Source organism: Argentina anserina, chromosome 5 (genome assembly GCF_933775445.1).
Source record: "Argentina anserina chromosome 5, drPotAnse1.1, whole genome shotgun sequence".
NCBI lineage: Eukaryota > Viridiplantae > Streptophyta > Magnoliopsida > Rosales > Rosaceae > Argentina > Argentina anserina.
Window position 1 is genome coordinate 120198 of NC_065876.1, and position 55464 is coordinate 175661.

Here is a 55464-nt window from a genome sequence, read left to right on the forward strand (position 1 = left end):
GGAGAAGGAGAACAATTTTTTGCTATCTGCGATTCTGCGATGATGAGAGGTCGAGTACGAGAAGAGATAAGGTTGTGGGTAATTTGAAGAAAATAACGAGGATAAAATAGGATTAAATGAAAAATTCATTTAAATGACTCCGTGTTTTTCAGATCTGTGCAGAAGCTATTCGCAAAGCAGCTTCTTCTCAAATGGCTTTTGGGACGATAACTGTCGATAAAATCAGCTTTTTTGAGGGTCACCGAACACCTCATGGTAAACCCAAAATCACTTTTGGTTCCAAAAGTAGCTCAAAAAGCTGTGTCAAACTGGGCCAGAGTCCGGTGACATTTCTTTGGTCACATAGTCAACTTCACCTCATCTTCACGTTCAGGCCAATGGTGAGGTTGAGTTGGGTGATAGCTACTTGGTGAACGCTAAAGCTCATAGATATATTCCAAGGCTTCAGCTCATCCCTATGTCATCCCTTGTGAAATACAAACCCATTGCCAGTGACTGAATACTAGTCAGAATCAATCAACCATACACAGCATTTCCTTGTTTGATTTGATTTATATCTGGTCCACTTACTTTGTGATTGAGTCACACACGCCATTTAAGGGTCCAAGATCCCGGCATAGACATTTGACCTCAGGAATCGAGAGAGAGAGAGATGGGCCAAGAATCTCAAGACTACCAGAACGTAGACGATGTCCAGAATAACCGGGTAGACGACGAGGATCCAAACCAGAAGCGGAAGAGAGGAGAGGAGAATGAGGAGGAGGAAGAAGAAGAGATAGTGTCAGTGGAGAAGCTGTTCGCGAAGCAACAAGTGCCGTCATGGACGAGGCAGCTGACGTTCAGGGCGTTCATAATAAGTGGTTTGCTGAGTGTGCTGTTCAGCGTCATAGTGATGAAGCTCAACCTGACGACCGGAATCATCCCATCTCTGAACGTGTCCGCCGGGCTTTTGGGTTTCTTCTTCGTCAGCACCTGGACCAAGATCCTCACCAAATCAGGCTTCTTGGCGCAGCCCTTCACAAGGCAAGAGAACACCGTCATCCAGACCTGCATCGTTGCTTCCTCCGGCATCGCCTTCAGCGGCGGTTTCGGCAGCTATCTCTTTGGCATGAGTGATCGCATCGCCGCCCATTCTTCCGACACCGCTGATACCAAGAATCCTGGCTTACTCTGGATTATTGGCTTTCTCTTTGTTGTCAGCTTTCTCGGTCTCTTCTCTGTCGTCCCTCTGCGGAAGGTAACCATCTCTACTTCCTCTTAATTATGGTTCGATCACTTCAAATCCCAGTGCTTCTTCAAGTAGGATTGAGTTTTGTTTCTTTTCTGGGTACCAGATTATGATCATAGACTTCAAATTGACATATCCAAGTGGTACCGCAACTGCTTATCTCATCAACAGCTTCCACACTCCTCAAGGAGCCAAGTTAGCCAAGTATGTAATTATACCCACGCATCGATTACAAATTTATTTTTCTTATGGTGCCTTATATGCCTCTGCAAATTTGATATTTCAGGAAACAAGTCAAGGAGTTGGGCAAATTCTTCTCTTTCAGTTTCTTGTGGGGTTTCTTTCAGTGGTTCTATACTGCCGGAGATAATTGCGGATTTGTATACTTCCCTTCACTCGGTCTTAAAGCGTTTCAGAATTCGTACGTACTACTAAGCCACTTTCTCTTCTGCTAACAATTAACGATGAATATATCCACACTTAACATATACGCTTCCGGTTTATAATGCTTATGTTGTCTTCACTCCAGATTTTACTTCGACTTCTCACCGACATATGTTGGAGTCGGGATGATTTGCCCCCACATAGTAAACATATCGGTGCTTCTTGGCGGCATTGTTTCATATGGTTTGATGTGGCCTCTCATATGGAATAAGAGGGGTGATTGGTATGATGCAGATCTCAGCCCAAAAAGCATGAATGGACTTCAAGCTTACAAGGCAAGACAACATTCATCATTTTTATTCCATATTCAGCACCCAATGAATTAACTTGCCACTATGCTCTTTGGAAAACTGACCTCGGATTAACTTTTATGAGTAGGTCTTCATTGCCATTTCTTTGATCCTTGGTGACGGACTATACAATTTCGTCAAGGTGCTAGGTCGAACTTTATGTGCCTTGTATGTTCAACTCCGACAAAAAGATAACGAGGGCATTCTTCCAGTGGCAGAGCAAGCCTCTCCTTCAAACTCGGAGCAGCTCTCTTTTGATGACCAGCGCCGAACCCAACTCTTTCTGAAAGACCAAATTCCAACATGGTTTTCTGCTGCAGGTTATGTTGGAATTGCCGCAATCTCCATTGCCACTGTACCACACATATTTCCCCAACTTAAATGGTATTATGTATTGGTCATCTACCTCATTGCACCCACCTTGGCTTTCTGTAATGCATATGGGTGTGGGCTCACTGATTGGTCCCTGGCATCCACATATGGGAAGGTCGCCATTTTCACCATTGGTGCATGGGCGGGTAACTCGCATGGTGGTGTTATTGCAGGATTAGCAGCATGTGGAGTCATGATGAACATTGTTTCAACAGCTTCTGATCTAACCCAAGATTTCAAGACCGGCTACTTAACATTGGCTTCTCCTCGATCAATGTTTGTGAGCCAAATTATTGGGACAGCAATGGGTTGTGTGATTTCTCCAAGTGTGTTTTGGCTCTTCTTTAAGGCCTTCCCTGACCTGGGAGAAATTGGAAGTGCATATCCTGCTCCAAATGCTGTTGTGTACCGCAACATGGCTATTTTGGCTGTAGAAGGTACTGACTCTCTGCCAAAGTATTGCGTCTTACTTTGTGGCGTGTTTTTTGCTGCGGCCTTTCTTATAAACGTGATAAAGGATTGCATTGGTAAGCAGAGGGCACGTTTTGTTCCACTGCCTATGGCAATGGCAATCCCCTTCTATATAGGGACATATTTTGCCATTGATATGTTCATTGGGAGCGCAATCAAATTTGTGTGGGAGAAGATAAACAAGGCCAAGGCAGATGCTTTTGTACCCGCAGTCGCTTCTGGTATGATTTGTGGGGATGGGATTTGGACTTTGCCTGCTTCAATACTCGCTCTTGCAGGGGTCAAGCCACCAATTTGCATGAAGTTCTTGTCAAGCAAAGACAATGCTAGGGTTGATAAATTTTTGGGATTATCCTAAGGGGTGTGTGAATGTATGATCATTAGGTGTGAAACAAGTCCATCCTTCAGTTCAAATATTAGCTGTTACACTTAAATTCTTACACCGTAGTAACTTACTATTTCTTATTGGCCTGTGTATTAAATATTGTGATAGTATTCCCTAACGAACACATTACAGAGCTCTCCCCGTAATAAACACAAGTTATCAGAAGTAGCACTTTTTGATGCGTGCGATCTGTGCAGAAAAAGGAAAGCTTAAGATAAGTTGAATACCAAAACGATCTTCTTGTTTTTTTCTGTCAAAAAATTCAAAAGTTATGACATTGAAACTCCAAAAATTTTGTACAGTACTGCATGATAGTTACCAACAGGCTACAAGTTACCCCAACAACCAATTCACCACAGGTCAAAACCTTTCCATATCCACCATCTGGTATCAACGCTAAAGCTCAAGCAGCCCAATCTCCATCACTGTCCTAAAAAATGCATAAAGTGAGTCACTCCCACATGAAAGAAAGAGTAGAAAGGCAAAATTTATTGGCGTGTTATTGCCAGCCAGCACTCGATGCATATAATTATAGATATTACATTCAATTCACTGCCGCACATTACTCCAGCATAATAATTCATCATCATTGATCTGTGCCCTTCCCCAAGAAATTGTGCAGGTACACGCACCACACATTAAAGTGGACTAAAAAAATTACCTGTGAACTACTTGAGAGCTCTCCGATATCATCATCAACCTACATGTTTGTGCACAAACTTTGAGAAACTGACAGTTTTCGCACCAATACTCGAAAATTACAGTAATATGGAAAAGATTCTTAGTTAGGCTCTAATGAACATATAAATCCCAATGTCCCATGAGAAGATCCCATCAAGGAAAAATTAAACTTGTAATGGTCAATGCAATTTATCTTATCACAAGAAAACATATCAAGCATACTTATACAGAAGAGAACGTAAGAAAGGGCTTCTGCCCAAGTATCTTGTGAAGTAGACAATAGTCGGCAACAATCACAGTAATGCTAGTGAGCTACTCTTTTAAGCTAATTTGTTTCTTCCCATCCAAATCGAAAAAGGAAAAAAGCATAAACTTGTTGTGCACTGAAAACATTTTACCAGAAACCAAAGTAGTTTTGATGAGGAAAAAAGAAATAACAAAGAAACAGGAATGACCATAATACAAATTACTCCATATACAATACCTTATCTTCCTTTTTCTTTGCCAAGCTTTTGCCCACTGCAGAAACACAGATGTCAATTACAAGCTAATATTCCCACATGTAAAAACGTCTTCTGAAAAAGTAATTTATGCATGATGAGTTTTAAACATGGGTGATGCAAATAGGATTGTGATATCAGTAGAAGTTTGACAATGATAAAGATGCACGCACGTGTAATGCAGAAACCAAATGCATGGTAATTGTATTGTGGCTGAGGTATACTAACAATAAGGCAGAGGCAGAGGGAGAGAGAGAGAGAGAGAGAGAGAAACTGACCAGCATCTTTTTCCATGATACGGTTGCCCTTTTTACTAGGTCCTCCATCCTGCAACATTCAGAAGTACCTCAGCAGGGCTACATTGTAACTATCCTATGCAAAGCAGGCTATGAGTGCAGGGAGAATGAAGAAATGGACAATAAAAGATAACATTAACCTGATTAGACTTCCTCTTTGAATGAGATTGCAGCAACTTCTCTCCAGAGACTGGAATATCAACAATTCTCATTATTCTGAGTACTCGAATCCCAAAATTTTGATACTAAGAAAAGTATTAAGATTACAAGAAACCTTTTGGAGGTGCTGCTTTCCTTGTATTTCTTGGTGTTTTAAGAGTGTGAGGAGTTTGTACTTGACTTGGTGAACTGGATCCCACTTTCTGTACAAAAGTGTGAAATTTCCATTGACAATAAGCAGGATGTGAAGATGAAATTACAGAGCAACATGTCTCAAAATCTTTTCTATATCCCCAATAGACCCAAATATGGAGTCTTCCCTGATCGGGGATTTATTCATCCCGACTTATACTAGATCTTCTAACAAAAGTTCCCACAAGTAGAAATTATACTAAAACAATAAGACCTTACCTTCTTCTCCGCTTTCTTGAACAAGGTAGATATAGTAGCCTGAACCAGAGGACCATGATTACTATGAGAGTCCTTAGATACAGTCACTGAAAAGGCAGAATGAGAATGTTTTTTTGAATTATCCTCATTAACAATGTTTACATCTTCAATGCCGAGATTTTCAGTCTGTATCTACTAGTTGAGGGAATCCGTCAAGGTATAGTTGGCTGAGATGGAAGGTTAATGTAGTAAATGTATATTAAACTACACTCAAATCAATAGCTGCCATGCAGATTATATAAGGAAATTCAGATGTTGTATTGCACAAGATTTAGACAGAAAAGAAAAGGATATTTCCATCAGCAGGCTTCCTGGATGATGAATCGAGTCCCCCAATCTTGTTATTTTCTCCTTTGCGTAAGTCAGCACTGCTTTCAAAAGAATCATCTCCAGAAGAAGCTTCTCCAAAACTGGACGAATAAAGATGCTATATGTAAATGGACTTTTGAACTCATAGATATTTTTAAAACAAAGACGAATGGAACACCTAAAGCTCTTCAGTGACAGTTGACTGAAGCATGATAGGACAACTATTAGGAAAGTAAGTGTCTTCTGGATGATCAACAAACATTTTCATCTCTTATACTTTATAGCAATTTACCAATAAGGTTAACTTCTAAAGTAACCGCTCGCAATCTTACTACCAATTACAAGCTTAAAAAAATGCAGGATACATTATACATGTATGAAAGTAGGTATGATTTGTGTATTGAGTAGTTAAGTTATAGACTTGAAAAACTAAATATCTAAAAGTAACTAGGTATTTTGTGGATCATGCAGCCCTAAGTCATATGTGTGCACGTTTTTCATTCTAGTATATTGGTAGTGAATATGTATGAATCTATTTCCAACAGCTGCTAACATCTTTATGGCAGAATTTATTCAGTGCAATAAAATGGTAGGCCCGTACTTGAATCGTTTTCCAGCAGTTCTTGCCGAGTGACGAACAGGTGTTACTTCAATCAAATCTTTGTTTCCATCATCAGAGAAATTATGTTCAAGCTCAGAATCTGGAGAATGTTTGTCTACATATGTAATTTCCTTTTTCTGGTCACTTGAATTCTTAACTAGAGATGTTGAGCCTGCACCGCCTTTAAAGTCATAATCCGTGTTGTGTCCCTGAGATCAACAGATAACAGAGAGTATTCATCAAAATACTATGACACGTGCATTCCATGGACCCAAAAAAGTACATTAAAGAAGCTAACCTCACTCAGTTCTTTAGGGAAATCAAGTTGGGTTTCATATGGGTTTTCTTCTGCTGTCCCAATCCACCATGCTTCAGAAAATACAATCTGGGGCATGAAATTTTACCGCTCATAAATATTGTTCTGTATAATAATCACGTGTGCCAACACACAAAAAATTGATGATTGTTGGTAGAGACGATTAGAAAACGGAAAAAAAAAACATAATGTTAGAAGAATTAAGGCCTGCAAAGGTTTTCCTAAAAGATGCAGTGACCACCACATTATGAGAATGTATCAGCTCTACAGTGGTTCTTTGAACTCATAATTAGTTCTAAATGAATCAATCACAAGTCACATAGTTCGAGGAGGTTAAGAATATATATGCCTACAAGGATATAACAAGATGATATGAAATTTGGATTTAGTTGTGCGTCAGATAATCAAACATGTTAACTGAAACAGTGAAGCAGATGCTGCATTTTTTCTCAATGTTGTAACTGAGAATGCATTGCAGAATGGAAGGAAGAGAAAGGGTACCGACCATATTATCAAAGTAGTCGTCACACATGACACTCTTTCCACCTCTGGGAAACTGCAGTGTCAAATACTTGTTCTTGGGGAACACAATGCTCCCCAACAGCTTCATCCGACCCTGACCCCCACGCCCCACCCAATTTAGATTCATTCATCAAATTGATTAGAGAAATCAACACCAAAATAATTAAGGAAGGGGCAAAAGTGGAACCTGAGGGAAATCGAGGTAGAGGATAGGGCTCTTGGTGCCCAGATCCTTGAGGTCGCCGATCTTACCGCCGGATCCAATGGGGCCGAGGAGGCCGGGGAATGAGAAGAGGAACCTGTTTTTGCGCTGAGATTTCTTGATAATGTCTTTGCCGTGGTGCTTAACGACGGCGTTGGAAGGCCGGAGAGGCGCATGAGGCCTAGCTGGGATCTCCGAAACAAGCTTGTTCGTATATGCCAGCGTCTTCAGCCTCTTCCGCTGAGCCACCTCCGACCTTGGATCGTCTGCATCTTCTTCTTTGTTCTTGCGCTTCTTCGTCGTCGACCCTCGCGCCATTCTCTCTCTCTCTCTCTCTCTCTCTCTCAATTTTGTAGGGTTTTTGATTTGGGTGGGAAATGGGACCTGAAAGCGGGAAGCCATTAAATACTTTTTACGGTCCAATGGACTAGAATGGTCCACTCGTTTTGGGCCTTAAATGGGTCGTTTCAAGTTTAAACCCTTTTTGTCAATCTTTACAAATTACAAGAACTCGAGCATTAACACAAGATGAAAAGACAGAGAACATTGATGTTGCCCGTTGGCTGTATATTCCAAAATTATTTCCCTGCATACCAGCATTCCTTGTAAGCACAACATTTCACGCATCAAAAGTTAAACTCTCAACATCATCTGATTCATTATAAAACACCACAATTGGCGGAAAAACGGGTTGAAAAACCAAGCGCATTTAAACGCCCCACCACAGTTGATCAGTGTAAAATTTTGACATATTTATGCTGTTTGGACAATTTGCCCCCATAACATGTTTTAGGTGATTCCGAAAGTGCTACTACTCCCAAACTAGTTCACTAGTCCCCTCTGCTTGAACACATCAAACATGGCCACCCCAATTTTCGCAGGAGACTCCACCACCGTGACCCCAGCTTCCCTAAGAGTTTTGATTTTATCTTGTGCGGTACCCTTTCCTCCCGATACAATAGCTGCATAATAAGATTCAAACCAAGTGTTATCCAAACCCTATGAAAATCACCAACCAGGTGAGATAGAGAAAGAATGATTTGTTCTACACTGTACCTCCAGCATGACCCATACGCCGACCAGGGGGAGCAGTTAGTCCAGCAATGAATGCAACAATTGGCTTCTCAGTTCCACTTTCCTGTTTCAGTAGTAAGAAAACTAATTTTCAGCTTATGTTTCAGGTTTGAGTGGATCCTTAATTTCATACCAAAGGGAAAGGGGCAATTAATTATACTATCTGAATTTGAAAAACGCTCGAACATCATCTAACAATTACTAGTATGCCCAAATTAGAAGAAACCTCAGAATTATTCATATACTCAAACCAGGAAAACAGCGGTGCGCATTGCCACACTGTACAACATTGGGATAATTACCTTTATCAGTGTAGCGGCATCCTCTTCTGCAGTCCCACCAATCTCTCCTATAAGAACGATACCTGAAACACATACATTGCTCAGCTAAATGCTTGAAGCTGATAAAAAAGATCAAAGTTTGTTGACTGAGGGATTTTGATGAGAATATAATCAAGAACCAGAAAATGTTGTGGCATCATAATATCCACTTAAAATGCACATCCACAGTACATAGTTGTTCTTTTAGCTTGTACCAAATAGTTGGTGTATGAAGCTTATCATGAAGTAATCAACAGTGTTGGGAGATAGGAGCTCCAAATATAACTCTACACACTAATACTGGTTAGTAAAACTCCTTGGTATTAAAATTTCTTCTCCTTGACTGAATTAATGCCATTTCCATAATTTTAATCTGCTGTTTAAGATCAAATATGTTCAAATAATTAATCATATCCTGCAGTATATTTGCCAGCTCTAAAGTGCGCACTCTCATCATATGTAACTGGTGAAGCAGATTAATTTCATACAAGGAGATCCACCATGGTGTAAGGATCGTGAAGCTTAAACACAATCTAGACAATAAACATGGTCTAAACAAGCTGAGTGTACTAAGCTTTTGTAAGAGACACCATATCCCTTATAACTGAACGCTAACCCATGCAAGACATGTATCTATTTCCATTTCCCAAGAAACCCACGGCAAATTCAGATGGTTGGGTGGATAGATAGATATCTCAAGCTTGGTTATATTCTACCTTACCACAGGCAATGCAAAAAGAAGTTATCATTGCAAGCAAATTACGAGAACCACTAACCTTCTGTCTGAGGATCTGCCAAGAATTTTTCCATGCAATCAACAAAGTTTGTCCCATTGAAAGGATCACCCCCAATACCAACACAAGTGGACTGCCCAAGGCCAACAGCAGTTGTTTGGAAAACCTGCAGGATATCAAAGCGATAACTGGTAAGTTGGATTTAGAACTAACACAACATAAAACTTGGAAGTTAATAACCACAAAACCATTGGTGATAGAGCCACAGTTAGAGAACCAATATTCTGAACGAAATATGTCTGAATGGCTTCCTCCTAGGAAGATGATATTCAAGCACAAACATTTTTCTAGCATGAAAGCTCAAACAATTCCTCACACACACACACATGCACACATAATTGTAAGAAAATCCACCAATTCCCTTTGCCTTAAAAGACAGGGTTCCATTATTTTAAAAATAATAATAAAAACTCACCGCTTCATAGGTCAAGGTACCAGACCGAGAAACAATTCCCACACGACCAGGTTTATGGATGTAGCCGGGCATAATCCCAATTTTGCATTCACCGGGCTTGATAATTCCAGGGCAATTTGGTCCAATGAGTCGAGTTTTAGATTGGCTGTTGAGTGCAGCCTTCACACGTACCTGAAACCGAAAATAGATGCTCGCAAATGCCCAAGTGAAAACAGCTTAAAACAAAAGGGAAGGGGGAAGTTAAAGTACCATATCATGTTGTGGGATACCCTCAGTGATGCAAACAACAAGATCGAGCTCAGCTTCCATTGCTTCCATAATCGCAGCAGCAGCAAATGGTGGAGGAACATAGATTACAGAGGCGTTCGCCTTTGTTTCAGCCTTTGCTTCGGCGACTGAATTGAAGACGGGAAGTCCCAGATGCTCGGTCCCGCCCTTCTTTGGAGTAACACCACCCACCTGTGAGACAGAGGTTCTATAAATTGTTTTGTAAAGAAAAACAGATCTTATGGATGGCCGATTCTGACAAAGGCATATGTACGAGTCAAATTGAACGATAGAGCAAATTGGTGCATCCAACAAAAAAGAAAATAGGTTGTCACCATTTTAGTGCCATATTCGATGGCCTGTTCGCTGTGGAAACTGCCGTTCTTGCCGGTGATTCCCTGGCAAATGACGCGGGTGTTTTTGTCGACGAAAACAGCCGGCGGCGGAGGAGGACTGGAGGCGTAGTGACGGCGCTGAATGACAGACGGAGGCTTGCGTGATGCGATCGAACCGATCAGCTTGGCTAGGGATTGGCGACCCATCACTCTTGGATTTCACTTGAATTTCGATTTCGATCGACGACTCTACTACCGTCTACCGCTGCTGGCCTGGCTGCTCAAAGTAACCAAATATGTATGGGCTACTTTTCCTCTTGGGCTTTTGTCTTTATGCCCTACCCCATACTCTTTGGTCTTCTTTTTTTTTTTTGCTTTCTTGGAATAAAAAAATTCTAATATACATTAATGTATGTGTATGTTATACATCCCACATCCGATGATCGATATTGTTTTATGAGTGAGATTAGAAAAATAATATATGTTGTCAACTGTCGGATGTGAAATATATAGCATACATTGATGTATAATATATTAACCCGTTTGAATACTCCACCATATTTATGACAAAATTATAAGAGCTGCTTCGAGTGAAAGGGTTAACGTCCTCTTATCTTAGCATGCCTACTGTTCTTACAAATCATTAGATATTTTCTTGTATAAAGACCTTCAACTTTTTACATTTCATGCTTCAAGATCCAAATCAGAACAACTAACTTACATCTCAAATCAGATGCTTAATCTCTTTTCACAACTGGTAGCCCTGTTGGCTGTTGCTAACTACAAATTCTTTGAATTCACACCAAGTGGGGAACCGGTGTGGAATTTCTTGCCTGTTCTGTCAACGCTCATTACAAGTGAAAATTATCAACATCATTGTAATGTAAAGTATTATCTACCCTTTGTCATTCTGCTAAAAACCTCCCTAAATTGAAATCCACACTCCTAATTCCTTGTCCCTCCGCACCACAAACTACAGATGCGAGGAACTAGAGTTAGCACAGCACTATTCAGCATGGCTCGTCACGTTTACTAGTAACAAGGACCAGGAGGCCACCGTCACGATGGTGTTTGAACCTCCCCTTCACAGAACCTCCAGGAACCATCTTCTTGCCTTCTTAGAACATACCAAATTCTATAGGTGCTGCAATCAATCAAAGTTATAGTCCTCAATTAATTGCGCCGTTTTCAGTATGCAAACTGAAATTCAGACCACATGATTGACCCACAAACTATACACTTTTTTCACTGAAAGCAGATCATTAGTTCCACTAACCTGTAATAACTTGGGTTCTTTTGTTCAGATTCGTTGACAAGTTCGGCTGCTTCCTCCAGCAGAGCCTCAATTTCTGCTGTCTCTCCAATCTCATCTGATAAGATCTCAGCTCGCAGGACGGATAATTGTAGCAAAACAAATTTCCAATAACAAGACCTTGCTTTTGCAGCATCAGCCAAAGCTTGCCACTGCAAACCATACACATGATAAGTAGTCACTCAAAATGTAAAGAGTTGTGCAAATTTGAAATCTAGGAGGAACTCGTGTGTGTCTGTTTCATGTAAACATCTACTATTGCACGGTTTGCACCCAACGTGATATCACACATTGAACTTAAAAGGTTTCCATTTCCTAGGAAGCATAACTGTAATCAATATACCATAGTTAGCATCCTAATTTACATTCAGGAGCAAGTATACTATCTAGTGGTAACATCAGTGCACCACTGCATGGCAGGATAATTATAATGACGTGTCTACCTACATGTCCAATGGGATACATGTGAAGTCATTCAATTCATATATCAAACTTGGGTCAGATGACTATTAAATCACATAAGTTTATTTATATGATCGTGGTACCTGAAGAAGCATTGACTCATCAAGGACCTCAGAGAGGTTCTGAGTTTCATGCCTGGGCCCCAGAGCTTCTGCTTTAATTCCTTGCCATTGCTTGACAAGACCTTCCGCTTCGTCAACAGACATTGGCCTCCGGCACAAAGAAGTTGAAGAAGGCAAATGCGAAACAAGTTGATTTCCAGTATCTGAACAGTTCCTTACCTGATTCATAATAGTCATCCAAAACTTCTGAAGTCCACCAGCAAGTCCATTTCCCTTGATATAAGCAGGGCCTAGACGGAAGTCTACAGATGAATCTGTTGTCCAAGAAACGGAGGTTGTGTGCAAATTTTGTTTACTGTGGGCTCGTTTAGAAGCACTTCTGATGTCATCTCCTTTCATTCTTGTTAATTTCAAGGTAGCGAAAACAATGCACCCAACTACAGCGACAAAAGTGATCCTTCCCACCAGAAATCCTCTTGTGATCCAGTTTACCCAAACATTACCATGACGCATGCCAAGATTCCTTTTCATTTGAACAGATCCAGCAAAACTACTGCTCCCACCACCAGTCTTGCCCAATATCAAGGGGCTCTGTAAATCAGTTGGAGCCAACTGTTTAACAGCTGTTCCGAGATGTTGAGAAGAGTTCATGTGGGAAAGAGAGTCGTCGAAGTCTCTCCGCTCTGACACAAGAGTAGTCGACATTGGTCTATGACTTAAAATAGGTGAACTCTGTGGAGGCAGTTGAGCTAATTTACTTTTCTTGCTAACAGGAGTCCTCTTTTCGCCACCAAAATAGTTAGCCTGCAAGCAAATTCAGGCACAAACTCATAAATAAAATTAGTAAAACAAAGAGATGATCACTTATCAGCCATCCATGTGAATCTCACCAATGAAGGAGTGCAATTGCGTGAATCCGGAAAGACAGCAAGGACAGCATCCTTCAGCCACATTTCCTGATCAAGTTCAGCAGGCAGTCCGACATGAGAAAACACTCACCTTGAAAACAAACATACAGTTTGTAGTGAAAAATGTAGTGTAAAGTGGGCTGAGAGCATAAAACACACATTATGTGTTTTGTGAAAACATCTATGATCTACTGTTCATTCTAATAAAATTACTGGAACTTCCTGGTTACTAGTTAGTGCTTCTACCAACCATTATTATATGTGCCACTAGGTAATAGATTTAGTAAGCAAAAGTCGAGAGTAAGCTCCTTCGACAACTGGCACCCTTTTTTTTTAGCTTATTAACAACAATTAGGTAGATTGAGGTACTTCCACATATCTTCAAGTATATACATATATTGATGTAATTATATGTTAAAGCCAGGACTCCAAAGTTCTCTGAGGACCTCTCCATGACTAACATTCAAGATAATTGCTAGTGACAGCTATATGATAATGCCAATACGCACTAAGGAATATACCAATGATTGCTTTGCACCATCACCATTCTTAACTTCCTTTCCTGTGATTGACATCCCCGGAAAAGAACTTGAATTCAACTCCAGCTTCTCAATAACTGCAGCCTCATTACCCTGGAAACCAAGATATCACCAAGTAATAAAAATTCATTTAGAAACCAGAAGGGAACTCAACTGATCAAATAGGCAAAAATAAATTGATATAAAATATTCATAGTTTCTACAACAGTCCAAAAGTATTTTAATGAAACAGCCCGATATTGAAAATTAGGAGAAAGCATAGACTATATACCTGACCAAGAAGAAACAGGCAAAAAGCTTCCTCAAGTTTTAGATCGCAACCCTCCGACGCAATCAGACACTCACATATACTTTTTGCTTTTTCAATCTGCAAATACCCCAAAGTAAGATATGGGATTCAAAAATGCAATTTTGTGAACCTTCCTTATAAACATTTAGTTTAAAATCTCATAACTTAGAAGAGCAAAGAACTTACCAATTCTTGTTGCTTGCTTGAAAACCCCAGGGCAAGGTGAGCTATTAACACCATGTAGAAGCAATTAAAATCAATTATTACCCTCTGATTCTGTGACTCAAGTGATTTTTTATTCTTCCTTGTAATAGCTAAATCATCCCATGGAAGAAGATCAACTATCTCCGCAGCCATTAGTCTATTAAGTGCTTGGCTCAGGAAGCATGGCCAATCGTGGACTCGGCATGCTGTCTCCACACCAAGCCCTTGTCTAACCAGTTCACGCAAGGCTGCAATTGCTCCTCGCCTTCTTTCAGCATTCTCTGGTGACTGAGGCATTCCTAGCAGTTCCAGTGTGCAGGCTGGTGCAAGCTCCTCCAATGACTCTTCTATCTGTAAAGCATGATCAAATATAAGCTTTACACCACAGAAAAGACAATATACTTTGACACAAATACAAGCATTGCATAAAGTTAAATGCCGCCTGCCAGCAAATTCGTTATATGTTGGGAATTTCATCCACAGGTTCTTCTGACTATAGATTCATATTGTTCTCGAAAATTGATCCAACACAATTTGATTTGTTAAGCAGATATCCGGTTTATACTTTGTTACACAGCACAAAGAGTTGGTCAAATAATTAGACTGACACACCCATTAGAGAGCAGCGGATTAGATGCCTAAAAAGTAGGATTCGTATAAAATTTGACGGAAAACCCATAGAAGAGGGAAGGATTACCAGAGACAACAGCGAGAGTTTACCAAGAGACTTTTTGCTCCTAAGAAGGCACTGAGCACGAGCAAGAGCTTCGAATCCTTGGGACACCTTGTTCTTTTCAAAACCCATTTTTGCAGTAGCACACTTCAAGAAAGCACCTAGGATAAGAAAAGGAGGCATAACAGTGGTGCAAATGAACAAGTGTTACAATATCCCTGACCTCTTGGCTGATATGCCTTACCTCAGCTAATGCCATAGAAAGAAGTAGATCATGAATATAGGGTTTAGCATCTGGATGCTGAACAGCTACGCGGCCAATATCTTGCACAAGCTTAACTTCCCCAACCTAGAATAGAGGAATCCAGTACCATAATCATGTGCATATCAAAAACCAAAGTTTTGTCTTGCTTTGAAATATGGTTATTTAACAGTATGAATAAGAAGATAACATTATTCGACTAAAAACTGACAATCAAAATGAGTTGTTGGAACACTAGAGCAACTCATTGAAAGTAAACCAAGTGGAAATGAACAAGGGAGAGGGTGTACCTCTTGAAGGAGGCAGAGAGCACCTGGCAGCCACGGCCAAGGGATTCGTAAGGATGACTTAGGGGGCATCTTTTCCTTGAAATTACCGGCATATTCTGGTTCGAAAAGAAGCTTATCTCTCACGTCCATCAACAGAACCTGGAAGGAAAGCAACACAAACAATAAACAATGAGAGAGATAATGATAAGATGAAGATAAGCTTCTTCTTTAGGGTACCTGGCGATATCCAACAGCGTCCACGGTGTAACCTTCTTCAATTTCAGCACTCTTCAAATCCATAACTGATTTAACGACCTCGTCTTTCTCCGCTTGATCAGCAACACCAATCAGCTGCAATTTTAGATGCAATGTGTGGTGTAAACAAAGTAGAGACAACACTAAACCAACAACTGTAAGAGAGAGAGAGAGAGAGAACAAGAGGTGACCCGGTAGCAAGTGACGGGGATTTCAACGGTGGTGCGAGCTGCAGGAGTCTCCACAATGTGGTTTTGGTGTCGGCGGGTGTCGACGGCGTTCAGAGTCGAGAGAGCGGTGAGATTCTCATCCTTGTCCGTCATCCTGGAAACCCTAGAAAGGCCAACTCTGGAGAATCCGAGAGCGCAGAAGACGGCATTACTGTGATCTCTACCAAATCGACAGAAACAAGAAGAGGGTGGAATGGTGAGGAGGGCGTGAGAGAGGGTAGCCATAAGCAAAGGCCAAGGGTTTCTAACTTTCAGGATGATTTAACAACTGCATTGCTCGCCATTGGGGCTTTTGGGCAACCACTCTGCCTATTTTGCCTTTTTCTTCAAGGAGAGACACTGAGACAGAGTAGCCATAAGTACACTACTCATTAGTGTTTTGGACTGAGATACCGCTTTATTACGACTACTCGTATAGTCGTATGCATTTCATTTGCTTTATTTATTTTTTCTCTTTTTTCGTCAGCTTGTGTGTGGCTAAATCCAAAGGCTTTTTGAATTTGCCCGAACGCTAGATCACTTTTGACTGAAGCAGTAAAAATGATAATGGCATTACAAACATACAACGAAATTTAAATTGCTGAAATGTTACTCTTAAACAATCTTCATGTCTCAGCGATACAATGAAAAAAAAAAACCTGTTGTAATTCAGTGAGGCAAAAAGATGCTAGTCGAAATAGGGGTTCCAATCAGGAAGTAAGAGCCTTGGGCTTGAGAGTGCTACAAACCAACTCTAACGAAAATTACGTTTCGCTTCACTACTCTAAACTATAACTATATTCTAAGTCTCATGCTCTCATCCTCCATCTTCTAGCATTACTGTCCCGCTCACTGTCCCCATCCGGCAGGGCACCTTCTACCACCTATTATTAGGCGGCTTGACCTTGTAAATACGAACAATCCAATTGGATGTTGTAAATGCCTCTTCCAAGTATTCGAGTTTGATGTCCTTATTTCCAATCTCGACCCCCCTTGCACGATCATACCTGTCATTTTCACCCACAAGACAGACCATAATCAGTAACCAGAAAATAAACTCCTCCCAAGAACATCGAGACATTTTACCTTCACACCTGGATGTGTTAGTAACTGAACCACATGTGTAAAACTGTGTGATTGTCTATAATTGTGTGTGCATGTGCCTGTGAAGATTCAAGCCACATGAACAATGGGACTTACCCCGGAGGTTTGCCATACTCTGTAGTCAGCTCTCCAAATCTGTAATATGACAGCTTGTACCTAATCACCAACAAATTGTAAAATAAATCATTCTTGTACATGATATCGATTCCTACAAAGTATGGAAACAATCAATATTAACATTTCACCATCATGAATGCGATATTACAGAGATATTAATGAGACGGCACTGCACCTCCCATATCAGCCAGTACCTCTGGTAGATATGAGAATCTATCTACTATTACTCTATATATGAACACTTAAATAAATCATTAGGCCTAAAAATAAAGTCCAAGTAGAGAAGTCCCACTTACGAACAAAAGAAATTAGCTGTGTTAAGAAACTGTTATGCACGCACACAAAACAAATGTAATACATCTTGGCTGCCATATGACACTTACATGAGACAGTTCAACATCTTTGGAGCTGCACCTTTGTCAACACGATACTCTCCATTAACAAGGTAATCGGGTTCCTTAATCACAGGAAATACTCCACCCCCGATTCTCACCATCCACAGAAATCTAGCAAACAAAAATCATAACTCAAAATGAAAACGAAATAACAACAGATATGGATCTCAATTATTGATTAAATCAAACAACAAGGCTCCGGAGATGTCACACAATGATTGATAGGATATCACAAATGATACGAGCATAATAAGTAGACGCTTTTAAAAGTACTATCGGAGAGACAGATACTTCAAATTTTCAAACAAACTTACTTGTTAATGTCATCAGAAGAATAACCGGTAACACCACCAAACACAACTAGAACATAATCCACATCTAGTGATTTCATTATATCATATGCCTCATCTTCATAAGACGACATTGCACGCCCAACAGTAGCAATGTGTGTATTGTTCCAGGTGTTATTGTCAACAATAACAGTTCTGTTTCCCATTGCAGTGATTTGGTAGCCATAATCCCACCATGACATCACTTTAGCATCCGGAGGAGTATTCTGACGAAGCCAAAAGTATGCCTCACGATAATCATCAAAAATGACCCTGTTCCCATGAGCACCCCTTGCAGCCAGGACAATTGATGGAGACGAGTATGCCTCAGATGTGACCCAAGTACAATGGGTTGCATACTTGCTAAGCAAGTAAAATGCACCGAAAAGTAAAGCAAGAGCACCATTTTTTTGAAAAGGTTGAGATTGATCAATTGAACCCTGTTTACAAGAGAATTGTGAGAAAAATTACGGTCAGCTTCTATCAACCAGTGCGCAAGAGATGAAAATTTCATATGAATGCATGCATCACATCAACGGAGATCTCACCTTAGAAGAACCCTTTGAGCTACTGGCTCCTTTGGTAGAACCAGTCTGGGGAACCTTGTCCTTGGCCCTGACCAACTGTGTCAAATTCTTTATAGTTGCAGACACAGCAATGGCACTAATAAGACAAACAGCAGGTGTGGCCACAAGAATTAACCGAACCATGACACCAGCGAAATACATGCTAGTAAGACCATACATAACTATAAATATCGTGGCATCAGACAATCGCTTGAAGCAAAAGTAGAGACCGGCAGGGAAAAGGAAGAGTAAGATATGGAAATCAAACATAAAAGATGACCACGCCGTCGGCTGATGCTCAGAGACAGATGCAATAATTGGAATGTGATCCTTTGCGTATGTTGGATCGAGCAAAGAATAAAACCGGCCTGTCCACGGGGAGATATACCCAGATGCAGTGCCAACTCCCAGAGCAACCGCACCAACACCTACTGCGCAGGTCACAGTGATCCTTAGAAAGGCTTGGAACATCTTTGTGTCACTTAGCAAGTGCTTAACCCAATCCAGGAAATAAAACACCTATCAACACCAGGAATCGATCAGTTCATGTCTTCACATAACAATCATCTAGTAGCAATTCTATCTTATAAAAACGAAGGTAAACAGTGGTACTTATAGCGCATCCATAAAAAGCAAATGAAATCATTTCGAAACAACAGTGCAATCAGAAAACAAAGCGCTGCAAACCTGCATCAAGAAGAAAACACCCATGGCACCCATATGCTCCCCAGACTGCACGTGCTGAAATCCAACAAACCGAATTTGCATAGCCAGCAGCATCCCCACAATATACATGCAGTTATAAGCCACATAGAGCCTCATCGAGTACCTCCCGGTAATCAGGAGCACCAAAACGTAAAGAGGAACCAAGTTGATGATGAACACATAACCTCCCCAAGCCGAAACCATGTAGAAGTAGCCGAATGCGGAGGCCAAGGACCAAGCAAGAGAGCCCGTGTTGACAGCCTTAACAAACAAGTAAAACGTCAGCAGCAAGGCGAAAATGGCCACGCCCTCATTGTCATAGGAGCCGGCCACCGATCTGGAAATGTAACCGGGGCAAATGGCAATCAATGCGGCAGCAACGAGGCCGGCGCCGGTGTCCCAAATCTCTTTGCCGAAGAAATAAGCGACGATGGTGGTGTTGGAGGCGAAAAAAGGGGCAGTGAGAACGCAGACTTCACGAATGTGGACGGCGAAACGGAGGAAGCGGAGAGCCCAGTAGATGAGGGCGGCGGTGACCATGAGGCCAGGGTAGAGAGTGCCGCCGATGATGCGACCCAGAGGGTACCAGCTCTCGGAATCGAACCAGTTCCAGAATTCGTAGAAGCCCTTGTCAGTCAAGTAGAGGGTCGTACGGTAGTTGAAATAGGGATCGAACTCGTGGATCATGGACTCATAGCGAAGCACGCTGAAGAGGCGAGTGATGAAGGCCAGGACATAGACTAAGCAGAGGATGGACACTCGGATCAGCAGCTCCTGTTGCTTCGTTTTCAGTTTCAGGCTTTTGAGTGAGACGTTGCTGAGGAGATCTGACGACGGCTTTTTCGTACCGTTGACGTGCTCCGAGATGGGTTTCCCGACCATTGTGACACCTCTAGGAATTGAATTTGGAATTCGGGGGGTTTAATCTCGCATTTGGGATACAAAAATGCAGGGAGAGACGATAGCACACTCGATAGTTGATAGCACACTGTCTGTGAAATGGGATCTGCCCGAGACTCACCGGCTCACAGTCTGCGTCTCAGCAAGAGTAGTAGTTAGGTCCCGTAGTAGTGTGAGACTAGTCTCCAGTCCCTGATATGGGCCATCTTTGGGCTTTCACCATTCAATTTTCAATTGGAACGGTGGCCTGCTCTATTTCTCACCTTTCCGTTTCTTCTTCTCTTCTCTTTTTGAGGAAAATCTTTGGTACTTGGATATCATTTCATGTCACGTTTACTTGCTTAAAAGTGAAAAATTCATGGATCAAAGACAACCAGAGTTAGAGATGACATGAATTGGAGACGGCTGGAATGATGAATGAATGAATCGGTATCAATCCCTAAACTCTCCCATTGGTTATTAAGTTAGGGTTTATTCAGGAATTTGTGAAACTCACATATTTTTTCATGCCTGTTAATAAACACATGACTACTTTGCCTGTAAACACACAATCATTCCCTCACATAATCCCATCCCAAGTGAGTTTGGTAAATGAAATCTATCTCGCAAGTTAAAAGGGAATAGTTTAGTTTATTCATAGACTATATAATATAGATCTAATAAAAATACTAGACGGGAGTTAGGAATAAGATAGATGATCTTCTTACCATTAAGATGGAAATGAAAATGTGACATGAAAATAAGAGAACAAAGTCGAGATAAAAAAAAGGTCAAGAAATTTGATTTAGTGGTTAGAGGGGAGGGGTCAAAGCGTCAAAGGGAGCTGTGGATGAAATAAAAGGGGCGAGAGAGAGAGCGTCAGCGATCAAAACCCCCGGTCCAACCTGACCCAAAAATAAACAACAGGGAAGAAGAAAAAGAAAGGCATGAGCGGCAGAGGCAGAGCTCCTCCGGCAGCGAGCACGAGCGTGACGACCACCATCACCCTTGAGAATCGGGAGGCGTCGGCGTCGTCGTCGTCGTCTGGGTCGACATCTTCGCCGTTGGTTCTGCGGCTGAATAGGAAGAAGAAGCAAGTCACCTGGAAGGAGGGAACTGTGGACAACGAGTTTATGCAGAAGAAGAGCTCCAAGAAGTGCTGCATATTCCACAAGGATAAGCCCTTTGACGAAGACGATACCGATGATGAGGACGACCACCACCACCACCACGATCACCCTTCATCTTCTCATAATCAAAATCACACCACTGTCTGACTATACTTGTTCGGATCTGATCGTGCTTTCGCTTCTGGATATGTGATTGTAATACCCTTTTGCAGTTGATGTGGTGTTTGTGTTTTTCTTTACCTGCTCTTCTGGGTTGAAGAATATTGTTCATGTTCTAATATCAATTCAACATTGCAGTTTTATCCCAAATACATGCGGTTAGATCAGATTCATCATCGTTTTCCTTGTTGAAAATTGTTAATGCTATCCACATGCGTCGTTCCAAAGACAAAATGCCTAATGTTACCCAGATCTCAGCTCAATCAATCAAAACGCAATTGATGCGATGCCTTTTGAATCAACAATAATCTTGAGATTCAAACAATAATCTTGAAAGTTTCAACAGTTTGGCATTGCAGACACCCTGCTTGTATCACACAACAAGGCAGTAGCCAATCCATTTATCCATTTTGCCTGCCAAGCCTGATCTGACATAGAAGAACCATGCAACCAAACAACACTTCCATGATACAAAATGCTGAAAATAAACAGTATGTTCCCCTGGCCTTTCATCATCATATGATAGAGGAAGAAAGAATCACCTTAGGACTATTGTATCATAAATAAAAAATCAATCTACATTGACAATAAGCAAAGAAGATACAATGTTACTGTAATGCACAGCATCACCTTTCTTCTTCCAAGCATATAACAGATATGATCAGACAACCAGCCTAAATTTTTTTTAACTCCCAGTCAATTGGGGATTCCTCTTTTCGATACAAGGAACATATAACTGATTACAAAAAATAGTATATAAAATAAATAATCCCGCTACTTATCTGCTCCACAGCTTTTCTTAAGCTGTTGCAGGTACAGTTTCAGAGTTGTATACCACAATTAACCCAATAGTTGGAAACAAGAATCTTATTGCCGTATAATTCTGCTTCTATTATAATCTCTCAGCTGTTTCTCCTTTTTGAATCCAACTGCAGCTATACATATGAAGTATAACCATCACCAAATGTGCAGCCGAGAAATTTCAGCCCAACGCCATTGAACCTTACTCTAAGTAAAGAAGCAATATGACTATATGAAAGTTTAGATGAAATTCTCTAATCAAGGGCAGTTTTCCAGCGGCCAGTTATTGGTTTAGGTAAGCCATCAAAGATTGGTCTGGTAATAGATGCTGCATTTGAAAGAGCTTGCAAGTCTGTTTTCAGGCTCCACCTTGAAGTTGGCCAAACTGATGTTGTACTGTTATTTTCCTCCTCTTTCAAGCTTGGTGTGCTTGATGATTTACGAACAGCAGTCGCTTCATCAGTGGTCATGATAGACTCTCCCAGTCCCACTGGGATAGAGTTCGACCATCCTGAATCTAACTCAGATTGTAGCACTGCTCGGCTTGCTGATTTTGGCCTCATGGCTAAACCCTTTCCTGTTGAGGCAGAGAAACCATGGCTCCCACCACTGGTTTCCCCTTTTAACATCCTCTCTGGTGTGACATTCCCATTTTCAACTTCAGCCTTCTGACGCCTTCGGACAGATTTATCATCAGATTTATCACCCTCTCCATCCATGGAGTCTGCAAGCTGCATATAATCAGCCATTGCACCATTCTCAGCCAAATAACCAACAGAAAAACGTCTCGTCATGCTATGGTGACTTTGAGAATCAGAAAATGGTGAGGACTTTGACAACAACCCATCATCAAAGTCTTCAGAACTTCTACTTCTGTAAACCGCCATCTCCATGCCTTCAGTTGAGCCCCTCCGATTAGAAGATTTTAGCCCATAGTACTTCTGCAGAGTGCTCATTGCTGTCGTGACCTCCTTATTTTTAGGAGCTCTTGAACCTACAAAGCGGAATGGTGGTGGCATATTAGACTGGCTAAGTGCTGAGGATGACTTATCAGTGTTGTTTTCTCTGCAATAAGACACACATATATATATAAGCTTCAACATCTAGTGTATATAGATAGCATACAGACAAGAAGTATCACATTTAAACTTGGACCTGAAGAAGTGCAAAATGTCACAGAAAAAGGCACATCTTTGTGTAACTCCTAGTTGAGGACAATAGCCTGATATAGAAACCCTAATCTCAAAGTACCAGGCTTTAGAATTGGGATAATCAACAAAGAGACATAACAGGAGTACAAAACAAACAGCGGAGGGAGGCATACATCAATTAATAGCAAATAAGCTAGCATGATCCATAGGCTGACATAAATGGTATAATGCTAGATATAGTAACCATGTAAAAACCACGTATGATTCAAATGAGTAGCAGCCAAAACTAGTGAGAAGAAATACCAACACTGAGCACACGTTAAATTCGGGAACAAATAGAAGATTGAGAAAAGAGAGAAGATTACTGTGGGGAGACACAAGTGGTAGACGGTGAGTGTCTTCCTGGTAAAGGTATTTTCAAGGTCTTCAAAGCAAACATTTGAAGATCTGTAGCGAACCCATTCATCCTTTTAATGTCCGAAACCTGATTCATAACCAATTCACAAAACCATTAAATTGACATTGCAAATTAGTAGAACAATCCAACAAACAAGAACATGAAATCAAACAATACTGGCAGGCGGTAAGAGAGCAGAGTAGCAACATTACCTCAACGCCGTATTTGATAGCAACGCCGGCGAGAGTGTCCATCTTGGACACTTGGTGCTCTATGTAATTCTTTCCTCCTCCTCCTCCATTGCCCGCCGCCACCGACCTCGTATTCGACGGCGACATTTTACCGTTTCCTTCTAGTCCGATCTCAGTATTTGGGACCTTAAATCATGAAATAGAGATTGCTGATGCTGATGCTGATGCCTGGGCCTGAAGAGCAATCTCTCTCTCTCTCTCTGAGTTTTGCTTCTCCCCGAACAAGACAGAAACACAAAAACAGATCGATACAGAAATGCAAGTATTAAAGTAAACAGAAAAATCGAGTCCACAAGAAAGTCAAATGCTTGGGGCGGGGTGGGGAAGGAGAAGAAGCACTTGCATCCTCTCTCTCTCTCTCTCTCTCAGATTTGATTTTGATTTTTAGGTTTTTATATATATATTTTTTTGTAGCAAACTGCAAACAAGCAAAAGAACTGGTGGGAGTTGAACATGAAAATGATGAATATTAAAAAGACACTGACACGGAATGACACAGAGGAGCAGACAAGTCGAGTCCAGCGGAGGAGAAACAAATTCTCCTACCGACACATAACACCCTTCTCAGCGCTCCATCTCAATCTATCCGACGACTCTCCCCGCTCAAGGACCCACTTCCATTTTTCCCTATTTTCTCTCATTTTATGCATACTTTATTTCGAGAATATTACGACTAATTGGAACTTTGATACAAATAACGAATTTGTGGCTTTGTTTCCCATCATTATATCCACATCTTGAATGCTAACTCTGATAAAGTCATGACCAAATATGAGCTTCATGCGTGTGCAATAGCGTATAACGTTGATTTCTAAGGAGCGCGACACCCCTAGTTGTTGAGAATTCCTCAAATCCTAGTTTTAAGTTTCTTCAGAGGCAGAAGTGATGGTCGAGCAACAATAGATTGACATGGAGGATTTTCCAAGTAGATTTGCATATCCCATTACTGGCGCACATGCAAGCGGCAAAGATGCCAACATGGGTGGATGACACGAGCTCATTGCTCCAAGAGATGTTCACGGCCAGTCCCCTACAAGTCATCCCGTTTAGGGTCAAAGCTAGTTCTTTTTTGCCACCAAGTGAAGACCAAGTTCAATAACATCGCGTCTGGATGACAACTCATCCTCAAATGCATTGTGGGGTGGTATAAGTTTTCCTTATAGGGAGGGATAATGTTTAGCGACCTACACACCCATCTTTTCGAAAACTGCTTTTAAAACTAAATTCATACTGTTTAATTTTTAAATATAATCTCTACAAAATTTCATTAAATTTAACAATTATTAAGATATTTTTATATGTGATTTACCCATCATAAACTTGAACGGTTCATGTTTGACAGTTTTAATTCGTTCATTAATTTGATTTATTTTGATATTTTAACGATCACTAAATTGGCTAAAAATTTACATATCTAATCTACTATTACATACCTAAAATCTTAACGGTTGAGATGAACAAATGTGACAAAAAAAAAGGTCTTATTAACAATAACTTAGAAAGTCCTCAATTAGTCATTAACATTATAGTACTCATTGAAAAATCACCCTACGTATATAACTGGGGAATCCCAACTCACAACCCCAAAAAGTACAATTTCAACTCGGATTTGCGCTTATCTTTTTAAGTTCATACCTTGTCACTCAAGCATACACCAGAAACTTGGGAGATTTGCAACTTACAAGAAGGTAGATACACAGAACAACACATACATTTGTTTAGTTTGCGACTCATAACAATGAGCCAAACACCATAAGGCCAGGTTGACGTTGTATTCCATACTTCCCTGAGACTTATGCAGTGTAATAACAAAGCGCATCCAGAGTAACGAGTTATCTCCAAAAACCACCCAAAAATCAAGGCAGGAGGCCAGGAGCATGCCCCTCCTAGGGTGATACTACCCATATTCTAGAAAAATTAATACCACTCCTAGCATCCTAGATCATCATCGAATCAAGAAAGATGAATTCAACTTCCAATTCTTGGCCAACTAGCTTAATTCCATGATAGACAAATGACGAGAGGAGCTTCATTCCAAGACATCCAAACCCACTAATAGCACAAGAACTACTGCAATGGCTCCTTTAAAGAAGGACGTGCAAGGAATATAATATTGAAAAGAAGAATGTAAATAAGCCATGAAAAAAAAAAACTTTCACGAAATTGTAGCAACAAGACCATGTATTACAGACATCTCAAAATTAAGGTGTTCCCCCAAATAATTCTTTTTACAGAAGTAGAACGCCGATAATGCACATAAAATTCGACTAAAATTTTGAATCTGTGACAAAATAAAAGGTGAACACTTTACCTATCATCACATTGAAATATAAAATTAAAAAAAAAAGTGCAACTGTTACTAACTGTTAATATGCAAGATCTTTCTTTGTTCGATATTTTGGTTGCAGATTTAAACCGCTACTCATACCTGCCGAAAGAGAAAGATACATTTCAGTTGAATATTTTTACAACTCATCAACAAATAATACAAACCACACAAACAAGGGGCCAAAATAAACATAACATTTTGATGATGAAAGAGAATAAAGACGGGCAAGGTACTGGACTTTGCATAATCCTATGTGACCATTAATATGGGATATGAAGTACTGTACTTTGACAGCAAGAAAATTTAGAATTTAGGGTTTAGGCCAACTCAAAGGAACACCAGACAAGGACCTGATCAGCATAGAAATTCAAGTACAGTGCTTTGACAGCAAGAAAATTTAGAATAGAACTTTACACTAATGCAATTATGAAGATTTTAACAACAATAGCTCCTTTTTGACTGGCTTAAGATCAAATAAGAGAAGTCTAAATGCAAGAAGAAAAGATAAATCATATACAAAAAACTAACAATAGAGGCTGTCGCCAAATGTATGTTATAGGAGCACACAGCATACAATGGAGACACCCCTAAATATTGCAAACCTCATTACCAAATCTCTAGGGAAAAGTAGTCCTCCTGTTTCTTATATAGAACTAATAGAAGTTTAAAGTTGCATACCTACATACCTACCAATATAACTGCATGACATCTCTCCACTTTTTCAGAATGATATTACACTGACAAAACTATTCTCAAACCTGAAGGGAACATTGTTCATATTCATATAGAAGAGCCAATATTACACGTACATTATTGTGTATCAAAAGAGGCATTCTGTGTGTTTTCATCAAGACATAATGATATGATTTGTATCATTGGATGATTGGACACGTATCCTTATTCCTTGAAAAAAATGTAAATTTCTATACTTCTCCTGAATGTATTATATACTACGGTTTCATATAACTATGATGGCTGATGTAAAGTCCACGTTTTTATTAACCTTTTCCTGATTACAAAGCAACCTATACACCTAGTTTGTTTTCACCTAAATCTATCATCCAAAAGATTCCTATCATTACAACAATACATGTCATTGTTTGTGCATTCGGAAGATACAAGATAACTCAGCCAAGACAATGTCGCTATAGTAGCATTGCTATTTAAAGTTCTAGTTTGACACTCAAGTATATTTATCATTCTTGGTCCATTCAAATCAAAGATAACATCAACAACAATCTCTTGTCTGCAAGATTGCTCTAAAAAACTAACTGAACTCTTGTCAAAACAAACCCCAAAGAACACATTTCACTAAGAAAGGCAATGAATTAAAATGGAAGAGATGCAATACCAATTGTCCTCAATCAATCAAGACCCTCTTGTCTAGGCTCTGATTGACTTCCCCTATTCCCTGAATTAGGCCCGTCATTGTTTCCACTTCCGCTTCCGCTCCCAGTATTGCCAGCCTCGGGCGCGCCACCAAACACCCTGAAAAGGCGAGGCAAGGAGATGGTGAACCTGCGCTCAACAGTACGTGGTGCCTGGCTCTGAATGTCAACAGCTGGCCCCCTACTACCACCGGCAGCAGCAGCAGCAGATTGAGTAGTATTTGGATTGGCTGCATCCCCAGCGCCACGGACCCTCTGCTCATAGTCAGTGTCATCGGTTGGCAACTCGTGACGACAGACAGGGCATGAATTATGCAACTCCAACCAGGGAAGAATACAGTCGGAGTGGTAAATGTGCTTGCAGGGCATCTGCTTGGCCTCCTCGTCAAGCTCAAACGAGTCCTTACACACTGCGCACTGCGACGAATCAGACTCCAACAGCTCCTTTGTGATTTTGACAACTGGCAAGGCCCCCACGGCGGACTTGGAAGCCGGTGGGGTGCCGTAGCGGTTAGGATCATTCTCAGCCAGTTGCTGGATGAGTTGCTCCAGCCCGGGGCCGAAGAAGTAATCGCCGAAATTGATATTTGTGGGAACACGGAAGCCGGAAGGATCCCCTCCTCCTCCTCCTCCTCCTCCGCCGGCGCCGCTGCTATCAATCACGAACTGAACATTGGCACCATTGGCCCTTAGGGTTTGCAAATAGTTCTGCAGGAACACAAAGGGGTCGAAGGCGTCGGGGTCCTGAAAGGGCGAAGAGGAGCGGGGAGCGGCGCCACCGCCGAGGAGGGCGGAGAGTTCATCGACGAGATTACCGGGAGCGGCGGCGGGGCCGGGTGGGCCGCCGAAGAGAAAGGAGGGGAAGGGAGTGGCGTGGGCGTCGGAGGCGAAGGAGAAGAAAGGATTGGGGGTAGGGTTAGGGTTAGGGGTTTCCATCTCTTCGAGGAAGCCGCCATTGCAGATGGGGCAACTGAGATCGGAGGTGGGGGAAGGGGTGAGGTTGACGGTGCGGTCGCACTGGTGGCAAAAGTAAAGCTGAGGAGGAGCGGTGCCGGAGTTACCGCCCGAGGACGACATGTCGTTTTAGGTGGGTTAGAGGATGGAAAGAGGGGCGATTAAAATGGAGGACGAAACGAAGAAGACTTGAGGAGAGAAGAGAGAGAGAGGAGTTGAAAACGAATGGTAATATGGAATACGAGACTATAACAATTGACTATCCCCGGACAATGAGTCCCAAGTCCCTAACTATACAAATTCTATTATGGAGTGGGCCTCCCTTCCTTACATAATGCCTCAAATCGGAATATCAACCCAATCGGTGGCTGAAGAGCTCAAATGCTCAATTTTTTTTTGTCACATATCTACACTGAGAGGTGTGGCAAACGTAGCGGGCCAAAAAAAATTAAGTCCGGCGGTACGGTCTATGACTCAAGGTTATGTGAGGCCGGACCGCCCCGTTTCTGCTCATTACTAAAATATAATTTAAATACAAAATATTATGTAATTTAAATATTTATTTTATATAACTATTTAGAATAGTGAAATAAATAAAATATTGCAACATATTTCATAATCTTATTTCTTAAACGTTACATATGTCAAAATAATAACATTTTATTTACTACTTTAATAATATTTGTGATATATTATAGTTAAAATAATGAAATAATGAAGAAATTTTAATTTAAAATGTCAAATATTTAAGTCTAATAATAATAATTGTTTAAATATTTATATAAATAATATAAAATTATGTGTATATGGTAATAAATTATACTCAAAGTTTAATATGGACCCAAATTGGAGTCCTTATTGCATGCTAGGAAGACCCCTACTACGCTTGGCATGTGAACATTATTATGATCAATCAAGGAAGACCCTCAGCCTATTTCTTACTTGCTTCACCTGCAAGAGATATACGAGAAGAAAGCAATGCTGGAGTACATGATACAAGTAAACGGAGAATTAAACCCAAGGGAAATGAAAAGGAATGGTTCCGGGACATACCTAGCTAGCTAGCTTGCATGTTCATATATGCCATTTGGCATTGCTATAAATAGACATGTTTAATTAACATTCTTCATCAAATCAATATTTCCTTCCCTGTTCATCTCCAGTACGTACTTACTAATTAAGAGTTCAATAATTAGTTCCATGGAGCAAATCAAGGCAGCTGGAGCTCATCATCAGGCCAAGCGTACTTACGAGGACTTTGAACCCCTCTGCAAATGGCATAACCGCGACAATGTGGTTGAGGTCCATCTTCAAGGTATGCATATATGCAAATATAATTTATCCATGTATATCCTGGTCGATCGATCGAGTTCATTTTTGTCTCGTCTTACGTATATAATTAAGCAAACGATATCGATATTACTGTGCTTGATGATGCATGGATGATCAGGTTTCGGAAAGGAACACCTGAGTGTCCGTACCACTCACACGGGAATGCTTACAATCCATGGAGAACGTCCACTGGATCAAACTAAATCTAAATGGAGCCGTTTCCACAAAGAAATCAAGCTTCCAAACAACTGCGACGCAAATAGAGTTGCTGCAAAGTTTGCTGATGGAATTCTTACAGTAACAATGCCTCCCAAAGTTGCGCCACCACCTCAACCCCAATCTCCACATGATGATCAGAAACAACAGCTCCCCAGTCACGTTGATAATCAAACAAATAATGATGAATCGGTGGCTAAACTCATTAAACAAAATCAGGACGGCAAACCAACCAGCGATGAAAAAGCTGCATTGCTGAATGAAGAGGTCAAGCCAGGAAGCCAATGCAAGTTCGGGCAAAGGAATTTAGCTTCCAGGAAACAGATTGCAGTGAAACTTGTGCTAGTGGTTGCAGTGGTGGTCGCTTTTGGTTTCGGGGCATTCATCAGATACAAACACGGCCATCACTCATATGGCTTGGAGCAGATAGACTAGATCTCTATCACGTACCCTATTCTGTAACACTATCCAGCTTGTAATAAACAGTAACTTGTAATTTGTAACCGGTTATAATTCATCCATGTCTATCTTTCTTTACTATAATAATGACTTAACTAGCAATGCTAATCAATAAGCGGGGATAGCTCAGTTGGGAGAGCGTCAGACTGAAGAACTGAAGGTCAGGTGTTCGATCCACCTTCACCGCATTTGTGTGATTCCTTTTATATGTTCGTGATGGTTTTTTGTTTTTGTTTTGTTAATTATACGGGGAGTGAGGGAAGTCGCAGCTGGAAGAAGTAAAGAGAAGAGAATCGAGAGATGGGTTCAAGAGGAGGTGCGACGGTTTTGCAGCAGCTGAATCGGGCGAGCCGAATGAGACAGAAGCTGCAGACGGCGCTTGAAGCCAGCGCTCTGGAGATAGAAGACGTGTCACATCAGCACGCCGGACACGCCGCCATGAGGAATAACAACAACGCCGGCGAGACTCATTTCAACCTCAAGATCGTCTCTCCTAAATTCGAGGAGCAGACCCTCGTTAAACGACACCGCATGGTCTACGATGCCTTGGCCGACGAGCTCAACTCCGGTCTTCACGCCCTCTCCATTGTCGCCAAGACTCCCCATGAAAAGTGACACTTTTCCTTCGTATTATTATTATTATTATTCTGTTTCTCTTTGAGATTATTTTTGATGCTGATAATATATACATTTGTGTATTCTTCAATTTGAGACGTAATATAATAACATATCGTGTTGAATTCATTCATGCGCTTTACTTATAATTCATCATGATGTTAATGGAGGGAGAGAATGAGATGAGAGAATTAGAGGTGGTCAAAAGCAGCCTCAAATAGTAGTCCAATTGGATAATGGCAATTGCAGAGACAGATTTTTGTGGAATACCAACCGTGCCTTTCCCTGGGAATTAGTGGAGCCTCTATTTTCGTTTCAGACAGACAGAGACGCAGAGAGTGCTGGAATTAACTCACTCTCTCTGTTCAAGCCAAGGCCTTGTTGTATCATCGCCTCTCTGGTGTTGTATGACTTCTACTTCAAGATAACAAATCAACCAAAGCAGGAAGAGAGGGAGGCACACATAATTATGTCATTGACAATGAACAAGGCCTCTGTTACCAAGGAGCTCAATGCCAAGCACACCAAGGTTTGCTCTCTTCTTTCTTTTTCTTCTGTTTCTATTTCGATTGCAACATTCAACTCCTATAACAAATTATTCTCTACTTGTATGTCCACTTTTCCAGATTTTAGAAGGTCTTCTTAAGCTGCCAGAAAACCGGGAATGTGCTGATCTAGGCTGCATGGAATCGGGTGCGGGTACGTGGAAGCGAAGCGTTTGGAAACGCGGAAGCGTTTTTTTTCCAAAAATTAAGGAAGCGGGTGCGTTTTGGAAGCGTCGGAATAATATATATATATATATATATATATATTATATTTTTATATTTTATATTTTAATTATTTTATCTAGTATTAAAATAATTAAATCACTATTAATGACTTATTTTCTAATCCATGATTATCTTTAATTATAACATTATTAAAGCTTCATTTCAAAATTCAAACAAAAGAATGTACAACATAGTGTGAAGGTGTTGGGCACGTGCAAGTCAAAGAGACATCACTAGATGAAATTGATAAAAAAAAATGTTCGTCTTCCCTCTGTCTCTCTCTCTCTCTCATATGGATTTTTTTCATATCTTTCCACAACTCTCTGTCTTCTTTATATATCTCTCTCTCATCTAGATTTTCTTGATATCTCTTTCCCATATTTCTAACACATATTAGATTGATTGATGTTATTCATCTTTAACCGCTTAACGAAATAAATAAGAAGATGAGACGACAAGAAGAGTCTCAAGACATTGATTGGTGAAATAGAGGTAGAGAAGGAATCACCCTTCCAATTTGGAAGTCAACGCTTCCGCCGCGCTTCCAATTTGGAAGCCAACGCTTCCGCCGCGCTTCCAAACCCACCTTTTTTGGAATCACGCTTCCGTCGCGCTTCCCCGCGCTTCCGCTCCCGCTTCCACTTCCGAAGCGGGAATCGATCATCCAACCAAGCTTCCGTGCTATGTAGGTGCTGATTGTCGGAGCAAGTAAACATTTCAGATCCCATCTTTTATATTGTCACTACTGCACGCTTCTTAATTCAATAAATATCACTTCCAATGGTCCCATCTTACCTCTTAAGCTAAAATCTGATGATATGATGAACAATTCATTTTCTTCATGCCAAGTTAAACACTTAAACCCAAGAGAGAGATTTTTTTTCCCTTCGTCTCTTCCGTGTTGTGCACTTGTGTGCACAACCATCTCGTGCTTATTTTATTTGCTGCTTTCATCATCTAATGTTTGATCTGGGAAAACATATAATCTGCAAATTACAAGATCGAGTGTTCAGTCATCTATCTTGGATCCTTGGTAGTTTCATATATGAAATTTACAATTACAATGATGCTTTCTCTTTTAATATATATATATATATATATATATTCAGTCAATGTGATTTTCTGCGTTCAATATATTTGTTTCAGAGCCCCACGATGGGCAAGTGTGAACCTGGGAATATTTATTTGCTTGCAATGCTCAGGAATTCATCGCAGCCTTGGAGTACACATTTCAAAGGTTTCTCTCCAGCTCTCATTTCTTTATTTCATAGGCTGTTACAAGTCAGTACACCTTATCTTGTCTATTTTTTATTATCAATCATCGTAAAAAGCATTTGAGAGACTATATTAGATCACTAAAAGAATAATACTGCTATGCTATTATAGAGTTGTATAAATGATGATAGAATTATATGCATCTGCTGTGCATTGCTTACGCAATCTGGTGCACTTGTCCAAAGATCAGTTATTAATCGTCAACAATTTTCAATAACATGTGCTTGCACTACCTATCAACATTATGTTATGATGCAACTATCTGGATGATTTTGGAAATAGGTTCGCTCTACTACTTTGGATACATGGCTGCCAGAGCAGGTTGCTTTTATGGAAGGTAAGAGCATGATTTAGCCTCCCTCTCTCTTTCTCTCTTTTGTCACTTCACATTTTTTTATCGTGATTAGTAACTGTCATATTCGATCTCGATTAGCATGTCCAACATTTTGTGCGTTTTTGTGCATCTTTGGGTAATGAAAAGGCAAACCACTATTGGGAAAAGGAGTTGCCACCAAATGCAGACAGAAGTGCGATTGAGAAGTTTATTCGTTCCAAGTAATTCTGATGAAGATTACTTTTTTCTTCCATGTGGAACTTGGAGATTTTGTTGATATTTTTGCATTCCATCTGTTCTGAACGTTTAGGAACTTCCAGGTATGGGGGAAAAAAGTGGGTTGCAAATGATGCAAAACAGCCCGCTCCTGAACCAGCCCAGTTCCAACAAGTTGGTAGAAGGTGAAGCCATCAATGCTAAGAAACTGAGGCATTCTCTTGAGGACGCAGTACTTGCTACACACCTTGCGGAAGATGCTCCTCCAGAAGTAAAACCACGCGCGGTAATTATTCCAAATTAATATTTTTAAGTAGTGAAATTGTTTGGTAACATTTTTTACTTGGTGTTCTGAACAAAATTGTCTTGCATTCTCCAATATATATATATATATATATAGGCCGTTTCACGGCGGACGTCCGGCGATCCCGTCTGTGCCGGCCGGAGCTCCATCGGCGACCCACGACGGCCGGAATCTGCAAAAATCAAGTTTCTTGGCAGATTCCGGAGATTTCGCGATTCCGGCCGCCGTGGGTTGCCGATGGAGCTCCGACCGACACAGACAGGATCGCCGGGAGATGGGGAGTGCAGTTGTAGTGGTCCGCTCTGCCGTTGCGGCCTGCCGTCGCCGGAATACATACATACAGTCATATAGATCATATTAACTCTCGAACTTCTATTACTCTGTCTGTTTCCAAGTGTGGAATTTTTTGTCTCAACTTAAGAGTCCTTAGGTTCCTGGTCGTTCTTCAATCAATGAGGGAGCTGTCGCAACTTGGTGGTTGATATAGTTTTTTTTTTTCAGCAACTTTTTCGCAAATGATCCTTATGAGTTCATAAAATTTTGAGCATCTATTTGCCTCTACCTTTATACTCTTGCGTAAAGTTGCTGGATCAAAATCTAACAGCATTCAAAGGTTCAAAAAAGGAGAAAATGCGCTGGTCCTTAGGATCTGCATCTGTAAGTTGATATATGCCTACCGACTTTTTAACTGCATGTCTTGTTGCGCAATTCCAGTTAACCTGAGTTTCTTGGAATTCTTGATATATGCCTACCTACTTAACCATCGTACTATTTCATGCTCTTTTGCACGCGTCATCAAATGTGTTTGCATTGCTGCTATTTGTTGTAAGTATTAATAATTTGTGATCACTGTGGTTCATGCAGGGTTCTTTAGATTTGAATCACGTGTTTACAAATTCACCTCTACCAAAGGGGCCAGCACAGATGACAGATTCTGTTACAGAAACTAAGAGCAATGGTGCAACAGATCTCTTCAATTTGCTTTATGTCCATGATGCAAATCAGGAATGTCCCACTGTACCTCCTGCACGCTGGGCAACTTTCGATTGTAAGAACATTATGATATTTCCATTTATTGTCTTATAATATAAGCTGGTTTTAGGAACTTTTGAGGTTGGATATACTTCTGTCAATAGACAGCTGCTTTTGATTTGATTGCCTACTAAAAGATGTGGTTAAATCGTTGGAAAGTGCCGATTTATATTCTCAAATCCAAATTGTTGTTTGCAGGACAGGACTGTTGAATTGAGCCCCCAGAAGTAATGTTTGGCCAGCTGCTGACAGTAAAGTCAGACTAGTAGTTGAAGTGGGCAATGTTTGTTCCAGCAAGAACTGTGGGATTGGACAGTACATATAGCTCTTCATTAAGGTTTGTTGCCTTTTCGACTTGTCTTTTCTCTCTTCCTATCAAATTTCATCAACTACTATTCATTTCTCAGTCCATTGAAAATTTAATGTCAAATTAACTTGTAGTCATCTTGACTCAGGATTTCTTCTTTTCATATTGCAATGCAGGATGTCAATGAAGGAATACATTGTTACACATCCTTCCCCATGGTGCTGAGATATGTTTTTTTTAGTCTGGATTTGAAAGAAAGTAGGTTGAAGGGTATATTCACGGATCACCTCACAGAAGGCTCTCTGCAATAGTAGCAGGAGAACCTCTTTTCTTTATTAGGAGAAAATATATATATATATATATATATATAATTATCAATTTTACAAGAGTTCCTAGGTCAGTACTATGATAGAACAGGTGGCTAAGATTAAAGTCGTGGTCACAATCCTTCAATAGCCTGATTCTTTATTTTCTATAAAAAGTCTTGTTTCCTTGTTAGCTGTACTTTTCCTGTAAAACAAACAGGTTTTCGAATTCAGATTGTTGTATAATCAGCTAGAAACACATGTTAAAAAAGGGAACTGAAATTTGCACTCCCTATTTTACAATTAGTAACTTAATTTTTGTTTTTAATAACAAATGTTTTGTCTTTATATACTAGATATAACCGAAAATGGAAAGTGAATGGAACTGTGGATTGTGAAATTGGGGGTGCAAATTTCACTAACTTAAATAAAAACTTATTGGTAGTGCAAGACGGTCCAAAACTATCCATTGTGCTCCCAAAATCAAGTCACAACTTCCTTTAGTGTTTAGCCTACCAATCCAGTATGTCTCTTGCCCTAGCATTCCGAGTACTCTAGCACTCGTGATTTTTGAAGGGTTTAAAACTAGAGGCGCTTGATCGTTCATTTATTGAAGTAGAGCAACAACTATATATGAGATTACTGTTAATGAGTCGTGTAGTTTTCACTACAGGGAAGTGCGGAAGTAGCTAGTTTTGGAATACTGATTCTGATTGCAACCCAAGAAAGATACTAATGAATGATTGGTTATGGGCGTAAGGACTTGAGGTTATTCCTGGGAACCAACTTCTAAAAGCTGGGGAAAAAAGCCAAGACTTTTGGAAGCAAGAAGGGAGAAGCATGGGAATCCACTGGCCTAAGGAACCCCATGACTTTAGCTAGAGAGAGAAGCTCTGCCTTCTCACTAGAAACTCTTCCTTCCCCTATTATCCCAGCCTCCTTTACCGTTCCACAACCCCATAGATCTCAAAGACTACCCATCTCCCTTTTCTATCCATAGTTCTCACAATCCTTTTCCCTTGTTCCTTCTTCTGTGTTTTGACTGGAGGTGGTGCTTGTTCTTTTGAGCTGTACTTGATCTACTGGTTAATTCTTTCTCAGTTGGTTAGATCATACCTACTCTGTTGTGAGTATTTATTGAGCTTGTCTCATTTTAAAGCCATTATGGCTTCTAGTTCAAGAGATGTTGATGAGATCCCTTATGGAGATGATGATATCATCGAAGCTATGGCTTGTAGTTTTGAAGAGAGCGCTGACTTCCTGGATTTGGAGAGTGGTATCTGCCTATTGGGAACATTGATTGCTGATGAGGAACCAAGCTTGGGAGGTACCAAGGCCACTTTGACTGGTAAGTGGAAGACTCTTGGACAGATTCGCATTATCAGAGTCAAGAAGAACACTTATTCGATCACTGTGGGTTCTGAGAAGTTGGCTGCGAAGCTTATTGATGACAGCCCCTGGGATGTTCGGGGGTTATGCTTCTCAGTCCGCATATGGCCTCGATCTTTGCCTTTGGAGGAGGTGAATACCGCAAGGGCGACTTTCTGGATACAAGCTCATGGTATTCCTCCTGAGTTGATGAAAGAAACTAATGGCAGGAAGTTAGGAAACATGCTGGGTTCTGTATTGGATATTGAGGATCCTGTTGTGGTTGGAAACAGGGGCTACTTAAGAATCAGAGTGGACTTTGATGCTTCCCGTCCACTGGCTACGTTCATTAATTTCCCACGTAGGTATGCAGCTCCAATGAAGATCTATCTCAGGTATGAGAAGCTTAAGAAATTCTGTTTTAAGTGCGGTAGATTGGGCCATCTAAAGTTGGGGTGTAGATATAGTGTTCATCCACTAATATTAAAGTTGGGAGTAGTATACAATGGATCTTTAGTTGCTGAGCCTCCAACCAAGCCATTTTCAACTCAATCCAGTTTTCCATTGGAGTATCCCTATGCTCCAAACTTCGGAGTTTTTCGTCGGAAGGTGAATGACAGGGAAAAAGTTGGTGATCGGCGCGTGTGCGAGAGTGTACCTGGGAACATGTGTGAGAGGGCACACTCTTCAACTCCTGATGGAGATGATACTGGTCATTTTCAAAATAGTGGGGCCAGTAGATACACAACGGTAGTGGTTCCTCAACCTATACCTCCCCAACGGGTAGGCCCATGTTGGTATGACCCTAATGCACATGGGTCATTGTATCGAAATGGGAGTCTGACTAGAGCATTCGGTGGAATTAAATTACAAGATGGTAAATGGGTTGACCCGGAAGTTATTCCTCCGTGGGTATTTGATACTCGCTCTGAATACTTCCATAAAAATCCTTTTTATCCCAGGCCCATTGAGTTGGATTTTGAGTTAGAAGTGGAGGAGCTGGGGCTAGGCATCAACGGTTCTAGTTTATCACAGCTTGAAAAAGTTGCGCCTCCAGTGATTACTGCTGCTCTCCCTTGTATTACTTCGGATGTAGCTGATGATACTCCTTCTATCATTCCTGATCTTTTGACTGCATCTCCTAGATCTTCTACTAGGAAGAGGAAACCAAAGAAACGCTTGGGGGAGGATGGAGAAGAAAAGAAGAAAAGCAAGATTAGTCTTTCTCCGGGTCTGCGACTATCGAAAAGTACTGGTGGTAGAGGCAGGGGGAGGAAGAGCACTGGCCATGGTAGAGGTAGGTCTGTTACTGATTGTGATAATTCTACTTTTGTTGGAGATGAAGGTACGAGGGAAGTAACCACCCCTTATGGTCGTGGCGGCTGGCCATCTACAGCCGCATCCACTCGATGAGTTTTCTCTCCTGGAACTGTCAAGGACTCGGACCAGACTTGACAGTTCAAGCTCTCCGAGACATGATTGGTACACATGACCCGGGTATCATTTTTCTCTCGGAGACACACAACAAAGATGAATATGTCCATTCTACTCGTAATAAGATGGGTTTTAGTGAGTATTTTGTTGTTCCTCCGGTGGGTACTGCTGGGGGTTTAAGTTTGTGGTGGAGACCGAATTATAAGATTGACATTGTTGATTTCTCAAAGTTTTTTATTGACTCTATGGTGACTCTTCCTGGTGGTACAAAAAAGGTTAGGATGACCTGGTTTTATGGGCCACCATATGCTGGTGATAAAGAGGTCTTCTGGGATACCTGGTCTATTATGGATCATGATGAATCCATTGCTTGGTGTGTGATTGGTGACTTGAATGAAATTGCAGCCTCCTATGAGCGGGAGGGCGGAAATGTATGGGTTCATGGTAGACATAACTTTCTTAGAAGATTTATGAATGGTAATGCTTTGCTTGATATTGGTTACAAGGGTTCCAGTTATACATGGAGTAGGAAAGAGGGTGGTGTGGTCGTTTTGCAAGAAAGGCTTGATCGAGCTTTACTTAATGAGGAGTGGATGATGAACTGGCCGAGCTCTTTTCTAACTCATTTGGCCAGGATTGGGTCAGACCATAATCCCATCCTCTTGTCTATGGAGGCACTTTCTATTAGAAGAAAACAGTCATTCAAGTTTGAAGCCAGTTGGGCTGATGAAGAGGAGCCCAAGGATATTGTAAAGAAGTGTTGGAAGCCTATTACTACCTACCCTGGCATTTATCAATGGGTTGTTAATTTAAGATTGTGTAGTTATGGTCTACGGGCTTGGAGCAAAACCTTATTTCCCAACTATAACAAATCTGATATTCGGAGATGTATGACCCAGTTGGATGATTTACAAACTACTGATCCGTTTGATAGTACTGGTGAGCAAGGGGCTATTTCGGAAAAGCTGAGTACTTTATGGGCAAAAGAGGAGAAGTACTGGCACCAACGATCTAGAGTTAAATGGCTGAAAACTGGAGACTCAAATACTAGATTCTTTCACCTTTCTACTCTTCATCGTCGGCAACGAAATCGTATTATTAAGATCCAGAATGATGTTGATAATTGGCTAGTTGGGGATGGTCAGATCAGAGGTGAGTTTGAGCAGCAATTTCAGTTGATTTTTACTAGTGGGGGTAGTAGGGATTGGGGGGATTCCCTATCTGGAGTGTCTCCGATTGTTACCCCAGAGATGAATCTTGATCTTTGTCGATCTGTTACCCTTGAGGAGGTGAAGCTGGCTGCTTTTCAGCTTGGAGCACTCAAGGCTCCAGGACCGGATGGCTTCCCAGGTATTTTTTATCACAAGTATTGGGAGATAGTTAAAGAAATTGTTTGTAGTACTTCTAGGGATTTTACTGCTGGTCGTGTTTCTCTCCAAGATATTAACCAGACTCATATTGTGCTCATCCCGAAGATTGAAAATCCGGAAAGGACTACTCACTTCCGGCCTATCAGTTTGTGTAACAACTCTTACAAAATTCTCTCCAAGCTCTTGTCCAACAGATTAAAGCCATATTTATCTCAGATTATTTCCCCACACCAAAATGCTTTTGTTCCTGAAAGATTGATACAAGACAATATTTTGTTGGCACATGAGGGGTTTCATTACTTGAGAATGAGAAGAGATGGTGATAAACAGGAGATGGGGTTGAAGCTTGACATGAATAAGGCGTATGATAGGGTGGAGTGGGATTTTCTTGAAGCTGTATTGGTCCGTTTTGGTTTCTCTTGTGAGTGGATTGCTCTCATTATGGCTTGTATTACTACAGTCTCGTTCTCTATTGTGCTAAATGGATATCCTGGCAAGTTTTTCTTTCCTAGCCGAGGGCTTAGGCAGGGAGATCCACTCTCCCCCTACCTTTTCTTGTTGATTAGTGAGGTTCTTTCCCTCAGACTTACTAAAGCTGTGAGGGAGAAACTCATTATTGGTGTAAAACTCACCCCCACTTGTCCTCCTTTATCCCATCTCTTTTTTGCTGATGATTCCTTGTTTTTCATGAAAGCTACTCTGCTGAATTGTACCAGGCTCTCAAAGTTATTTGTAGAGTACTGTAGAGCTTCTGGTCAAGTGATTAGTGTGGAGAAGTCTAGCATCTATTTTACACTCAACACCCCTGTTCAAATGAGGAGATTAATGTGTCTTATTCTTGGTATTAGTGGTACTTCTTCTCCTGGAATTTATTTGGGATTACCTACTATATGGGCTAGATCCAAAAATGGTGCTTTGGCTTATATTAAAGATCGACTGAGGGGGAAGATTGAAGGGTGGAAACAAAAAATACTATCTCATGCAGGGAAGGAAATACTGATTAAATCAGTGGCTCTGGCTGTTCCTACCTATCCCATGTCATGTTTTAGATTTCCCAAAGGTATTTGTGACGATATGAACTCTATTTTTGGGAAATTCTGGTGGGGGAAGAGTGGTTGTGACAAGAGTATTCATTGGAAGAGCTGGCAATACTTGTGTATGCCTAAGGAAAAAGGGGGGTTGGGTTTTAGAGACCTTCATCAATTTAACCTAGCTCTAGTGGCTAAGCAGGCTTGGAGACTCATCACCGAACCTGACTCTCTATGGGCTCAAGTTATGAAGGCTAGATATTTTCCGAAGTGCTCTTTTTTACAGGCCAAGAAAGGATATCGTGCTTCATGGGGATGGTCGAGTTTGATTGAGGCAAGAGATTTTGTGGCTAATAATGGTCATTGGCAGATTATTAATGGCTCTTCTGTTAATATATGGAGAGATAGGTGGATTCCTCTTATGTCCTCCACCGGGGGAGTGTCTCATGTTCTACCTATTGGACCAATTCCTTCAGAAGTTCCCTTACTTGTTAATGATTTGATTAATTGGGGTAATCGATCTTGGAGGTTGGATGAGATTACTGAGTACCTACAACCGGAGCTGAAAAATCGTATTCTTCAGATTCCTATTGGGAGAGGGGTTGGCAGAGACAAATTCATTTGGCCACTTACTAAGAATGGTGCCTTCACTGTTAAGAGTGCCTATCATCATCTCCATCTTATTTCCAATACTTATGATGCTAATAAGAGTCATTCCTCTCACATCATCAACAAAGCAACATGGAAGACTATTTGGAAAATGCCCACTCTCCCAAAGATTAGACATTTTCTCTGGAGGGCTATCAACTGTGCTACCCCTACTTTTCTCAACCTATCAATCAAAATGAAATCCAACCCCAAGTGCCCTGTGTGTGGTGGTGAAGATGAATCAATTGAACATGCTCTTTTATTATGTCCGTGGGTCAAGTTAGTGTGGTTTGGTTCCCCATTGGGTATGAAGATCAATATGCAAGCCATTACTACATTTGATTGTTGGTTATTACATAACTATCAATCATATAAGAGTAAGGAGGATCGTGATTGGGCTCTTACCATGATCAGCTTCATTTGTTGGTTTATATGGAAAGCTAGGTGCCGTTTTGTCTACAGGGCCACTCCATGTTCCCCTGAACTTGTGATTTCTCTTAGCTCATATGCTGCCTTTGAGTTTCTGAGTACCAAAATTCATATCCCTGCATCTATGATTACTTTCTCTGAATCTCCAACCCTCCCTGGTACAGTTGTGGTGTGTACTGATGCTTGTTGGGTAGATGAATTGAAAGGTGGTGTTGGGGTTGTGATATTTGATCATTTGGGTCATCATTTGGGGGGTTTAGCTGTTGTTTTGAAGGCAGAGAACGCTGAGATTGCTGAAGCCCGTGCTGTCTTGACTGGTGTGGATCTTGCCTTACAAAGAGGCTATAAATCAGTGAGATTCCGCTCTGATTCTCAGAATGTTATATCTGAGTTGCAGACAAATCGCACTTGTATTAATTGGAAAACATCAATCATCATGGAAGAAATTACCTGGAGGTGCCGGTTTTTTGATCGGATTGATTGGGAATGGATTCCCCGGGAAGCTAATCGCGCTGCACATGAGGCAGCCAAGCTTGGTTTTCGGACGGTGGGTCTTCGCTGCTGGTCGGAGACTCCCCCACCGTCTCTAACAATGGTACTGAGAAACGATGGACTCCCCTGTCCTCACTGATTTTATTTGTGTCGGAGCATATGCTCCTCTTTTTGTGCGTTGCTTGTCCTGCTTCCTCTCTCATCTGTTGAGCTGAGAATTGGACAATAATGCTTACTGGTTATTTGTAATGGGCTACAGCTTATGGCTGAACCTCTGTTTGGGCGTTTGCCCCTTTTCTTGTCTTTGAATTTTCAGCTTTAACCAAAAAAAAAAAAAAAGAAGGGAGAAGCCAACTTACCAACTACTATGAGGGACTTAGCTTATAATTAACAGAGCCAAGAAACTCTACCAAATACAGCCTGTAACTCAAAACCCACGATTGAAGGAATAGTACTTCTGAAAGGGGAATATTGGATTACACAACACACTCGTATGCGCCGACACATGTTGCTGAATGCAGAAATCTCTACTATAAATAATAAATTCAACAATGTGGATGTTGATTGTTTAACGATTATACAAGTTGGAAAGTTCCCAATCTTTCTTAATCAGGAGAAATATGTTGGTCATATCTAAACTCTCAAAGGAAGGATTCGACCCATTCCATCGATGACTCTGTCAAGCCCGGCGGCAGCGTATTATATTTCGGTTGTCACATTAATCAATTAATTTCAAGTGAATCCACCAACAGGCAACAGAGAAAAGAGTCATGACATCTCAACTATACGGCGTCCTCTCCTCCTTCCTGTACGTTCTTCTCCCTTTCCTCGCTCGATCAATAAGATATGTATTGAATATCTGGTTATATATGAACCTTTAATTCGTGATACATGGATTACATTACATGCCCGGACTTGAGATATGAAGGTCTTGAGGTGGAATATGAAAATGGTGCCTTTTACTATTCTAATAAATAAAAAAACAAACACCGGACTATCAACATCTACATAGTTTGATCAACCTCTCTAAAAAAAACTTCTTCATTGACGGTTTGATCACTAGTGAAATATTTCTTGATACTGCCTGCTTGACTATGAGTTAATGCATCTTGATGCTCCTTCCTTTTTCTCTATTTTTTTTAGCTCCACACAATTGTTTTCTCATATGCACTTTGTAAATTATAACTATACTTATTAATAAACACTAAAGAAAGAAAAAGAGATGTGCAAAATGATTTATATTGATCATCCTAAAAGGTTCTTAACAATGTTCAGTATCCAACAAACTTCCTATATCAAATTATCAAAACATTGAACTTTAATCGATAAGTATAATCATTTACCAACACCATCAGTTAGTATTACATATGATTACCTCACTAATTTTTTTTATTTCTTTGTGACCGTGTTTTACTCTCATATGTGATTACTCTTCTTCCCTGTATTGCGATGATGATAGGGGTGAAATTCGGTTCAAATGGTTCGGTTTTAGACTTAAACCGGAAATCGAACTGAAATTGAACTTCAGTTCGGTTTGGTTCGATTCGCGGTTCTCTGATAGACCAACTGAAAATCGAACCGTTCGGTTCGGTTTTTATTTATTTTTCAAACAAATTTTTTTTTAACCGGACTGAATCTAAGGCTCGTCAACGGGTCTTGCTGGCTTGTATAGGAAAAAATATAATACTCTAATATAAGGTTTTTAACAATAAAAGAGTTATTATAAAACATTGTAAAAAAATCACAAATAAATTCTAGTTTCGAAATATTGTCGATCGACACAAATAGATGTGATCAATATATAAATTTAGGGACCATGTAAAAATTTCATCCATTTTGAACATAGTTTGACCGTCCGCACCAACGGTCAACCAAAAAAGAGGCGTTTTCACATAATAAAACCCCATTGATCGGGGCTTTCCCAAATGAGTTTCCTTATTGCGACCACGCACGATCGAAGACAAAAATTATGTGATTTCAAATATGTGAACAACTTTCCTCATTCGCATCTTGGTAATGGGTCTCCTCTTAAGGCATATTAGTGTTGTTTTTGGTTTACCAGAAATTCTGATGGTCAAACGAAGTCCGAATTTGATGAAAATTTAAAATGATCACTAAATATATATACTGATCACATCGGATGGTGTCGATCAATTGCGATAAGTTTCCTTCATATAGTCACTTCATAATGTGATAGTTTTATTATAAACCTAATATAAAGGTTATAAAACATTAGTGGACACTTCGGCGATCGACAACTCCAGTTCGAAATACGGTCGATCGACACCAGTAGATGTGATCGGTATATATATTTAGAGAACCCGTAAAAATTTCGTCCGTTTTGAACATGGTTTGACCGTCTCTACCAACGGTCAACAAAAAAACATGTGTTTTTACATAATAAAACTCCATTGACCGGCGCTTTGCCAAATGAGTTTCCTCGTTGCGATCAAGTACGATAGGTAACAAAAATTAGGTGATTTCAGATATACAAATGGCTTTCGACGTTCGCATATTTGTAATAGGTCATTCCTTAGGGCATATTAGTGGTATTTTCGATTTACCGAAATTCCGATGGTCAAACGAGATCCGAATTGGATAAATTTTTTATAGGGTCACTAAATATATATACCGATCGATCCCAAGAAGTTTCCTTCATATAGCCGCTTCATAATGCGATAGTTTTATTTTAAACCTAATATAAAAGTTATGATACATTAGTTGACACTTAGGCGATCACCAACCCTAGTTCAAAATATGGTCGATCGACACTAGCAGATGTGATCAGTATATATATTTAGGGACTCCGTAAAATTTTCGTCCGTTTTAGACATGGTTTGACCGTTCGTACCAATAGTCAACTAAAAAATAGGCGTTTTGACATATTAAAATCCTCATTAACCGGGGCTTTGCCAATTGGGTTTCCTTGGTGCGACCACACACAATTGGTGACAAAAATTAGGTGATTTCAGATATGCAAACGGCTTTTGGTGTTCGCATTTTGGTAATGGGTCTTTCCTTATGACATATTAGTATTGTTTTCGGTTTACCGGAAATTCCGACGGTGAAACGAGGTCCGAATTGGATGAAATTTTTACTGGGTCACTATATATATATATATATCAATTATATCGACTAGTATCGATCGATACCGAGAAATTTCCTTCATATAGTTGCTTCATATTGAGGCGGATTTAGTAATTACACATCCGTTTATATATAAATATATATATATATATATATATATATGTTTGTTTTAGCAAACTTATTTGAATCATACATATATGGGCATACATATATATACATAGATGATCGGGGCTTTTCAGGTAAGGAGGCCCTTATCTTAGCTTAAGGTAAGGATTTTCATTTTTGACCAACTTTTCGCTCGAGTTTTCACATCTCCACCGTCCAATATCTAGGCTATAACGTATAGATCATCTCCACAAAATTTCACTCGATTCCATCACTGTTAAGGTACTTATAACTTCGATTTTCTACTCAAAATATGAATGGTTCAGGTTCGGCAAATTCAATCCGTCCATTGGTTTTGATTAGTTAGATACCTTAACGATCATGAAATCGGCTAAAATTTTGTGGAGATGATCTATACATTATAACCTAGATATTGGACGGTGGAGATGTGAAAACTCGATCGAAAGGTTGATAAAAATGAAAATCCGTACTTTAGCTTAAGGTACAGACCTCCGCACCTGAAAAGCTCCGCATAGATGATTATATATACATATATAACACTACAAAAGATAAACATATAATTATATATGATATAAACCTAAACTCACATTAATCAAATCAAATATTCGGTAAGATAAACGTAAAACAGCATTGTTTTATGAATAGTTCGGTTTTTCAGTTCGGTTTCTTATGTGCCCAAACCGGAAACCAAACCGATTAATTCGGTTCGGTTCGGTTTTCTAAATTTCGGTTTAGTTTTTTTTTTCCGGTTTTTTCGGTTCGGTCTTTAATTTTTCGGTCTTAAGTGCCACCCCTAGATGATGCAATCCAAATAAAACTTACAGTTCAGGCTTAATTGGTAGAGACACACTTACACATAGAAATTGAAACCAGCTTACCTAGACAATCTAGTATTATCTATAAAATAACTACTAGAATGAATAATTCATGATTAACATGAATGAACCTACTTCTATGATTCTTATAATAGAGGAAATCGACAAACAATCAAACAACAACCAATTATCCATAATTCCATTACAATATAAATCATAAATTTCCTTTGTAAATCATAAATTCATAATCAATTAAGCAATTGTTACAAACCTTTATGGAAATCGACCTTGACCTGTAGACATGGAGCTACTCAATTTGAAGAGACGACTTAGACGATAGAGTGAGAGAGAGTGCGGTTGAGGGAGAGAGATTGAGCAAAAGAGACAAAAAAACCCTTAAAATTACAAGACATAATGAATTATTGATTCGACCATTCGATTATGTCGATTTTGAAACCTAGAATATGTTAATAACCATGTTCGATGGACAATGATTCTAAAGATTTGTTGTGTGTTTGGTGTTCCCATTCCCCTTAGTAAAAAAAATGGCGCTCCCTAATAGAAAAACGATACCCGAAAAGTATTCTATTACAATAACTATCTTAAAGTTATTTTATATCGTTCAAATTCCATTTATATATGTACTTCCGAGTTCCGGGAAACATACAATACTCTACTTTATTCGACATATTAGCAGTAATCGAAAAGGCCATACCCAGTACAGTATGGTATCTCTTGGAATCCTAAATCTGATCCTACCAACAATTGTTTAATTGTCCTAATCCACACATGTCTATCACCCATCAATCGAATCAGTACTAGTCAAAGAAATGGAAAATTCCCGATTGATGATAAATGCGCAATAAAAAAATAAAAATAAAAAAGAGAGATTCCGGTTGGGAATGAAATTCAACTTACTTTTACAAAAAATATATAGCGGAGTTTTTATTTTTTTTTATTGGATCCGTCGGGACTGACGGGGCTCAAAACCCGCAGCTTCCGCCTTGACAGGGGCGGTGCTTTGACCAATTGAACTACAATCCCAAATACATACCATAATAAAATTAAAGTATTATGTACACATTTTTATGAAAAATATGGTGCCTATTTGGGCTTTGGTGCCGACGGTCTGTTAGGCCTACACTCACATCTGAGCCCAATTCGGACCTCGCCTTATAGACCAAGAGATTGAGGTTAATTAATTATGGTGTATGAATCGGAAGCTCGAGTGCAGAAGATTAACTAATTCTGTGAAACCTTTTGAGAGGAGATGTGATAATGCATGGCATGGGGTCTTAATTGGTCAAACCAACAGCATCATGTACGTGCACATGGCTTGAGTCATTAATCAAAAGAGGAAATTATTAAGTATTGTATCCAGTCTCATCACTCTCATGTTTTATTGCGATAGAGATGCTTTAGCAGCTTGTTTTATTGTATCCATTCATAATAAGTTCCTATCGAGGATGCATATATATAATTAGAAACAACAACGAAGTGAACCAACCGCGCTATTATATATGATGGATGATATGATCCGGTTCATATATACGCACCTAATGACCTAAACCTTTTCCTTTCCTTTGTATTGCTACTTTTGGAACCAATCGTGTGGCCCCTTTGTATAGATATATGATCGTTTAGGGCAGCTATGCAAACTAGCATCAACACTTGGTCGTGGTTTCTATTACGAAAGTTTTTATTTTGCAAACTATTTCGATCGATCCTTTAAGCTTTTGGCAAGATTTCGATCTTTTAAGTTGAATATAGCAGCAGGACGGGTCAAGTTGTTTAATTAAGAATATGATTTACTTTAGACGATTAAAACATTAATATTAACAATATCTATTAATTACCTTAATTTATTGCTGCCTACTACTAGCTACATCTCGATCTCTAGATATTCAACGTTAAAAAGAAAACTAGAGATGAATGAATATCTATCTATAAGCACGTAATTAACAGCACAACAAGGTAGTATAGGTTTGTTGGTTGAAACATCTTCATATATAAAGTGAGAATTATAAGGACTAACATGTACTCCACGATGAGGTGAGATTCATAAATGCCAATTCAAGTTTAAGAGACTATTTTTAGACATGACTGGTGGCCGGACTACACTACTTCTTCTAATATATTGTAAGTTCGGGTTCTCCTGGCATGACAATGGATCGGAGGTATGTAACTATAGCTCAACCATTAGTTAACTATTAACAATAAATACATCTGTTTGTATACACTATGTGTATACATATATATATATATATATATATATATATATATATATATAGAATGTCATCCTTATGTTGTAGTTTATCTCGTCGAGAATTACATTAATTATTTTGATACCAAAACAAATAGACATATGAAGCTAGTGCTGACCGACCAGAAAACTATGTATGCTTTGCTTAAACGTAGCTTGGCAGCAAAGTTTGATATATGGAATGTGGGATAAGTATATACAGATTGGCGGCACTATCTTCCAGCACAAGCGATATATGAAAGTAAGGGCGCATTAAGCACGCTTATAATTTCCACCTGCACTTGCATGCGGCCACTACTCAAACCTGTACCAATCTCACTCCTCCTTGTTTCTTCTGTTTTTCTCTACTAATTTGAGATGCATGGGACCCGTATATGTAGATGTTAATTAACTCCCATTTACGTTTCTTAATAATTGATAATTTAGAACTTTAGATAGATTGGCTGGAGGGAATGAGGGATCTCCAATGGCTCAAATGTCAATTTAACCCTCCCTTCGGACCCTTCCGGTATGTCTCATAATAATGGATTGAAAAGTTGGATAAAGGCTGAACTAAAGCAACTAAACACATATACAGGGGCGCCGCTTGGTGGAGACCCATCTATAATACACACACACACACCATGCCATCACGAAGGCATTATAAGCTTGGATGATATGATTGAAGATACGAGTAGTACGTACTGTTGCTGTTGGGACAATGTAATTAAAGAGTAACCTACGTAAAATTGGTTAAAGTCTCGATGTGTAGCTTTATTATATACTTTGTTGGTCACTCTCCATCGATATATCATGCTGACTAGGTAGCATGCATATGTAGTTGGATTAATATAACTAGCTGGGCAGTACGTACATATAGTCGCAGTGAAAGTGGAGCTAGCAATATCTTGAATTCGATCTAGCTATAACGGAATTCTATTTATGGCACCACACTCGCTAGCTAGTCGATCAGCTATATATATATATATATATATATATATATATATATAATGATATAATCTTTCGCTAAGATTTTCACCAAGCTAGCTATTGATTGAGCACCCAAGCTAAAGCTACATTGCATATATATTAATAATCCTTGCATTATATACTTGCATGTATCTGAATCTTCGTGTAAAATATGGAAAAAAGACATGGTTTGGATAATTCGTAAGCATTCTTTATATTGTACATCTCTGACTATCTTTGAAAACTCGCTCTTTGAACTGTTCTATATACATGCATACTAGCTATGTCTCCAATAAGTTTAAGGTGAAATTGAAAGCTAAGCTTGAAGATGATAAAAGACAGAGAGAAAATAATCTTTGTATTCAGGCTTAATGAATAAAGTGTGAGAATACAAGCTTATATAGTTTCTGATATAAAACAATGGCACGTGTAAGCTTGATGGGGAGTGAGGAGCCTCAAGCTGGAGCAGAGATGATGATGTTGAGGAAAGCAAAGTCCTTTAGTAAAAATGTCTGCAAGTTGGTCTCTGGAAGATACAAACTGAAGCTTGAGATAGCCTGCCTTGACTTGATTTCTTGTAAAATGAATATCCACTTCTATGTGTTTCAATTTGGAGTGATACACATGACTGGTAGCAAGGGCCAGAGCATATATATTGTCACAGTGTAAGACTGGAACAGAAACAAGATAAACATGAAGATCTTTCAAAAGATGCATTAACCACATAATCTATGATGTTGTATCAGCCATACTTCTGTATTCAGCCTCTGTAGAAGATCTAGAAACTGCACCTTGCTTCTTACTGCACCAATAAATGGGATTATTAGCAAGCATGATCACAAAACCAGTAGTAGATTTTCTGTCATTTGGGTCTCCAGCCCAGTCTGCATCACAAAAGGCTTGAAGATGCATATTAGAAATAGATGATCCAGAGATGTCACCATGCTTGAACAATATTCCCTGATTCATTGTACCCTTGACATAACTAAGAATCCTCCTTGCAGCTTGAAGATGAACTTTTGTTGGATTATGAAGGAATTGACAAACAGAATTTACTACAAAAGCAATGTCTGGCCTGGTAAAAGTCAAATATTGAAGACAACCTACCAAGCTCTTAAATTGAGTAATGTCACGTGCCTGTAGAGGAGAGCCTGCATTAGTAAATAACTTCAACCCTGATTTGCAAGGAGTGGAATGGACATGACAATCATCTAAACCAGCTTTATGGAGTAAATCTCTTGCATATTTTCTTTGAGAAACAAACAAACCAGTAGGCATATAGTCAATTTCCAAACCAAGAAAGAAATGAAGTTTTCCCAAATCCTTCATATCAAACTCAATTTGTAAATTCAGTTTGACTTCTGCAATAATATCTTCATTTGTCCTTGTAATGATTATGTCATCAACATACAATAACAGAAACACAAAGTCATTACCAACTTGTTTGACAAACAGGCTAGGATCAGCATAAGAACTGGTAAAACCAATTTTTGGCTGAAAATTTGTAAATCTCTCATTCCAGGCCCTTGGAGCTTGCTTCAGCCCATATAATGACTTGTTCAACTTGCAAACAAAATTAGGAACTGACTGATTCATATAACCACCAGGTTGAACCATATAAACTTCTTCATTGAGTAATCCATGCAGAAATGCATTTTTAACATGCATCTGATGTAAATTCCACTTGTTGTGAGCAGCAAGACACAAAATTAAACGAACTGTTGTATGTCTAATCACAAGAGAGAATGTCTCATCATAGTCAACTCCATATTCCTGAGAAAAACCTCTAGCAACTAACCTTGCTTTGTGTCTAGCAATAGAACCAACAGCATTACGTTTGACTTTAAAAATCCAATTGCAAGACACCAAATGTTTATCTGTTGGAAAAGGAACAAGAGAACATGTGTTTTGGTGAATGAGAGCATTATACTCCTCATCCATAGCAGCCTTCCATTCTGGAATCTGAAGAGCTTCTTTGTAATTGGCTGGTTCAGTAACACTGGGGTCATTACTGATCTGAGAAAGAAGAGCAACAAAGCATTTCTTTTTCTGAATTCCTCTTTTTGCTCTAGTTAGCATACCATGCTCATTTATCACAGCTGGAACAACACCTTCAACATGATGTAAGATATTAGAATCTAAAATATGACTAGAATGAGTGAGTTTCCTTTCACAATTGAGAACTACTGAAACCGAGCCATGACTAGGCTGAGAAGACAGAGTCATAGATCCATCACTTTCAGAGAACTGAATACAAGTATTAGCATGATCATCAAACAATGATTCTGGACCAGTAGGAGAAGTTGGCATCACATTAGTTGGCACAGTAGATGGCTCAGAAACAAGATTAATTACCGGATCATTATCCATATAATGACATGCCTCAATAACCGCAGGTGTCTCAGTATGAGATTCAGAATGAATATTTTCATTTGTACCATTTTCACTGTTATGAACAAGTGCATATGTATTTTCTGAAGATATAGCAGAAGTAAGAATGATTTGATGAGTTGTGTTGAACATAAGTAGTTGTAATAGGAATAAGAGTAGGCTGAGGTGCTTGTCCAGGAGACTGAGTGAGTGACTGAGAAGAACAAGGCCTTGATGATTATATTCATGCTGATTGAGGAGAAGAAGATCTAACACTTGCAGCATAAGGAAAGACAGATTCATCAAATAAGACATGCCTTGAAACAATGTACTTTCTACTGGTTGGACTGTAGCACATAAAGCCTTTATATCCAGCAGCAAAACCAACAAAGATACACCTAATTGTCTTTGGTTGAAGTTTACTTGTCCTGTTCAACAATGGATAACAAGAACACCCAAATATTCTCAACATCTCAACTTTTGGAACTTGTTTGTATAACTTCTCATATGTAGACATCATCTGAAGAGAAGGAGATGGAATTCTGTTGATTAGATACGCTGCAATAGCACAAGCATGATACCAGAAGAAATCATGAAGAAAAGCATTTTGCATTAGAGTCACAACAGTCTCTCTGATATGTCTGTTTTTCTTCTCAGAAACTCCATTATGTTGAGGAGTATATGGGCAAGAAACTTGATGAATAATACCTTGTTGATTCACAAACTCCTTGAACTTAGCATTTATATATTCTCCACCACCATCACTTCTAAAAAATTTAACTACATACTTAAATTGAGTGGAGATGAGTGCACACAGAGATTTGAAGTAGAACAATACTTCATTTTTATTTTTCATTGGAAAAAGTCAAGTGAACTTGGTACAATCATCAATGAACAGTACAATGTACTTGTATCCATCAATAGAGAGATGAGGAGCTGGCCCCCAAACATCTGAATGTACAAGCTCAAATGGAGAATTACAACTAGACTGAGATGAAACAAAAGGCAATTTATGAAATTTTCCTAGCAAACAAGGTTCACAAATGATATCCTCATTCTCTGAACAACTTTCCATATTACATTTCTTCAACATAGCTTGCACAATTTCATTTGTGGGATGGCCAAGTCTTTTATGCCACAAATATTCCTTTATCCTTTGACCAACAAAAGCCTTGCTTCGAAAAACTGAACCTACTGATCTTGAACTTGAAAGTAAATTGAAGCTTGAACCTGACTTATTTGATGAAGTTGCACTACTTTTGCATTCCTTACTCACTGGAAGCTGAAAAGGAATTGGATAGAGACCTTGTTCACTCAGTCCCTGGAACATAACCTTGCCCTGCATCTTTTCATGTATCACAATCATAACTCATCAAACCAAACTAAGCAATTATTATGTTTGCATAACTGATATATAGAAAGCAGATTTGCAGCAATATCAGGAATATAAAGCACATTATTCATTTTAAGTGACCTCAAATTTGTATCACCGGTATGAGAGACTGTAAGATTTTTACCATCACCAATTTGTACTCCATCATTAGCAGGGTAGGTTGTGAAGTTCTGAAGAAGCTGAGGATTGTTGGTCATATGGTTGGTGGCTCCTATATCTGCAAGCCAGAACTGTGGACCAAGATTGTTTGTAGCCACTATTGCAGTAGCATTTTCAGTGTCATTCAGTTGTTGATTTGGAAAACCAATGATGAAGAAACATCTTGAAGCAACATGACCAGTTTTGCCACAATATTGACACCGACTCCCTTGATTTGCATTGATGTTATTATTATGAGCATTACCAGGCAGAGATCTGCAGTTCTTGGCCACATGCCCAGTTTTGTTGCACCACTGACAAACGACAGTAGATGATCTTGCACCATTGTTACCATTGTTGTTGTTATTGTTATTTATGAACTGTCCACCTCCATTCTGATTTCCTCGGCCACCCCCATTATTATTGAAGTGCATATTGTTGCCTCTGCCTGCATAGAAGCCAGTAGGTACATTGTTTTAGTTGTAGACCACTGGAGTAAAACCATAAGGAACAGCCTGAACAGGAACATAGGATTGTGTGGAGACATTGGAGACACCAGGAAGAACAACAAGAGCTTGCTGCTGAGGTGGAGGCATGGCAGTTGTTGTGGCATAAACCATACTAGAATGCATAAGATTTGCAGGCTGAATCACTCCAGGAGCAGTAGAGCTAGATGCAACAGCAAAGTTAGTAGCAGAGATTGGTTGGCCATACACATTGATCTTGCAGTTAGCTAGCATAGCTGTAATAAGACTTTGAATAGACTGAGTTTATGCACTGATATCCATTTCTGCTGCCTTAAGCATCGACTTCAATTGATTCAGAGGTGCACATGTATATTGAGCACGAATAACAGTCTTAATAGCACCAAATTCATTAGGTAGACCATTAAGGACAACAAGAACCACATCTTCATTATCAATAGAAACACCTACAGTTTCTAAAGCATCGACTGCCGCCTTAATCTTATCTAGATAAGTCTCAATATCATCAGAGCCCTTCTTTATGCTCTGAAGGTTAGACTTAAGCTGCAAGATATTCTGCTTATTAGCATCAACAAACTTCTCCTTAAGCCTAGTCCACAACTCATGAGCAGATCGATTGCCAACAGCACAATTAGAGGCCTTGCTACCTAGAATTTGTCCAATCATGTTCACAATACATTGATATTGAGCTTTCCAATCAACATAGTCAGGATTCATAGTAGGAGTAACACCATCAGAAGCAACAGTAAATTGTGGAGGACACAAATCCGATCCATCCACAAATCCATAGAGATGCTGGCCCCGGAGAAAAGACTCCATGCGAAATAGCCAGAAAGAATAGTTCGTGTCATCAAGATACACATTAGGAAGAAACACGGTGGTGTGAGTTGAGAGCGGAGGCTGATTTGTGCTTGAGCTAGCCATTAGTTAAGATCAAAGCTAGGGTTTTAGTCTGGAATCAAAAGAAGATGAAGATCTAGAGATGCAGAAGCAAACTAGAGATGAATCAAAACAAGAGAATAGCTCGAATTGGAAAGCTAGGGTTTCAGCTCAAGAAAAAAATTAGATTTGGGCAATTTTGACTAGTTTCAGTAGAATTTGAGACATCGATTGTGTTCGATATACAAATCCTAAGCTTCGATGCAAGAATCTCAGAGAAATATCAACAATCACACATATACTTCTTCAAGAATCATACAGTTCTTGAATTCAAGGATTAAGAATCAAATTGTACTTATCTTAGAGATATGAGCTCCAATTTGAGCTAAGATTTGGCTCGATCTTCTTTAATCGGCGATATAGGGTTTCATAATTGAACCTGAGCTCTCGATACCATGAAAGCTAAGCTTGAAGAAGATAAAAGATAGAGAGAAAA

The 55464-nt window shown here is 39.8% G+C and overlaps 11 protein-coding genes and 1 non-coding gene across 16 annotated transcripts; 6 read left to right on the forward strand and 6 right to left on the reverse strand.

Moving 5' to 3' along the window:
* The first annotated feature begins 584 nt into the window (after positions 1–584).
* Positions 585–3245, forward strand: LOC126793339 (probable metal-nicotianamine transporter YSL7). Of its 2 annotated transcripts, XM_050519825.1 has the most exons (5): positions 585–1237; positions 1335–1432; positions 1515–1649; positions 1758–1947; positions 2051–3245. In XM_050519825.1, exons 1-5 carry the CDS (start codon positions 653–655, stop codon positions 3161–3163), a joined length of 2121 nt encoding a protein of 706 aa, XP_050375782.1. In that variant the 5' UTR covers positions 585–652; the 3' UTR covers positions 3164–3245. The 2 variants fall into 2 exon arrangements, with proteins under 2 accessions (XP_050375782.1, XP_050375783.1); XM_050519826.1 differs by lacking the exon at positions 585–1237 and having other exon boundaries at positions 1394–1432; positions 1515–1608.
* Positions 3246–3379: 134 nt separating this feature from the next.
* Positions 3380–7587, reverse strand: LOC126793340 (DNA-binding protein RHL1). 4 transcript variants are annotated; one of them, XM_050519828.1, is made up of 12 exons: positions 7212–7587; positions 7008–7118; positions 6485–6571; positions 6187–6395; positions 5570–5686; positions 5238–5403; positions 4942–5029; positions 4808–4857; positions 4650–4698; positions 4356–4390; positions 3852–3890; positions 3380–3615 (listed from the first exon to the last, which is right to left on the reverse strand). In XM_050519828.1, exons 1-12 carry the CDS (start codon positions 7542–7544, stop codon positions 3613–3615), a joined length of 1287 nt encoding a protein of 428 aa, XP_050375785.1. In that variant the 5' UTR covers positions 7545–7587; the 3' UTR covers positions 3380–3612. The 4 variants fall into 4 exon arrangements, with proteins under 4 accessions (XP_050375785.1, XP_050375784.1, XP_050375787.1 ...); XM_050519827.1 differs by having other exon boundaries at positions 3380–3620; XM_050519830.1 differs by lacking the exons at positions 4650–4698; positions 4808–4857.
* A 174-nt stretch (positions 7588–7761) lies between these two features.
* Positions 7762–10747, reverse strand: LOC126793988 (succinate--CoA ligase [ADP-forming] subunit alpha-2, mitochondrial). The gene is made up of 7 exons (XM_050520628.1): positions 10432–10747; positions 10079–10288; positions 9830–10000; positions 9397–9520; positions 8603–8664; positions 8283–8364; positions 7762–8188 (listed from the first exon to the last, which is right to left on the reverse strand). The coding sequence occupies exons 1-7, from the start codon at positions 10636–10638 to the stop codon at positions 8049–8051; spliced, it is 996 nt and encodes a 331-aa protein (XP_050376585.1). The 5' UTR covers positions 10639–10747; the 3' UTR covers positions 7762–8048.
* Positions 10748–11071: 324 nt separating this feature from the next.
* LOC126793772 (plastid division protein CDP1, chloroplastic) lies at positions 11072–16222 on the reverse strand. Its single transcript, XM_050520391.1, has 12 exons — positions 15858–16222; positions 15649–15762; positions 15433–15570; positions 15125–15229; positions 14905–15027; positions 14190–14558; positions 13986–14081; positions 13697–13807; positions 13158–13223; positions 12289–13071; positions 11708–11895; positions 11072–11575 (listed from the first exon to the last, which is right to left on the reverse strand). Exons 1-12 carry the CDS (start codon positions 16119–16121, stop codon positions 11491–11493), a joined length of 2442 nt encoding a protein of 813 aa, XP_050376348.1. The 5' UTR covers positions 16122–16222; the 3' UTR covers positions 11072–11490.
* A 221-nt stretch (positions 16223–16443) lies between these two features.
* On the reverse strand, positions 16444–20107 carry LOC126793273 (dolichyl-diphosphooligosaccharide--protein glycosyltransferase subunit STT3B). The gene is made up of 6 exons (XM_050519738.1): positions 19074–20107; positions 18369–18905; positions 17806–18260; positions 17480–17602; positions 17076–17135; positions 16444–16882 (listed from the first exon to the last, which is right to left on the reverse strand). Exons 1-6 carry the CDS (start codon positions 19971–19973, stop codon positions 16753–16755), a joined length of 2205 nt encoding a protein of 734 aa, XP_050375695.1. The 5' UTR covers positions 19974–20107; the 3' UTR covers positions 16444–16752.
* A 734-nt stretch (positions 20108–20841) lies between these two features.
* LOC126795103 (protein phosphatase 1 regulatory subunit INH3) lies at positions 20842–21314 on the forward strand. The gene has a single exon (XM_050521924.1). The coding sequence runs from the start codon at positions 20918–20920 to the stop codon at positions 21245–21247; it is 330 nt and encodes a 109-aa protein (XP_050377881.1). The 5' UTR covers positions 20842–20917; the 3' UTR covers positions 21248–21314.
* Positions 21315–21782: 468 nt separating this feature from the next.
* On the reverse strand, positions 21783–24266 carry LOC126794497 (uncharacterized). The gene is made up of 3 exons (XM_050521230.1): positions 23821–24266; positions 23577–23695; positions 21783–23125 (listed from the first exon to the last, which is right to left on the reverse strand). Exons 1-3 carry the CDS (start codon positions 23944–23946, stop codon positions 22315–22317), a joined length of 1056 nt encoding a protein of 351 aa, XP_050377187.1. The 5' UTR covers positions 23947–24266; the 3' UTR covers positions 21783–22314.
* A 1756-nt stretch (positions 24267–26022) lies between these two features.
* Positions 26023–28694, reverse strand: LOC126793878 (E3 ubiquitin-protein ligase RING1). The gene is made up of 2 exons (XM_050520505.1): positions 27540–28694; positions 26023–26287 (listed from the first exon to the last, which is right to left on the reverse strand). Exon 1 carries the CDS (start codon positions 28651–28653, stop codon positions 27553–27555), a length of 1101 nt encoding a protein of 366 aa, XP_050376462.1. The 5' UTR covers positions 28654–28694; the 3' UTR covers positions 26023–26287; positions 27540–27552.
* Positions 28695–29683: 989 nt separating this feature from the next.
* On the forward strand, positions 29684–30588 carry LOC126795312 (inactive protein RESTRICTED TEV MOVEMENT 2-like). The gene is made up of 2 exons (XM_050522149.1): positions 29684–29845; positions 29981–30588. Exons 1-2 carry the CDS (start codon positions 29731–29733, stop codon positions 30511–30513), a joined length of 648 nt encoding a protein of 215 aa, XP_050378106.1. The 5' UTR covers positions 29684–29730; the 3' UTR covers positions 30514–30588.
* A 64-nt stretch (positions 30589–30652) lies between these two features.
* TRNAF-GAA (transfer RNA phenylalanine (anticodon GAA)) lies at positions 30653–30725 on the forward strand. Its single transcript has one exon. It is a non-coding gene; the product is annotated as a tRNA-Phe (tRNA).
* Positions 30726–30768: 43 nt separating this feature from the next.
* On the forward strand, positions 30769–35736 carry LOC126794407 (probable ADP-ribosylation factor GTPase-activating protein AGD15). The gene is given in 10 exon segments (XM_050521119.1): positions 30769–31681; positions 31779–31818; positions 32612–32630; positions 33069–33159; positions 33480–33532; positions 33660–33752; positions 33852–33908; positions 33910–34033; positions 34916–35420; positions 35567–35736. Coding segments are annotated over 9 exon segments (759 nt in total). The 5' UTR covers positions 30769–31621; the 3' UTR covers positions 35138–35420; positions 35567–35736.
* On the forward strand, positions 30838–31152 carry LOC126793803 (protein BOLA1, chloroplastic). Its single transcript, XM_050520429.1, has one exon. The coding sequence runs from the start codon at positions 30838–30840 to the stop codon at positions 31150–31152; it is 315 nt and encodes a 104-aa protein (XP_050376386.1).
* Positions 35737–55464: the final 19728 nt, after the last annotated feature.

What these genes read in the sequence shown, in the direction of transcription:
- LOC126793339 (XM_050519825.1), top strand. Translation starts at nt 653, where the DNA reads ATGGGCCAAGAATCTCAAGACTACCAGAACGTAGACGATGTCCAGAAT. An exon ending in CAAGGAGCCAAGTTAGCCAA is followed by an intron (nt 1,433 to 1,514) that starts GTATGTAATTAT and finishes TTGATATTTCAG; the next exon opens with GAAACAAGTCAAGGAGTTGG. An exon ending in CTTAAAGCGTTTCAGAATTC is followed by an intron (nt 1,650 to 1,757) that starts GTACGTACTACT and finishes TCTTCACTCCAG; the next exon opens with ATTTTACTTCGACTTCTCAC.
- LOC126793340 (XM_050519827.1), bottom strand. Translation starts at nt 7,544, where the DNA reads ATGGCGCGAGGGTCGACGACGAAGAAGCGCAAGAACAAAGAAGAAGAT. An exon ending in TCTACCTCGATTTCCCTCAG is followed by an intron (nt 7,119 to 7,211) that starts GTTCCACTTTTG and finishes CGTGGGGGTCAG; the next exon opens with GGTCGGATGAAGCTGTTGGG. An exon ending in TCAAGAAAGCGGAGAAGAAG is followed by an intron (nt 5,030 to 5,237) that starts GTAAGGTCTTAT and finishes ACTTTTGTACAG; the next exon opens with AAAGTGGGATCCAGTTCACC.
- LOC126793988 (XM_050520628.1), bottom strand. Translation starts at nt 10,638, where the DNA reads ATGGGTCGCCAATCCCTAGCCAAGCTGATCGGTTCGATCGCATCACGC. An exon ending in GTATCCCACAACATGATATG is followed by an intron (nt 10,001 to 10,078) that starts GTACTTTAACTT and finishes TTTCGGTTTCAG; the next exon opens with GTACGTGTGAAGGCTGCACT. An exon ending in GGCAGATCCTCAGACAGAAG is followed by an intron (nt 8,665 to 9,396) that starts GTTAGTGGTTCT and finishes TATGTGTTTCAG; the next exon opens with GTATCGTTCTTATAGGAGAG.
- LOC126793772 (XM_050520391.1), bottom strand. Translation starts at nt 16,121, where the DNA reads ATGGCTACCCTCTCTCACGCCCTCCTCACCATTCCACCCTCTTCTTGT. An exon ending in ACGCTGTTGGATATCGCCAG is followed by an intron (nt 15,571 to 15,648) that starts GTACCCTAAAGA and finishes CTTTCCTTCCAG; the next exon opens with GTTCTGTTGATGGACGTGAG. An exon ending in GCAATTGCACTCCTTCATTG is followed by an intron (nt 13,072 to 13,157) that starts GTGAGATTCACA and finishes ATTTGCTTGCAG; the next exon opens with GCTAACTATTTTGGTGGCGA.
- LOC126793273 (XM_050519738.1), bottom strand. Translation starts at nt 19,973, where the DNA reads ATGGTCGGGAAACCCATCTCGGAGCACGTCAACGGTACGAAAAAGCCG. An exon ending in GTGTTTTCTTCTTGATGCAG is followed by an intron (nt 18,906 to 19,073) that starts GTTTGCAGCGCT and finishes TGGTGTTGATAG; the next exon opens with GTGTTTTATTTCCTGGATTG. An exon ending in GAGTATGGCAAACCTCCGGG is followed by an intron (nt 16,883 to 17,075) that starts GTAAGTCCCATT and finishes TGAAAATGACAG; the next exon opens with GTATGATCGTGCAAGGGGGG.
- LOC126795103 (XM_050521924.1), top strand. Translation starts at nt 20,918, where the DNA reads ATGAGCGGCAGAGGCAGAGCTCCTCCGGCAGCGAGCACGAGCGTGACG.
- LOC126794497 (XM_050521230.1), bottom strand. Translation starts at nt 23,946, where the DNA reads ATGTCGCCGTCGAATACGAGGTCGGTGGCGGCGGGCAATGGAGGAGGA. An exon ending in CTATCAAATACGGCGTTGAG is followed by an intron (nt 23,696 to 23,820) that starts GTAATGTTGCTA and finishes GTTATGAATCAG; the next exon opens with GTTTCGGACATTAAAAGGAT. An exon ending in ACCACTTGTGTCTCCCCACA is followed by an intron (nt 23,126 to 23,576) that starts GTAATCTTCTCT and finishes GTCTTATTGCAG; the next exon opens with AGAAAACAACACTGATAAGT.
- LOC126793878 (XM_050520505.1), bottom strand. Translation starts at nt 28,653, where the DNA reads ATGTCGTCCTCGGGCGGTAACTCCGGCACCGCTCCTCCTCAGCTTTAC.
- LOC126795312 (XM_050522149.1), top strand. Translation starts at nt 29,731, where the DNA reads ATGGAGCAAATCAAGGCAGCTGGAGCTCATCATCAGGCCAAGCGTACT. An exon ending in GGTTGAGGTCCATCTTCAAG is followed by an intron (nt 29,846 to 29,980) that starts GTATGCATATAT and finishes ATGGATGATCAG; the next exon opens with GTTTCGGAAAGGAACACCTG.
- LOC126793803 (XM_050520429.1), top strand. Translation starts at nt 30,838, where the DNA reads ATGGGTTCAAGAGGAGGTGCGACGGTTTTGCAGCAGCTGAATCGGGCG.